This window comes from Pinus tabuliformis, chromosome 6 (genome assembly GCF_031772625.1).
Source record: "Pinus tabuliformis cultivar Carrire ecotype Pingquan chromosome 6, CPIR1, whole genome shotgun sequence".
NCBI lineage: Eukaryota > Viridiplantae > Streptophyta > Pinopsida > Pinales > Pinaceae > Pinus > Pinus tabuliformis.
Genome location: NC_142292.1, coordinates 692764478 through 692836566, shown reverse-complemented (window position 1 = coordinate 692836566; position 72089 = coordinate 692764478).

The window sequence follows — 72089 nt, the reverse complement described above, 5'->3', positions numbered from 1 at the left end:
ACATGATTTAAAAAATGTGGCCATGAAAAACTACTAAATCTAGTAAAACCATCTCTTACCCAACAAAGTAATCCACGAGGAATGTGGCAAATTTTCTTGTTGAACACCTTCACTGACTGATTTCTGCATGGCACTTTGTCCTTTAGACGTTGCTCTGGGTGGAGCCTCCAACATGTGGCTATTTGGCAACCAAATCTATTGCAATGACTGTAAAAAGTATTATTCCTCTAGACTTGCTTAACCTGCTTCCTTCCCTGATGTGGAGAGCACCTTTCATGCATCATCCTCTTTCTTTCTACCATTCTCTTCTAACACTCAACAACCAAAAAGTTATGTAAACCACAAAAGCTACATAGTTTTCTACACCATGATTTATGTTCATCATTAACAATATGCTTATAATAAAAATGAACTCTAGAATACCGAGACTATTTTAATACCTCTCTTGATGGTCTCTGGTGAAATTATGGTGATGAGAGCTTGCCTTAGATCTCTCTTTGCAATGTGCATTGTCATGGGAGGATAGTGATGTGTTCCCATCATTCTCTTTCCTCAATGGTTTCAAAAATTTCTTGGAAGCTTCTGACATGGTTGAACACTCTCCTTCAGTGCATCCCAAACCTAAAAATTGAGGTCTTTGTACAACCTCCAATGGTTGAGTCATGCCTTGGCCATTAACACCAAGTCGTCCTCCTTTATACCCCATCTTGGTAAGGAGTCTCATGCGAGTTCCTGAAATGGGTACCTCCATATTTCCAACAGAAATAGTGTCATGTGAAAAATAAACTGGAGAATGATCAACACTGTTTTACCTAAGCTATCAATTATGAAATAGGTGATGATGGCTTCGCTAAGCCTCCGTTTCCTTCAATTTTTCCAAGACCTCTTTCATGGCTTGTAGCGGACGTTGCAGTCTCTACTTCTCCTCTTTTTCTTCTTGTAGAAGTATCCTCAATTCAACATTCTCTGCTTGAAGGCTTTGATTGATTTCCTCATCTAAATGATGAGAATATGATGAAGAAGATGAATGTACACTTGAGGGGGTAGATGGAGCATCATCCTCTACTCTTTCTTTCTCTTGTTCCTCTCTTGCCATCTTCTCCTCATAAGCTGCATACATTATGTCTACCATTTTTACATCTTGAGGAAGGTCTCATACATCTCTTTCTCATCCTCCATTTTATTTCTTGTTTCATGTTCAATCGTCCAGACTCGCAATTCACATCAGCGAGAAGACCGCTCTAATACCAAACTTGATCTAGATCTCTTCAGGTACCAGAATTAACCAAGATATTTTACTTCTGTGATGTTATTAAAATTGCATTTTAAATAGCATGAAAAGCCACATGTGCACACTATAACAAAGATGAAACATGAAGATAATCAAATCATGAACACAAAGCACATTGATAACAGAGTTCACCCACTGCGGGTTACGTCTCCGGGCCCTGGTGTCAAGAGTGGAGAGGTCACTTCATTAATCCTACAAGATGATGATGATGTACATGGTATGTTCTTTGTCATTACAAGGATGAATACCCTCAATTGGAGTGGCTTGTCTCTCCATGAGACATTCTTAGGAACTCCCTCTCATATGGGAAAATTCCCTCAACAAGAGTGGCATGTCTCTCCATGAGACGTTCTCCCTATAGGAACTCTCACTCAAATAGGCATTCCTTCAACATGAAAAGCTAATAAAATCTCACATAATGTGGCAACAAGTATCCCTCAACATAATGATAATCAAGGATCTTAACAATAAAAACATCATCTAAGAAAATCAGAAGAAAAACATGACATAACTATATCAAATACCTCCACTTTCTGGGATGGCTGAAAAATGCAAATCTCAGATATTGAAACAGACACCACTATTGAATTTGTGGCATGAAATCATGTCAAACGACTATAAAATTTTCCCCTTTCTGACACCGTCAAATTCTGGACCCTTGGGCATCTTGAAGATTCCCCCAAATATTCCTTCCTGAAGATGACCAAAAAATCCTCTACTCAGATGAAAATTATGAGCACACCACTACACTCGCGAAATTATGTGAAAAATGACTATAATGTTGGCACCATTATGCCTCAGTAAAAAATCAGCCTCTAAAGGAATCTTTTAGATTCCACAGGATTCTCCAAAGATTCTTTGCTGCTGGACACTAGAATTTATGTTTCTTAGATGGATATTCTGACTACATGATAGGACTCTTAGTGAGAAAATGTGAAAAAATGACTATAAGCATGACAAATTTTGTCACTGGCATCTTTGGCCCTCTAAGGGAATATTTTTGGCATCAAGGAATATTCCCTGTTCATGGTTCCGTACCTTAGACGTTCAGGTTCCCATGCTGGCTCAAGGTTCCATGCCCTCCTTGTTCCACTCTAGCTCTCTGTGATCCATTGACCTCTGGTTCGAATGACTGTGCGAGTTTATATATCACAGGGTCGACAGATTTAACAAGGTATGGCCTTAGGGGCTGTTGGTGGAGTCTAATATGAGGTCAGTGGAGGTCGGAGGTTCCAAACCATGTCCGAAAAAAATACACATTGTTTTTTACTGTGGCACATTTTTTAATTAGCTAACAGTTATGGTTGCACATATTGCGATGGTCACATATTAAAATAGTTGGCGATTTATGTAACTTGGCAACGACAGTAATAACATATAACAATATGTGTTGGAACAATTACAATACATGGCATATATATATTATATGTGGTGCCAATGTGATATATGGAATGTGGTTGACATGGTCACATGTTATAACAATGGTTTGTGTTTGGTTGGATGTTTATGATAAAGCCACTGCGTTGGGCGGGGCCAGTGGACTTTCCAGCTGTGGGTTTGATTCCCACTGGTTTTGGCTATAATATATATGATTTATATATTTGTTACAATGGGCACGGGTGGATGGGTTTGACCACCTACCACCCACATACAACATATTTTACTTGTTGAGGGTGGGTGGGTTCGATGGACTCGACCCACCCCCCTTTTTTTAACATTTTTTGGTTTTTACAACCATTTGGTAATTTTTGATTTTGTCCAAAATAAGGGTTATTAGAAAAATTAACCATTTGACAATTTCGTCCATTTGGTGGGAAAATTTTGTGCACTGGGTCTCAAAGAAGTTGTTGCCTTGTTAACTCTGCCACTTAGCCAAGTTTGACCAGACCTTTGACCGCAAATATCTGGATTACATGAACTTGGATTTGAGTTCCATTTTCACCTTTGCAATAAGGATTGCGATTTAGTCTTGGTTTCACTTCAATATGATGACTTTTATTTTTGAGCTATTATGAAGCCGCTTTTGAATCTGAGCGTGTCTGGAGCCATTTGGATCATGAGGAGTGATGATAAGGCTACCTAACCATTTTATCATCCTATTGTACAAGCTTATCTTTGAGAAGGATCCACCTTACATGTCCCGAGAAGCAATGGAGGCAATAGTAAACATTGCAGATTGGTATGCCTCACCAGGTGGCACCTTCACCAAAGTCTTTGGGGGAGAGAAGCCTCCTCATTTTCTACAAAGGTATGCCACTAACAAGCTGATCATGCAAGAATTCTCATACCACCTTGCTAAAGGGTTGTGTTGATGGTGCTGGACCCACCAACATGTCAGGGGATCTCCCCGGTAAGAAGTTACCAACTAGACCTCAGACCGTTTGGTGTATGAGTCCCAATAGTGGGTCGTATGGTATCTCCTTGACCACGGTTGCATGCAGAGGAAAGTAAGATGTCCCTATTGGTAGCAAGGGTGTGACATGTGCAACAAGCCAAGGAAGGTGCATGAATGGTTCTAACACACGGAAAGTGGGGTGAGTGCAACCTTTGGAAACCTGTGAAAGCATACAACTTGGAAGGGAACACATCAGTGAAGGTGCATCACAAACTGGAAATCAAGTAAGCTAACAATCGAAAGTGATGGTTAAACCAAAAACACATCTCAGTAACATTCACACACGCATATACAGAAAGAGTATATACACACATGCCTAAGTAAACAGATACATATATCATTTGATTAAAAAAGTTAGCTGAAATATAATAACAGCATATGCATGAAACATGCTAGCTTTGTTATATTAAAAGTGAAATTTCCAATCATACAGTACAACCATGACCAACCACTGGTCCCAGTAGTGGAACGTTACAGTCACTGTCGCCTGCTCCTCCAAAGAGATGTACTAGCTATGCACTGTGGAGAAGCCAAGGCTCATTACAATACTCTCCAAGCTTTCTCTAAGATACTCCTAGCGGAAGCTTGGCTAACCAAAATCCTCTAGAATGAGTTATGAGGTACTATATATAGAAAAAGGTGGGGTGACCCTTGACCTTCCCCTTTGTGACTATTCATCTACCCTCATGAATCTTCAACTACTATATGACTATTACATTCAACTATTGACACTTGAATTTCCACTTGACAAGATTTTACATACAATCTGCACATGTACCCATATGAGAGAAAATAGGTTTGAGTAAGCTATACAAGGCATCACTATGACTCAGAAAATTGTGGAAATACCAACTCTTTGACATCCTCACAATGGTCAATGGTGGTGAATTGATGCCAAGCTTGGTAGTCTGTGTTGATGTCCATGTACTTTGTGGTGACATCTTTTTGGAAATGAATTCTTGCCTCTTTTGCATTCGGGTACACTGCTTTGGATCCTCTGTCCAACTCATCTAATAACATGTGCATCATTGTCTTGAGTGCAACCGGACCAACGACATACTGATGCATAGTGTCTACACTGATCACTAAGTCTAGGCTAGTGGCTATGTGCATCAACTCGTCAAAGTATGAATCTAGCTCCAGTTGGACTTGTGCCTTTATCTTTGCCTTGGTGAGTGTCCCAATAGATGGGATCACATGTCACGCAAAACAAAATCCATGCTTTTGAATACCCATGCATGGGAAGCATACAAACTAGTGATGATTTTTGGGATTTCTTCATAGTTCTAGATTTGACTCTGGATGCGTGCTTTGAACTCAACCACTCTGGGATTCATCATCTTAGGCAAGTGTAATGGGGCTCCATTGTATCTCATTGTCCATGTTTGCATGTGCTCAACAACAATATGCACATTTGACAAGATACGTGCTCTCTTGGCACATTGCTGCTGCCAACCGTTGAGACGGACAACTGGCTTATGCATGGTACCACATCTAGAATACAAAGCTTGCATGACTGTCTCAAAGGATGATATTTCATACAGTTCACTTTCTTCAACTCTACTCGGGTGGATGCTGTAACCAATTCTCCTCCCTACTTGGCCATCTGTAACTCCTTAGCCATTCGCTCATTCTCTGCTATCAAGAAACGAACACTCGAGCTAGTGGCTTCGGCATATGCTTTGGTAGCATCGATCAACACTGTTGGATGCTTGCGCACACTAGATATGATCACTCATTCCTCAAAATTCACAGGAGGTGTGTGGACATCCAGAGTAGACACTTTGCATGATTGCATAACTCTATGCTGCGACTCATCGAATGATATGTTGTGAATCTCTTCTTTTGGATTTTCTCCAAGGATCTTAGTATTCACTTGGTCACTCAAGACTTGCTTTGCTTCCAGATCTGGTGAAGCTGGTGGGTCAACCTCTTGCTGGTAAGGCACAAGATCAATGTCTTGCTCTAAGTCTAGTTGCTCCATCTCCGTATCCATTTGCTCAAGTTCTCATTCAATCTCTTAAGCAAAGTCCTACTCTTCGACGGCTCACCCTGCGTGCTTTGTGCTAGCTTCTCGGATGAGTCTACCACCTCTATGGGCGCAGTTTCATCAATATGTGTATGTTCTACCCCCTGCTGTATTTGTCCTTGCTGTGCTTCCTTCTCCTATTTGCGTAGATCCTATTCCTTCCAGAGTTGCTCCTTCAACTCATGCATAGTTTCCTCCATCCTCTGTTTTTCTCTCTACCTTTGCGCGGTCCTCTTGTCGTACTGTTGCCTCTTCGACTCTATTGCCAAAGCTGCTTTCTGCACAAGTGGGTATTCTATGAACTTGTAGTTATTTTGTGACTTTGCACTGTTGACAATATCCCTCTTGCCTTTGTCACATGCCTGTATGTTTACCTCTCCTGTTGCTACTGCTGGTGCCTTCCTAGATGTTGCTTCGCTCTGCTTCGCTAACCATTCCACAACGATGCAGACCGGTTCATTGGGCTTGGAGAAGCTTGTCAATATCTCCATTGGTCTTCCTCAGCCTAATGACATGTCTCGTGGATCCATGGAAATTGTACTTTCATGCAATGATCCTTCATAAAACAATGCGGGTCATACAGATTGAAGCTTTGGGTGCTGAAAGTAATTTTCTTGAACTCTTCTATCTTGGCATGCATATGCTTAAGATTCCCTATCTCATACAACCCAATCCACAATGGAAGATTGGGACAGGGTGCCTTCTTCTTCCCATGCAGTCTAGATGATAGTCCTACCGAGATGTGGTATGTCACTTCTTGCATGACGAGCTTGTCCATGGAAACCTTCAAAAAAACATGCAAAGGCTTCTCCGCACCGTACATCCGTACGAAGGTGCCAAGAGGTGAACCATACCAATCTTCTATGTCAATTAATGCCTCCATTTCTGCCTTCGACATGCAAGGTGGATCCTGCTCAAGTATCATCTTGTACACCGGGGTGACAAAATGATCTGACAACTGTGTGATGACTCTGTGGAAGCTGCATTCGAAAAATAATTTACAATAAGTGTTCACAGAGGTTTCCGCTAATATCCGTGCCCATTTCTAGCCCGGGAACTCCTGACGAACACAAATTGCATCCAAGATGTAAACAAACATGTACATTTCTCCTTGCTAACCTTTGGGTGGCTTCCGAGCTCCTGTTACTTGTTCCTTCAACTTGTGAGCCAACATGTCAGATCAATTTCATGCTTTTCCTTCACTGGCTAGTTGGTCCAACGTGATCACCCAACTCTACGATAAGGTCTTCGTGCTCTCTTGGCCATACAAGCGACATGAAAAAATGACCAAGTACTGATACACCTTCCACAATATCTTCCTCTTGTAAATATGGCTTGGTATCATCTTGAATTTGGCTAGATCCTTCACCCAGTTCTTCAAGATATCCCCGGAGTTGGCATTGTTACTGGGTATGTTGAAGGGTATCTCCATGATGATCACTGACTTCAGGAAGTGGTACATCTACTGATAATCCTATGCGCTGAAGGTAGAAATATCTTTCCCTGTGTCATTGCTCAATAGCATCATCTCGGGGTTAGTGTGCGAGACGATCCAATGTATCATGTCCACACATGGGAACGCGGGGTATCTGCATGCAATTTGGTACAAGCCGGACTTGTGAATGTTCACATAGACTTTGCGGTCTTCAAGATCTTCCCCAAATGTCCCTGAGAATGCATCATTGACCTCCTGTCATTTTAGCTTCATGTCTTTGTCTATGATGAACTTAGTGTCTTTGTAAATCAGTAAAATCATAGACACTCGCTCACTTGCTACTCTAGTTGTGCTTCCATCGGTGTTCTTTGACCCTGCTCTCTTAGAGGCCATCGATCCTAAAATGCTGAGATATGGGAGAACACCTGCTATATCTGGAGACATGGCGACATGCATGAAAAGAAATATGTAATTTAAAACCAAATAAAACTTGAGCACTGACATCTAACATACCCGGGAGACTACTGGAAAGGATTATGCAATTTTCACTGGGAGGCAGGGAGATTGACTGCCATATCTGCAAAAAAATTAGACTAGGCTGTTGGGAAGCTGGTTGAATGCTGGAATTGCACAATGCGTAATCCATAGTGACCTACTGGGTGTTGAGATTGCGCAATGCACAATTTCAACTAGCAAGTGGTGCAGACCCAGGGACTGCATTGCGCAATTTTCTGGGCCAGTAGACACTGCCTCTCAGAATTGCACAAAGCAAGACTGGAGGACATTGTCTGGAAAATTTTGCACATTTTTTGGGAGGAAGGCAGAGCCTTCCCTCTCAGAATTGCGCAATGCTGTCCGGGCAAGGTAGAGTCTGGGCTAAGGTTGTCTAGACCTGCCAACACGGCAACTAAAAGCATATGAAGATGTGAATGCATGGTGATACTGAGTGTAAGAAGGAGTGAATGATCATGCATGCAAACAACAAATGCAGGATTCAGAAAATGGAACAACATGCATGTGTGTGAAACGAGTTGCCGAATCGGCGACCGTTCGTGCAAAACGATGTCATGCATGTGACATTAGTGAGATGCAAATGAAAACTGAAATGGTGCTTGTACAAGCTAACATGCATGAAAACGAAAAAAAGCGTCCATAGAAATCAAGCAAACAACACCCACAACAACCAAAACACAAAAATCAATAGAAATGTTGCAAAAGACAAGTAAAGCGGACTTACTCGGAAATAGCTGAGTTGGATGTGCCGAAGGTTCCTAGATGTGCTGTGGGATGTCAGAGCTCCAAGATCAATGTGAAGAATGAGCTTTGAAGCGTTGAATAAATAAGTTTGAGGCTCATAACATGCATGCAATAAATCTAGGAAAAAGTGACACTTGGAGGAAAGTTTCTAAATGATCTTTGCATGTAACCTCCAACTGCTAAAAATAGCTCCCTAAAATATAGGGATGCATTTTGCATGTTTCTTTTTTCTATTTCAGCAAAAGTAACCCATGCATTCAAGTCAATTTTTCTGGGTCCCGGGTGGAATTGGTCAACTTGAAGGCACATACAATAGCCTACTTGACTGAGAGGGATTTTTGCGCAATTTGTGGGAGGAGTTAGGATGGCTGTCCAAAGGGATTGCGCAATTTCTGGGAGGAGCAGCTGACTTCTGCCTAGAATTTTGCAATTTCTGGGCTGAGCTACACTGCTGGGCCAGATTGTACAATTTTCCTAGGGAAGGCTGTCTGACTGCATTGCGCAATTGTTGGGCCTAGCATGCTACCCAACATATTTGTGCAATTTCCAGAAGGAAGGCTAGTTCCCCTCCAGAATTATGCAATTTTCTGAGGGAGCTGCTAAGCCAGCAACTGGTCCAAGTCTAGAAAGGTAGTTTGTGAGGGGAGTGAAACAACTATCATGCATAGGCTGCAAAGCTACTGAAAAACCAATGAAGTCTATGTACTTGACAATGCAAGACATGCTGCTAAGGATGGTTGGTAGGGAGGCTCCAAAATGAAGCTAAGGAAAAATTTTGGAGGGTGGTTGTAGCTGCTACAACACTTGGCGACACACTAGTAGAACTCCAACTCTCTGAATGGACCTTGTTCATGAAAAGGAAATCTAACTCCTCCGGAAGTATTGTTTAGTTATTTGTTCATATTCATTTCCAAACTTGCTTGATTGTAAGATGTATCATCTCCCAAGCTTTTGATCAGTCGACACACATTCCAAGCAAAGCCAACACAATTTTTTTGATTGGGGTGAGGATTATATTGGTGCACAATCTTTATGGTCATTAGAGTTTTAGTTTCATCTATAGTGTTGCTCCGTTGCCAGCAGGCCTGGACAGTACCTCGACGGATTCATGCAGGAACACAAGCATTGCTCTGTTTCCAACAAGCTTGGTCAGTACCCCGATGAAGTTACTTGTATCACCTCTCTGCGTAGGAACCCTTTCTCTTCTTTCGCCTAATTCATTTTTCATTTTTTTGAAAATTTTCACATTTTCATTTTTTGTTTTTTCAATTTTCATTTTCATAACTGTGAATAACAATTATTCATTTTAGAGGTGGAAGAGGGATCTCGACTTATTGAGAGTAAAATAGGTTATTCCTTTAGAGAAGTAGTTCATATATACATCTAACGTGCTTGTTAAGGTTTCCCCCTCACCTTACTCTACTTGACTGAGCTAACAAGGATTAACCAAAAAACAACCGACTAGAGTAGGTGACACTAGTTAGTGTGCAAGCGTTGTGTTTTCACCAAGGTTCACTTTGAACAATATGTATTTTCCATTAGCATATCATGGATTGAAGATAAAAATTTCTTCATACAGAGGCAAGACAACAGATGACCAAGTATTGATAACTGCACAAGTCCTCTTGTACTTTACCCATCTTGTTTCAAGAGTTGCACAAGATTCCATTTGAAACTAACCTACGAACGTAAACAAACAAACAGACAACAAAAAAAAGCAAAAGAAAAAGTAAATGCGTAAGCAAATCGAGTAAGAGAACAAGAAAGCAAACAAACAAACATGAAAAGTAAGAAGCAAACATGCATGCAAGCAAACAAACCAAAAGCAAACACTACTCCTACTCCTAAGCTAACGGTGCATGGGTCTACTCATGTGAAGTGATACTTCCAATGCAGCCACTGGTGCATTGGTCAACCCATGTTGGTGAAGGCATGGTTCGCGAACAACACAGTTGTGTGAACCAACAAACATGAAAGATATAAGCATGACGAAAAAACACTCTGAGTTTAAGCGCGTCCATAGAACATAAGTGAGTGAAAGTGCATGACATGAAATCCATAGAATTACCATGGTTCTGTGTGACACTACGTGCAGTTGTTAAGCATACACATACTCTTTACTGTGATATGCAAGTAAACGAAAGAAATAAGGACAACTTGTGTCGTGCACATGTGATTGCTATGTAATATTCCTCCAATGCATGAGTGATGGGATCATGTAGTTCGAGTAAAGGAAGCATAGTCTGTGTGTGAGATTGATCTTCAATGCATATAGATGAGTGATGAGGAGCCTTGGGTGATTCAAAAATTTCTTGATCGGAAGTGAAACCAACCTGAGGACAACAAGGGCTTGACATAACCAATAGCTTGGGCTGAAGTGCCTCAACAATCTGTAGGGTTTCGACTTCGTTGACAGATAGATCATCATAAATAGGTGGCTTCAAAAAATCATCTATGATAGAATCATCATTGTGATCGAATACAAGGGGGTAAATAGATCATGACAGCTACGATCAACAAAATCAACGATTTCATCGGCATCATCATGATCCAAAGAATCAAACGGAGGGGTTGATGAGAAGTGGAAAAATCCACCCTCTGTGTTTCCAGAAAGGGTAGATACAAAATCAAATAGATTTTCAATGAATGATTTTTCCTCTCAGTTATCTGATGATGGACTAACATTCGGCGTGCTCTACGAATGATCAACAATGGGAGTATCCATAGATGGAGATACACATGTGAAATCAAGGATGGCAGAATCACCAAAGATGTCAAGAAAACATGGAGGAGGCTCAGACAGAAGAGAGTCATCCTTTGCCGAGGTTTGATGCTTAAGCTCCCAGTCATACTCTTCATGAATGATAGCGCAAGTTGGTTGTGCAACACCAACTCTGTCAATGGCTTGATCCTCGTTCACAACTGGTGTAGAGTCCGGAATGGAAGAAAACAAGACAATGCAATCCAGAGGATCATCATAATATGAAGGCAGAGGTTGAGGTAAAAAATACATGTGACAACCAATGGGATTTGCAACCAAGTCTACGTGAAAAATGAGAGAACTAGTGTTGGGAAGATGTGACAGTTGAACAGATGTGTGTGCCTTTTCTCCCACATCACTCTGTAGTGGTGGAGCTATTTGATTAGAGGACGATAGACAATCACTTGTGACAACAACCATGTCTACCTGTGATTACATAGCTCCATCACCGAAGTATGCTAAGTAGGGCTTGTGGTGTGTTCTGGTATTGCAGCAATACTGTTGCAACTCCTGGGACTTCCTTCTTTACTTTTATCAACCCGGTAGTTGGTAAAAAACTTGGAAGTGTCGGTGCTGTATGCACAAGTACTAGCTCTTGCCGCAGCTGTCACTTCGTCAGCTGGAACAAGTCCGCTAGGAGCTTAAGCCAACTTCTATGAGCTCTGAGAAGAAGCTTTTTAACTAATGGACGAAAGCTAACTCAAAGAAGGCTGATCTACTTGCAGAAGGAAACTGGAAAGCTGAAAGGAAACGTAAACCCTAGCAAACCCTAATTTTACCAGCTAGCCCTACTGATGCAAGAAAGAGGATGCAAGCTACTGAAAGAGATTCCATTGACTTCTAGGAAGGTAAATACATGTATCTAAGCTACTTCTACAGTAACATCTAAAAAAAACATCTTTTTGTATTTTTGAATAAGTTGCTAGAATTATCATGCATGCGATTTGACTGTTTTTGACTGTGCAGAGGTGGATTGGTGAGAGGAAATGCTTGGAGGAGGTCGGGAAGGTTCAGAGAGGGCCTAAGGGGTCCCTAACACCCTTCCAAAGAGTTTCACAGAGTTTGGCTATCAAGAAACCTCATTCGTGAGCCTCTACAGGAAGTCTGCAGGGGTTCTACAGGATGTCTGTAATTTTCTATAGGATGTCTGTAATTTTCTACAGGATGTCTGTAATTTTCTATAGGTTGTTCAGAAATGGGATTTTGGAGGATGGATGGAGAGAGAAAGGTGCAGGAGTGAGTATGGAGGTAGGATAAGGGTTTGAGGTGGTCCAGGACTTGGTGGATGGAGTTGAGGAAAGATGTAGATGGCTGGATTTGTTCAAGGAGGACTGAAGCAATGTTGCACAAAAATTAGGGTTATGTGAGCAAATGGAAAACGTGAGGCAAGAATCCGAGAAAGGGGATGGAGTAGATGGGTTTTCTGGAGTATGGGTAGATAGAGAAGTGGTACAGGTGCTCTGCAAGTTGTTATTCCAATTGAACCAACAAAGACTTGTAAAATTAGAGACCTAGTTACGTTGACCTAATCTGATCTAGCTAACAGTGAAGAGAAGGAACAAAAGTTTTAATTGCAATGAAACCATGTATACCAACTATGAAACGAAGCATTCAAGAATCTAAACATGTAACCAACTTCTGCAAATGAAAATCAAACACTAATGATTGCATGGCAAAGCAAAGTCAATGTTTTTGTTGGCAGCAAGGTCACCTTGATCCTTACTCCTGATCCCACTGAGGGAGAGGTGAAATCAGAGGTGCTTGATGGCCTTTTTCTGGAGCTTTTCCCTGTCATTAACCTATCAACTCAATCTGAACATCAAAAGTCTTTCTAATCATCAACAATGACCTAGTTAATCAGCAAGATTTAATCTACTTAACAGAAATGATTTTGCAAATACATAAAGAACAAATAACAATACATAAAGGAGGCCTTGGCACTCGGGTTGGGCCCAACCCCAAGAGCTGTAGGCTCCTATAAAGGACTCAGATCTGATGCCAAGTAAAGCTGCTTCTCATTACTAAAAAATAATCATCACAAGAAAGTTATACAATAGTAGCTACAAGAAAACAAGCTAAGAAAATGACAGCACTATAGTGCAAATACCAATAGTTCCAAAAAAAACTACGAAGGCTGAGGCCTTCCTATTTATACACTACGAGGGGTTTAGCAGCCTCCCTAAATTCAATGGACTCGGCTGTTCCAACTGCTAGTAAACAGTCACTCTTCCCAAAGCTGCTCGGCTGCCTTTAGGATTCGTTTTGGTGGCCTGTTGAGCTCGGAGTTGAGGGTGGAGATTTCGAGGAAGGGCCATTTAATGCAAGAGACAACCTCCCTACGAATCCTCACCTTAAGCTTGGCTGTCACCTGGCCCATAATTGCTTGGTTTTGCTCCAAAATTTGTCCAAAAAACCTGAAATAACCACATATTAGCCTCCTTGGTAGAGTCCCCACCCTTATTCGTTCAAATAACATAAACATACTAAAAAAACATTCATAATCTATGAAAAATGGAGGATTGAACAAGGAAAATTAGGCAAAATGAGCCCAATAAGTTACCCAATTCGGGGCTCATCATCACCCCCCTGCTAAATGGGTTGCTCATCCTCTGAGCAACTAGTCCAGCTCATCATCCTTTATGGCTTTGATCGCCTCCCTCACGTCCCAGGCCTCTGCGGTGATATCTTCTTCTCGGTCGTGGAATCCTGCTTTCCTTTCCACTTCCTCCCATTGTCTACCTTCCTCCTCTTCCTTAACTCCTTCTAGCAATCCCAAAAGCAAAGGAGGACTGAATTTCAGGCCAATCCAATTGGCCTGCAGATTCTGCATCAACTGTTTGTAGAGAGGTACCCTTGCCAAGGCTTCCCTCATCCTGGTGGGAGAGTGGTATTCCTTTATCTTCAAGCTGTGAGGCAGTGTGTTCCACCGCCTTGTGCAGGCATGTAGGTAGTTTTCTCCCAACAGTCTCTCCATGTCCTCAAAGTGGGCAATAGCTTGAGCCTATTGCTCAATGTATTCCGATAGATCCTGAGGGCTGTTGGCCAAGTGCTGGTGGGCGCTTATCACTGTTGAGGGGTCATCCGGCTCTGCTCTGATCATTAGTGGCTCACTGAGTTCTCTGCCTATGATGCTATGGACCTCTGCTGCTCTCTTCTCCTCATGACTCATCCAAGAGGCCATGGCCATAAGTTGGACATCTCCTATCACAGTGTTGGGATCCCATGCATTCATGTTCGGAAGGGCGAAGTTGTGCAAGTAGAACTCTGATAATTTGGCCCTATCCTCTAATGAACTACTGCCACATAGAGCTGCAAACTGATGATAATTTTGGAATGGGGTGATGCCCCTTTGGGCCAAGGTGTTGATCTGAAACTGTAACCACTGATCCTTGAGGTATAGGGCATAGGATTTGGCAGGCTACCTACACTGCAGAGCTTCCATTGCCCAGCTGGCCATGCAGGCCAGTTGGGCCTCCTTTTCTTGCACCTGCTATTTCAGAGACTGTATTTCTAGGCCTGCTTGTAATTCTTTTTCCTGTAGCTATCGATTCAGTAGCTCAATTTCAGCCTGCATCCCTTCCATTCTCTACTGTTCATCACGGGTATCTTGGGCTGTTGTGGGCTCCTCCTGTTGCTGTTGTTCTCCCAAGATGTGAGGCCTGTCTTCCTCCTTCTGTCCTTGTAACTGTAGCTGCTGTTTAAGCAGCTCATTTTCTTCCTGTAGCTTGACCCGTTGGCTGCTCTCCACATGTCGTACCATAGCCAATTCCCTTCTTGCCTCTTTGAGTTATTCCTCCAGAGGACCTATTTCTTCCACACCCTTGGACTTAGCGATCTTCATCCAAGTGTGAGTCCTCACTCTCTCTTCTTCTAGTGCAAGGAAAAGTGGCATTGTGAATTTTTGGGGAATGATCTTTCCGGCATCTAAGAAGTTATAGTAGGAGCCCAAGCTGGGCTGGGGGATAGGTTCCACAATGTTCTCCACCTTTTCTTCCTCCTGTGGTGATTTAGCTGCCTCACCTTCCATTTCTTCGGTCTCCTTTAGCCTAGCCAGTGTTTCCTGTAGAATAGTCTCAGCATTGTGTAGAGAGGCCTTTGTGTCCAACATTTTCATTCTTTCTCTCCAAGTGGATGTCTTCGGGCTTCCCCGTTCATAAGTGATGGATGCCTTGGAGGGAGACCTCTCCTTTTGTGTAGCTGGGGTGTCCACAATCGTGATTGGTTCTTTTGACAGTGGCTGGGGTCTGCCAGTCTTTATCCTCACGCTCCTTCTTGCCTTAAAATACATGGAAGGCTCCCTCTTCCGCTTCCCTTTCTACTTTGGAGATGTGCTTAGGGTGGCCAGCATAGCTGCTACCTCCCTGGCTAAAATCTCAGGCGATTTTTCCTTCTGTTGCCCTTTTTCCAGACTTCCTGTAGAAAGTCCTGTGCTGACTGTTTTCTGGCTTCCTGTAGAAACGGTTTTCTGGCTTCCTGTAGAAACGGTCTTCTGGCTTCCTGTAGAAACAGTTTTCACTGTTTTGGCCTGCTTGGCTGGGGGTGCCTTCTCTTTTAATTTTGCTGTGGTTGCCTTGGGTGTGCCCTCACTTGCTTGGAATTTTTCAGTCCTCTCTGCCCTGATTTGCAATCGTTTCTCCCTTGGTGTTTGTGCCTTTATTCCACCCACAGTTTTGGCCTCAGCAGCTTGGCCTTTCCCTCGTTCCTCTTCTTGTTCCTTCTGTGGTGGTCTGTCCTGGGTTTCCTTACCCTTGGCTTTCTCTTCTGCCTCAATGTGCTCCCTTTCCTCACTGCTAGATGAAGTGAGTTCCTTGGCCAGAATTTGGATATCATCATCCTTGGACATATTGCGGAAAATCTCCCAGGAGAGAGGGACAGTATAGGTATGGAGGGCATCTTCCACTAGAAGCTTGATAAGCCCATGATGGGCCAGCTGGTCCGGTGTCCCTTCAATTTTGTGCCACACTCAATTAATGATTGTAGGAGGAAATGGGGGATGCTTAACTTTTGTTTTGTGGGTAAATCCATCTTATGTTTGAGTTCAGTTAGCAACCGGAAGTGATAACCGTATACAATACTGAACCGCCCCTCATAGGTAATGTATTTCATGATCTGAAGGCTGACCTTGCTCCAAAATGGATGTAGGCTGGCTCTCCGGACCCCATTCTTATCCTCTGAAAACTGTTCCTCTGGTAGGAAGAATTCCTTTTTGGCTTTTTGGCCCAATGCCCTCTCCTCTTTGTTCCAGGGTATCCCCAATGGCAGATCAGTGACTCGACTAATGAGTTGTGGGGTAAGATTTAAGGTCAACACTCTGAAATTTATAGTGGCTAGTGCCTTAGATTTAGGCTGTAGGGACATTAAGAACTCTTCTGTTACCTCATCGTCATGACCTTGAATTTTGTCACAGAAGGTCATCCAATTGGCACAGGTAAATAGGTCTACCACCTCGGGAGTTTCTCGCAATTTCCTGGAATCTGAGGGTTCCTTTCTGATAAACCCTCCTGGCATGGTGAGAATGCTCTATTTTGGCTTGTGCTCTGATAAGAAGGGGAATTCTGTGTATGGTTTCCTCCTTTGATTCTCAGGACAGGGTTTCTCAGATGTTTGTATGTCACTTTGCACCAATTCCCTGGTTATAATGTTGTTGCTGCCCACAACTCGACTATCTAAAGGGAACTAGGCTCCCACAGACAGAGTGTAGAGCTTAATTTTCTTCCCCAACCACATAAAAGTCACATTCTTTATGCACAGGTTAGCCCTTATAGTGGTTTATCATTTCTATAGGCGGAATTTGTTAACAGGAACCGTGGAGGAGAATTTGACGTAGAATCAACTGAAAAAATTCCTTGTATCACACAGGCAAACTACTATTCTTGACCCACAGGTAGATTTTCTTCTAATTATCCTACTCTAGACAGTTTAATTCACCACCTTTCGAAATATCATGCATGGGAATGGTGTTTTCGGGCCTACCTCTCTTCGAAACTCCAATTTCGACGCAAAAAGTCTAGGTTTCTCTGCTCCGGGAGGCTATGCCATGCTTCCTGTAGAGCCCCTTCTTGTAGAAAGCTTTGCTGGCTTCTGGAGGACATCACAGTGCTTCTGAATGAGCCTGGGACGCGGGAGGATTTTGAAACGGGCCGGGAAGCTCGGGCTAACGAACTGCAAAGGAGGAGGATGCGTATTTTACTGAAAATGGTTGCAAGTGTAAATGACAGCGATTCATTGTGAGTTCTTCAGCCGAGAAATTTTGAATTACGGCACAATTCATGGCGAGGGGGTGAGGTGTCTAGGCCGATCCATTAGCCAATGTCACGACCATCATTCCTGGGCGTGTCTTTGACCGCCATTTCCTTTCTTTGCCATTAACCGTCGCCATTACTGCCAATCCGCCGATTCTCCTCGACTAGACACTTCCCACGTGTCGGCTGCATGTCTCTTTGGCGTAACCGAGCTCGTTTGGATCCCACGAGGCGATTCGAATGACTGTGGGTGGCTGGTTGACTGGCCACCGAATTTGTTCAATTCGCACCATTTCACAGACATGCAGTTTTCAGAGTATAGTCTATGCAATTTGACGAATAAGGTTAGACACTTACCTGTGTGGCTGTGGACGTGTTCTGCAGGCTTCAGGACATGGAATGATGCCTTTTCTCACTGCTGCTTCGTGCACAGGCACGGGAACTCCTTCTTTCATTGGCTGGTGCTGTATGCATGGCTTCGGGACCCGATCCTCTGGTTGTAAATGCTGCATGCACAGGCTCCGTCTGATTTCAGCTGTTGAGGAGGTGTTCACATCCAAGCGGAGCTTGTTACATGTCCCTTGTGTCGATTTCAGCTGTTATTGACTTCATAGTATGTGCTCCAGACGGATCAGCTGCTACAAGATTCCTGTAGGACATCCTGTAGCTGCTTCTCCTCCTGGGATGCATGCTGAAACGAGCAAGGTTGTATTCATGGATGAAGGGTCCTGATGGAGCTTTGAAAGGTAGAGTGTGCGAGCCTTTGTGTGCTTGATTTGTCACTTGGGGAAAAAAATTTCAATCTGAGGAAAACAGGACTCTTTGTATGACTGTGCAGGAATACATAACCAGATTGTGCAATGGCGGTGGAAAGAGATGAAACCGGTGATGGATGGAAGAGAGGGGTGGCTGCAAGCCTCATCAACAGACTTCAAGCTTTAAATCCCTTTCCAGAATTGATTTTGGCCTGCCTGAAGGCTCTACAGGATGTTTCCTGTAGAAATGCAGAACTTCCTGTAGAAAGCCCCAAAACTTCCTGTAGAAAGCTCAAAACTTCCTGTAGGAGGTTGAATCTCGACCCGAATGTGTTAAAATCCTAGAAAAAGTGAGTGGCCATGGAGGGAGTGTCTATGATGATGTTTGGTAGCTTGGTACGGACCCCCATCCTCGTTTTGCGTGACCTTCTTTATCTGCATTGTATTCCCTGCAACCTGCAATAATTCTAGAGATTAGACCTGTTTCTTTTTCTTTTTCTCTTTTTTTTTTTTTTTTTTTTCTTTTTGAGAGACAGCAGGGGCGCCTCCATGAGGTTTTCACCCCCACTATTTTCCCTGGGCGCCTCAGAGAGGTTTTCACCTAAGGATCTTTTTTATTCGATTTCTTTATTTTTTGAGAGACAGCTGGGGCGCCTCCATGAGGTTTTCAACCTCACTGTTTGCCCTGGGCGCCTCGGAGAGGTTTTCACCCAGGGATCTTTTTATTCCTTTTTTTTTTGATGATCAAGGTGTGGCCGGAATAGAGGCAGAACCCTGCTCTACTACCGGCACTGATTTTTCCAAAGTTTCAATGAACTCCTGCCTCGAAAGGGGTTTCCTGTAGATTTTCAATCGATTCCCATTGACAAGCATGGGGATGGCTTCTTCATCAATGGTCCTGATAAGGACTGAACCATTGTCATTTCATTTCTCCACTGTATATGGTCCCAACCATCTTGTCCTCATCTTCCCTTTGAAATCTCTGTATCTTGAGTCATACAGCAGCGCCCAATCTCCCGGCTGGAATTGCTTTTCATTAAGGTGCTGGTCATGCCATATCTTCCTCTGGAGTTGAACTACTTCTGAGTGGAGGAGGGCCTGCATTCGCTGTTCATCTAATCCATTTAGCTGCAGTAATCTTTCACGTTGAGCATGGCTGAGATCTAAGTCCAGCTGAGCTGCCACCCTCAATGTATTGTACTCGAACTCTATGGACAACAAAGCTTTCTTCCCGTAGACCAGCTCATAAGGTGTGAAACCTGTTGTAGTCTTCCAAGTGGTGTTGTAGGCCCAGGTGGCCTCAACCAAGCAATCTGCCCAATCCTTTCTGCTGCTGCTCACCACCTTAGTCAAAATCCCTTCCAATGCTCTATTAGTGACTTCCACCTGCCCATTTGCTTGAGGATGATATGGGGTGGAAGTCCTGTGCTTGATCTTGTGATGAGCGAGCAAGTCTTCAATCAGGTTGGAGGTGAACTGGCTTCCTTGATTGGTGACTAACTCTCTTGGGTAGCCAAACTTGTAGAAGATATTTTCCCTTAAAAACTCAGCCACCTTTTCTTTTGTTGCTGCTTTGATTGCCTTTATTTCTGCCCACTTGGTCAGATAGTTGGTGCACACAATGATGTAAGACCTTTGCTTTGAAGGAGGGTTGATAGGACCCAAAAAATCCATGCCCCACTTCTCAAATGGCTCGAAGGTAACTTGAGATTGGAGAGGCATTTCATCCCTTGGAGTTGGTTTCCCCATCCTCTGACATTGGTCACACTGGCTGATGTATCTTCTGACATCGTGATGAAGAGTAGGCCAATAGTAGCCTGCCTGTAGAATTTTGAAGGCAGTCCTTTTTGCTTCAAAGTGGCATCCACAAGGTCCGTCATGATAGGTTAGGAGGATGTCAAAGACTTCCTCCTCCCTAACACAATGCCTCAAGATCTGATCTGGCCAAGTTTAAATAGGTTGCCCCCGATCCAAGTGAATGGGACGCTCTTCCTTACGATTCTGCTCTTCTCCTTTGAGGATAGATGTGGAGGGAACTGTACTGAGACCAAGTAATTTTCTATATCAGCAAACCATGGAGAGAGTACTGAGATAGCAAACAGATGTTCATCTGGCATCTGGTCATCCATTGTTCCTTCTTCACCTGCAGGAAAATCCAATCTAGATAAGAAGTCAGCAACAACAATTTCCTTACCTGGCTTGTCTACAATAGTCAAATCAAATCGCTGCAACAAAAGTAACCATCTAATGATACAAGCATTGACATCAGGCTTATTCATTAAATATCTAATCGCAGCATGATCAGTGTGTACAAATGTTTGATAACCAGTGATGTAGTGTTTGAACTTGTTTAGGGAATGGACTACAAACAGGAACTCTTTCTCGGTTACAGTATAGTTCATTTCTGCCTTAGACAGGTTTTGTTGACGAAGTATATGGCATATGGCAGTTTCTCTTCAACTTGTCCTAAGGCTGCCCCTATGGCTTTGTTTGAGGCGTCAGTGTGGATGTGGAAAGGTAGGGCCCAGTTTGGACCTCTCAAGATCGGGGCACACACTAGCTTATCTTTCAACTCCTCCAGTGCCCCCTGACACTCGTCAGTCCATTTGAACTCAACATCTTTCCCTAAGAGGCCAAACAATGGCGAGGCTAGCTTACCAAAGTATTTACTAAATCTTCGATAATATCCTGCTAAGCCTAGGAAACTCCGAACATCTCTTACCTTTTGAGGAGGTGGGACCTTTTGGATGATAGCAATCTTGTTAGGATCCACCTGTAATCCTTGCCGAGAAATGGTATGACCTAGCACGGTCCCTTCAGTCATCAGGAATTCACATTTTTCGGGACTGAGGGACAGGTTCATCTCAATGCACTTAGTTAGGACTTTTCCCAGATTAGTCAATGCTTCTTGGAAGTTGGAACCATAAGGAGTAAAGTCATCTGTATAGATTTCTACTGAATCATGGACCAACTCAGAAAAGATGCTCAATACTGCTCTCTGGAAAGTGGCAAGAGCGTTGCATAGCCCAAAGGGAAGGACTCGGTAGGCAAAGGTACCCCATGGACAAGTGAAGGTGGTTTTATCTTGGTCCTCCGGGCTTATTTGGATCTGGTTATACCCGCTGAACCCATCTAGGAAAGAGAAGAACTTCTTCCCTGCCAGTCCATCCAACACTTGGTCTATGAAAGGCAAAGGGAAATGGTCTTTCTTGGTGGCTTTGTTAAGTTCTCGGTAATCTACATAGATTCTCCACTTCCCGTTCTTCTTGGGCACAAGCACTAGAGGTGAGACCCACTCACTATCGGAGATAGGGTAGATGAATCCTGCATCCAACAATTTTTGCAATTCTTCTTTGACAATGTCTTTAAGGGCTGGATTCATTCTCCTCTGAGGCTGCCTAACTGGTTTACAATCTTCTTTAATGTAGATGTGATGGGTACAGACTGAAGGATGGACTCCTTTCATCTCCTTATAACTCCAAGCGAAAGCCTCCAGGTGATTTTTCAGTAAGCTACACAGCTCCTTCTCTTGGGAGGAAGATAGGGAGGAGCTGATCTTCAAGGTTCTTTCGGGGCCAAATTCCACATTCTTAATTCTGAGAGCGATCAGATCAGTCACACAGAGGTCTACTAATGTGCTGGCTTGGGTATCTTCCACTAGTTCCTCTAAGGACAGTGCATTGGGAGGTGGATTTTGAATCAAAGTCTCAATCAAATCATCCTCGGTTTGAGGGCCTCCCCTGGTGGTTTCTACTGTGCACAATGGTGCAGAGTAGACCTCATCCTCATCTCCTTCTTCCAACCAGAGTGGTAAGTCATGTTCTAGCAGAGGTTGGGCAGGAGGATATAGGACTAGCTGCTTGGACATAGGCCCATTCTTGATGGTCATGCTTCCAGCTCGGCAACTGATGTAAGCATCCGCAGTGGCTAACCAAGGCCTTCCCAAAATGAGGGGGTATCCAGTGAGCTTTGCCTTTGGCTGAAGGACCAAGAAGTCCGTAGGGTACTCCCAAGAGTCAACAGAGACTAAGACATCATCCACAATCTCTTCGGGAGTCACGGTGGAGCGATCTGCCAACTGCAGGACTGTCGAGGTCTTCCTTAAGGAACTCTGAAGGTTGAGTTTAAGCATGGTGTCCCTGGTCATCACATTAATGGCAGCCCCTAGATCAATCAAGGTATGGGGGATAATGGTGCCATTGATGTGGACATCAACTACAGGACTCCCAGGGTCCAAATACTTTGGACAGATTACTTGCCCCAACATTAGATCGGACAATTGTCCTATGACATTGATAGTCGAGGCATCTCTCTTTCGCCTGCCTGGGTGCATGAAACACTTCTCCTTAGTCAATTTGTTGTATATCGGTACATCTTTGATGGCCTGGAGAAGTGGTATTTTCACACACAACTGTTTAAGTTCTCCCAGAAGTTTAGTCTCCTCTGGGTTTGGTTGCGTGGTTACTGTTAGTCGCTCAGGAAAGGGTGGAATGGCTTTGGGTTCACTTTCCTGTTTCTCTTCCTCTTCCTCTGGGGGATGAGGTTGGTGATTTGGAAGGGTCTTCCTGGATCGCAGGTTGATCTCCTGGATCTCCACTGCATAAGTAGGGCATGTTGTCTCCCCAGTGTATACCTGTTGGGCCTGTCGATTGTTGGGGTTTGGGTTCAGTTGAGCAGGCATCTGAGGTGGTCTTGGAGGAGTAGGAGGTAATGGTTGTGGCTGAGCCGGTGGTGGAGGCAGAATGGTGGGAGGAGAGTTGCATTGGGGCCTCCACCCCGGTTGAGGTGCATTTGATCCGAATGGAAAATGGCATCAACCCATGGTACTCATCCACCCATATTATTCATCGACCCATGGTATTGTAAATGGCATCCATCCATGGTATTCATTCACCCATGGTAAGTGCCCATGGTATTGTGACATCCACCCATGGTATTCATTCACCCATGGAATTGGCCCGTGGTATTGTGAAATCCACCCATGGTATTCGTTCACCCATGGAATTGACCCGTGGTATTGTAACTGAAAATTACTATAAGTAAAAAGTCACATTTTGTAAAAGGACAGATTGTCTGCCACAATGTAGCCTTTACAGTTATTATCGATTTTAATAAAAAGTTTCTTTGTGGTTTTTGTTTATTGGGCATTCTCCTCTTTTTTTTTTTTTTTCTTCTGGCATTTCAATTTTTTTCAAATCTTGGGGTCTTTCCCCCAAGATCCATTTCAATCTTTTAGATCTTGGGGGCCTCCTCCCAAGATCCGGATCAGTGGTATCAGAGCAGGTTATGATTCCATGGGTGGCAACTTTGTAGATCAGATCTGAAACATTTGATACAAAATTTACAAAAACAAATATTAGATCTGGATTCCTCTAAAAGAATCACCCAATTTAAAAAAAAAAGGGTCGAATTGGAGTTCGGATGTGGGAGATATCGCTGATTTAAAATCAGCTATTTTTCAGAACTTTTATGATGGCGGAATAGTTGCAGTGCGAATCTGAGATTTTAGAGTGTCTAGATAAGGATTTCCAACACATGGGAAGATGCAAAATGATCATTCTGTTTCCAAAAACAGGTTATAATAAATATTCTGAGTTATGCCCATTTTAATTCTGGAGAAGCATTCGGAGTGGGTTCCCATTGGAGACGTGCCCTCCCACCCCACTTTAGTAGGCACCTGCTTCACATTCATCAGTTTCACAATAGCAGCATTCGGCTTGGGTTATTTGGAGATGTGCCCTCCCACCCCAGGCTATGTAGGCACCTGCTACTTCATCAGCAACCAACATCATGGTTATGGGTCATCCACAAACCCACACTTTATCGAAGTCCATTTGCTAGGCCGCACACTGTCAGAATCACAGTTGGTCACAAGCATTACAGGGTATCTCTATCCTCGGATCTTCGTTTCTCATGGTTTTGGGTTAACCACATAAAACCCTTATCTTTAGTAGCTCTTCATATTCAACAAAGGCTTCGCAGGAGGGAACTTTACGCAACGGGGACCATTGCTTCTTAAGGAGGGAGGAATGATCCAAATGGAAAATGGCATCAACCCATGGTACTCATCCACCCATATTATTCATCGACCCATGGAATTTACCCATGGTATTGTAAATGGCATCCACCCATGGTATTGTAAGTGACATCCACCCATGGTATTCATTCACCCATGGTAAGTGCCCATGGTATTGTGACATCCACCCATGGTATTCATTCACCCATGGAATTGGCCTGTGGTATTGTGAAATCCACCCATGGTATTCATTCACCCATGGAATTGACCCGTGGTATTGTAACTGAAAAATACTATAAGTAACAAGTCACATTTTGTAAAAGGACATATTTTCCGCCACAATGTAGCCTTTACAGTTATTATCAGTTTTAATAAAAAGTTTCTTTGTGGTTTTTGTTTATTGGGCATTCTCCTCTCTTTTTTTTTTTTTCTTCTGGCATTTCAATTTTTTTCAGATCTTGGGGTCTTTCCCCCAAGATCCATTTCAATCTTTTAGATCTTGGGGGCCTCCTCCCAAGATCCGGATCAGCATTCCACTGAGGTTGTGGTTGGACATGTGAGTGAAACAGATTAGTAGTGGGTTGAGTATGGTATTGAGGTGGATAAGACCACGAAGGAGGTACAGACTAGGAAGGATGAGCAGGGGGACCCCAAGAAGGCATGTGAGCACATTGGTTGGGGCTATAATAAGCTTGGGATGTCCCTTGCATCCCCTGCTGGTAAGGTCTGGGCCCATGCGGCCTCCTTTGGTTGAGGAAGTAGAGAGGTTCAGTGGGTGCCTAAGTCCCTTGGTACATGGCTTTAAACCCAGGTAAGGTTGGGCATTGGTTTGTGGGGTGGTTTTCCTCGCAAACGAAACATACCTCTACTGAGTGCAATGGACACTCATTCTTAGGGTGCTTCATCATACATCTAGGACAAAAAATGGCCAAATCCCTCTCAACTTCCTCTTTCTTTTGTTGGATTCGGAAGGTATCGAGTTGCATGGCAATGGTCTATCTCATCTCACTTTTGAGGTCTTCCATCTGATTAGCAAACTCATGCTTGGAGAAGGTAGCACTAGCTGAAAGTGGGTTTCCCCTACCTCTTTTCCAGGTTGCCCTAGAGTGGTTTCTAAACACAGTCTTTATGTCCTCATAAGGTAGTTGGTAGATGTCTCCTCCAGCTAGCATGTGAAGGGTATCTAGGAGGTCTTCAGGGACTCCTCGGAGCAGAACCAACTTTAGAGATTCAGGGTCAAGTGTGCACCTGGCCCGTTTATAGCTAAGTTGGAACCTTTCCTCGTAGTCTTCTAAAGACTCATCATTTCCCATGGTCATCCGAAAGATTTCTCTGTTTGTTTCCTTTGACCTACAATAGTTCCGGTATTTGTTGTTAAAGGCTTGCTGCATCTAAGCCCAAGTGGTGATACTGTTTCCAGGTAACCCCATGAACCAGCATAATGCTGCATCGTTGAGGGTAGAGAGAATGAGTTTCAACTTTTGCTCGTCTTCTGCATAGTCATAAGTTCGACAAAGGACAGCAAACTCAAACAGGAAGGTATCAGGGTCTTCAGTGGTCAATCCATGGAAATGAGGTAAGGCTGAGGGACTTATGTTCTTCATCTTCATGTCCCCATTAGTCTCTTGGATGGGGAAGGTACCTTCTATTCTCTCATCATCATCTCTACCGTTTCTGTTTTCAGCCATGGTCTCAAAAGGAATGTTTTCTTGCTCTTCTTCTGTTATAGGATCTTCGTATATCTCAGGAGGTTCACCTATAGGTTCTTCTGGGTCACTGCCACCGAAGAAGAGAGAAGGGTGACTCAGTGAAGTGGTGGGGGTGTTGGGTAGGAATTTTCTGGTATTACCTGTGTTCCTACGAGGCATGAAAAGATTTTTGGTTGCTTTTGTTTTTTCTGCTTGTACCTGCAAAACTGAAATAGATGGAATTGCAACTAACTAAAATCTATCTTGCAGAAATGAAAATGCGAAATTGCAATGAAAGCAGCAAAGGACTAATCTATTTTGCTGAAATCAAATTGCGAGAATGAAATGCTAGACTACGCTTGCAGAATTGAAATTCTATTCTACGCTTGCAGAATTGAAATTGCGGAATTGAAAGGCTAATCTATGAAAGTAGGAAATGTCTAATTTACTTTTGCAGAAATGAAATTGCAGGATGGAACTGAAATAAACTACTTAGCAGAAGGTTAGAGTAAGAAAATAGAAGAAATGCAACAATCACCAATACTCTGACGCTTCCCCGGCAACGACGCCAAAAAGAATGGTGGGTTCCGGTATTGCAGCAATACTGCTGCAACTCCTAGGACTCCCTTCTTTACTTTTATCAACTCGGTAGTTTGTAACAAACTTGGAAGCGTCGGTGCTATATGCACAAGTACTAGCTCTTGCTACGGCTGTCACTTGGTCAGCTGGCACAAGTCCGCTAGGAGCTTAAGCCAACTTCTATGAGCTCTGAGAAGAAGATTTTTAACTGATGGATGAAAGCTAACTCAAAGAAGGCTGATCTACTTGCAGAAGGAAACTGGAAAGCTGAAAGGAAACGTAAACCCTAGCAAACCCTAATTTTACCAGCTAGCCCTACTGATGCAAGAAAGAGGATGCAAGCTACTAAAAGAGATGCCATTGACTTCTAGGAAGGTAAATACATGTATCTAAGCTACTTCTACAGTAACATCTGAAAAAAACATCTTTTTGTATTTTTGAATAAGTTGCCAGAATTATCATGCATGCGATTTGACTGTTTTTGACTGTGCAGAGGTGGATTGGTGAGAGGAAATGATTGGAGGAGGTTGGGAAGGTTAAGAGAGGGCTTAAGGGGTCCCTAACACCCTTCCAGAGAGTTTCACAGAGTTTGGCTATCAAGAAACCTCATTCGTGAGCCTCTACAGGAAGTCTGCAGGGGTTCTACAGGATGTCTGTAATTTTCTACAGGTTGTTCAGAAATGGGATTTTGGAGGATGGATGGAGAGAGAAAGGTGCAGGAGTGAGTATGGAGGTAGGATAAAGGTTTGAGGTGGTCCAGGACTTGGTGGATGGAGTTGAGGAAAGATGTAGATGGATGGATTTGTTCAAGGAGGATTGAAGCAATGTTGCACAAAAATTAGGGTTATGTGAGCAAATGGCAAACGTGAGGCAAGAATCCGAGTTAGGGGATGGAGCAGATGGGTTTGTTGGAGTATGGGTAGATAGAGAAGTGGTACAGGTGCTCTACAAGTTTTTTTTCCAATTGAACCAACGAAGACTTGTAAAATCAGAGACCTAGTTACGTTGACCTAATCTGATCTAGCTAACAGTGAAGAGAAGGAATAGAAGTTTTAATTGCAATGAAACCATGTATACCAACTATGCAACGGAGCATTCAAGAATCTGAACATGTAACCAAATTCTGCAAATGAAAATCAAACACTAATGATTGCATGGCAAAGAAAAGTCAGTGTTTTTGTTGGCAGCAAGGTCACCTTGATCCCAACTCCTGATCCCACAAAGGGAGAGGTGAAATCATAGGTGCTTGATGGCCTTTTTCTGGAGATTTTCCCTGTCAATAACCTATCAACTCAATATGAACATCAAAAGTCTTTCTAATCATCAACAGTGACCTAGTTAATCAGCAAGATTTAATCTACTTAACAGAAATGATTTTGCAAATACATAAAGAACAAATAACAATACATAAAGGAGGCCTTGGCACTCGGGTTGGGCCCAACCCCAAGAGCTGTAGGCTCCTATAAAGGACTCAGATCTGATGCCAAGTAAAGCTGCTTCTCATTACTAAAAAATAATCATCACAAGAAAGTTATACAGCAGTAGCTATAAGAAAACAAGCTGAGAAAATGACAGCACTATAGTGCAAATACCAACAGTTCCAAAAAAAACTACGAAGGCTGAGGCCTTCCTATTTATACATTACGAGGGGCCTAGCAGCCCCCCTAAATTCAAGGGACTCAACTGTTCCAACTGCTAGTAAACAGTCACTCTTCCCAAAGCTGCTCGACTGCCTTTAGGATTCGTTTTGGTGGCCTTTTGAGCTCGAAGCTGAGGGTGGAGATTTCAAGGAAGGGCCATTTAATGCAAGAGACAACCTCCCTATGAATCCTCACCTCAAGCTTGGCTGTTACCTGACCCATAATTTCTTGGTTTTTCTCCAAAATTTGTCCAAAAAACCTGAAATAACCACGTATTAGCCTCCTTGGTAGAGTGACCACCCTTATTCGTTCAAATAACATAAACATACTAAAAAAAATGCATAATCTATGAAAAATGGAGGATTGAACAAGGATAATTAGGCAAAATGAGCCCAATAAGTTACCCAATTCGGGGCTCATCAGCTTGGGCTTGAACTTTCTTTTAGGATTAATAGATTTGGTAAGACAATACTCAAATATATCCATGAGAGGCTGGAATTTCTTCTGAATTTTCGGAGCTTGAAACTGCAACACACGGAAGCGATCCCAAAATTCCATAGGCGATTCATGTGGGGCCTTCCATTTTTGTAACAATTTTTGGTCAAGAGGTTCTAGATCAAAATGATGGAAAGTAGATTCAGTGAGATCACAAACTGCTCAAGTGAGTGCATGTTGCTGGGAGGTAGACTCCAACACCATCATAATGGGGATTCATGAAGTGTGTATGCAAGTAGTATGCTGGCCTCTTCATCAGAGCATTCATCTGCCTTGTCAAACATGGAAAATAAGTCTTGTAATAACATTGGCTAGGCCACTTCGCCTTCACCATCATACGCGAATTCGGACAAGAGATCAACAAACTCCCTCGTGACGTCAATTGGTTCCACATGCGAAAAACATTGTGGAGGGGTGAGTGTTATAGTATCCATGAGTGATGTGCAAAGGTTCAAAAAGGATGAGAGGACACAGCTTGTCATCTAGCCCTTCTTCTAGTGCCATAAATGTTGACAGTGTTGGACTCACCAACATGTCAGGGGATCTCCCCGGTAAGAAGTCCCAACTAGACCTCAGACCATTTGGTGTAGGAGTCCCAGCAATGGGTCGTACTGTATCGCCTTGACTAAGGTTGCGCGCAGAGGCAAGTAAGATGTCCTTGTTGGTAGCAAGGGTGTGACTTGTGTAGCAAGCCAAGGAAGGTGCGTGAACAGTTCTAACACATGAAAAGTGGGGTGAGTGCACCCCTTGGAAACTTGTGAAAGTATGTGACTTGGAAGGGAACACACGAGTGAAGATGCATCACAGACTAGAAATCAAGTAAGATAACAATCCAAAGTGATGGTTAAACCAACAACACATATCAGTAAGATTCACACATTCATATACAGAAAGAGTCTATAATCACATGTGTAAGTAAACAAATACATCTATCATTAGAGTAAACAAGTTAGCTAAAATACAATAACAACACATGCATGAAATGTGCTACCTCTGTTTGTTAAAAGTGGAAGTTCTAGTCATACAATACAACCATGACCAACCACTAGTCCCAGTAGCGAAACATTATAGTCACTGTCGCCTACTCCTCCAAAGAGATGTACTAGCTCTGCACTGTGGAGAAGCCAAGGCTCATTACAATACTCTCCAAGCTTTCTCTAAGATACTCCTATCAGAAGCTTCACTGACCAAAAGCCTCTACAATGAGTAATGAGGTACTATATATAGAAAAGGGTGTTGTGACCCTTGACATTCCCCTTTGTGATTGTTCATCTACCCTCATGACTCTTCAACTAATCTATGACTATTACATTCATCTATCAACACTTAAACTTCCACTTGACAAGATGTTACATGCAATCTGCACATGTACCCATGTGAGACAAATTAGGCTTGAGTAAGCTATACTAGAAATCACTATGACTTCGACAACTGTGGGAAGACCAACTCTTCGACATCCTCACGATGGTCGAAGGTGGTGAACTGATGCCAAGCTTGGTAGTCCGTGATGGTGTCCGTGTACTCTGTGGTGACATCTTTATGGAAACAAAATCTTGCCTTTGTTGCATTCGGGTACACTACTTTGGCTCCTCTATCTAACTCATCTGATAACATGCACATCATTTTCTTGAGTGCCACTGGACTAGTGACATACTGATGCATAGTGTCTGCATTAATCACCAAGTCTACGTTAGTGGCTATGTGCATCAAATCGTTAAAGTACGAGTCTAGCTCCAGTCAGACTTGTGCCTTTGCCTTTGCCTCGAAGAGTGTTCCAATAGATGGGATCGTATGTGTGTGCACAATAACATCCATGATTTTGAATACTCATGCATGGGAAGCCTGCAAACTGGTGATGAGTTGCGAGAGTTCTTCATAGTTCCAGATCTGACTCCAGATGTGTGCTTTCAACTCAATTGATCTGGGCTTCATCATCTTGGGAAAGTGTAATGGGGCTCCCTTATACCTCATTGTCCATGTTTGCATGTGGTCAAAAGCAGTATGCACGTTTGACAAGATAAATGATCTCCTAGCACATTGCTACTGCCAACTGTTGAGATGGAAAACTGCCTTATGCACCGTACCAAATATGGAATACAATGCCTGCATGACTGTCTCAAGGGATGATACTTCATCTAGTATCACCTTCTTCAACTCTACTAAGGCGAATGCTGTAACCAGTTCTCCTTGCTCCTTGGCCGTCTATAACTCCTTAGCCATTCGCTTGTCCTCTACTAACAAGAAGTGAACACTCGAGCTAGTGGCTTCAACATATCCTCTGATAGCATCGGGAAATGCTGCTGGATGCATGCACACGTCAGATACGATCATTCATTCCTAAAACTATGTAGGAGATGTGTGGACATCCGGAGTAGAAACTCTGCGCAATTTCATGACTCTATGTTGCGACTCGTCGAATGATATGTTGTGCATATCTTCTTCCAGATTGTCTCTAAGGACCTTAGTGTCCCCTTGGTCGCTTAGGACTTTCTCTGCTTCTGGATCTGGTGAAGTTGGTGGGTCGACCTCTTGGTGGTAAGGCACAAGATCGATGTCTTGCTTTAAATCTAGCTGCTCCATATCCATATCCATTTGCTCAAGTGCTCGTTCAATCTCTTAAGTGAACTCATGCTCCTGTGATGGCTCACCTTGCCTGCTATTTTCCAGTTGTACGGATGAGTCTACCACCTGTACGGGCGCAGATTCATAAATCTGTGTATGTTTCACCCCCTGCTATATCTATCCTTGCTATGCTTCCTTCTCCTATCTATGAAGCTCCTGTTCCTTCCAGAGTTTCTCCTTTAACTCATGCAACTCCTTCACTGTTTCCTCCATCCTCTATTTTCTCTCTGCCTTTGCGTGGTCCTCGTGTCGCGCTGTTGCCTCTATTGCCAAATCTACTTTCTACACAAGTGGGTCAGGTATGAAATTGTAGTTTTTTTTTCCTCTGCACTGTTGACAATATTCCTCTTGCCTTTGTCCCGCGTCGGTATGTTTACCCCTACTAGTGCTGGTGTTGGTGCCCTCCTAGATGCTACTTCGCTAACCATTCCACAACGATGCTGAACATTTCATTAGGCCTGGAGAAGCTGTGAAAATATCTCCATGGGTCTTCCTCAGCCCAATGACATGTCCCATGGATCCACCGAAATTATACTCTCGCGTAGTGATCCTTCAAAAAACAATGTGGGTCATATGGATTGAAGCTTTGAGTGTCGAAAGTAAATTTCTTGAACTCTTCTGTCTCGAAATCTGCATGCTTGAGTTTACATATCTTTTACTACCTGATCTGCAACGGAAGAGTGGTCTAGGGTGCCTTCTTCATTCGGTGCAATCTAGCTGGCAGTCCTACCGAGATGTGGTATGACACCTCTTGCCTGACGAGCTTGTCCATGGAAAACTTCGGCAAAACATGCGGAGGCTTCTCTGAGCTGTACATCCATATGAAGACACCAAGAGGTGAGGCATACCAATCTGCTATGTTGATCAATGCCTCCATTTCTTCCTTCAACATGCAAGGTGGATCCTGATCAAATATCATCTTGTACATCGAGGTGACAAAATGATCTGACAGCTGTGTGATGACTTCGCGGAAGCTGCATTTAGAAATTTTTTTACAATAAGTGTTAAGAGAGGTTTCCTCTGATGTCCATGCCCACTTCAATCCCAGTAACTCCTAACGAGCATAGATTTCATCCAAGATGTAAGTGAACATGTATATTTTTGCTTGCTGACCTTTGGGCAGCTGCCGAGCTCCTGTTACATATTCCTTTAGTTTGTGAGCCAACATGTCGCACCGATTGCATGCTTTGCGTTCACTGGCCAGTTGGTCCAAAGTGATCACCCAACTCTAAGGGAAGGTCTCCGTGCTCTCCTGGCCATACAAGCGACATGAAAATATGACCAAGTACTTATACGCCTTCTGTAGTATCTTCATATTATAAATATGGTCAGGTGCCATCTTGAATTTGGCTCGCTCCTTCACCTAGTTCTTGAAAATATCCCTGGAGTTGGCATTTCTACTGGGTATGTTGAAGGGTGTCTCCATGGAGATCACTGGCTTCTACAAGTGGAACATCTATTGATAATCCTGTGCCCTAAAGGTAGAAATCTCTATCCCACTGACACTAATTAATACCATCATCTCAGGATTAGTGTGCGAGATGATCCAATATATCATGTCCGCACATGGGAACACGGGGTATTTGCATGTAATTCGGTACAAGACATACTTGTGATTGTTCACATAGAATTTCAGTCTTCAAGATCTTCCCCAAATGTGCCTAAGAATGCATCATTGACCTCCTGCCATTTCATCTTGATCTCTTTTTCTACGATCAGCTTGGTGTCTTTGTAAATCGATAAACTCATAGACACTTGATCAACTGTGCTCCAGTTGCACTTCTGTTGATGTCCTTTGACCTTGCTCTCTTGGAGGCCATTGATCCTAAATTGTTGAGAGACAAAAGAACACTTGCTATATTTGGATACATGGCGACATGCATGGAAAGAAATTTGTCAGTTAAAACCAAAGAAAACTTGAGGAATGACATACAACATACTTGGGAGTGTTGGGTGTGGAGCCTGATTATCTTCTTTATTCAGAGGTATCGCCGCATTGGACCTTAGTTCATAATGTGGCAGAAACACTGCTCGTAAATGTGCGCCACCAGGGGGGGTCTAGGGGGGGGACGATGATGATTATTTGGAGCCCCCACCTAGCGGGGAATTGGGGGTAGCACCCCCGAATCTAAAAATAGATGTAAAATTGCCTTGTAAAATGTTGTAATTTCATAGTCAATCTGGGCCGTTCATTAGGCGGAAATCTGATGGTAGAAATTATGTTTAATCTAGGGTTTTTTTTACCTAGAAGGAAACCCCTCACTATATATGAGGGAATTGTATTGCGTCTATGTAGATGTGTATTTTGAGTGAAGAAGAGAGAGGAGATTGAGAGCGAAGAGGGAATTACAACGGATCTACTGTTGGTTGTATCTCTTCACTTTGCTGGATAATATAAAAGGAAGGACTGTTGTTTCTTCATGGACATAGCCCAAATTGGGTGAACCATGTATATCTATGTCTCTCTTGTTTTATTCATTTTCTGTGTTATATTTCTGCAATATATTTTATGTGTTCCATTGCTCTGTAATATATAATTTTCTAACAGGGAGACTGCTGACAAGGATTTCACAATTTTCACTAGGAGGCTGGGAGATTAACTGCCGAAACTACGCAAAAGGCAGACCATACTTTCGGGAAGCTAGTTGACTATTGGAATTGTGCAATGCACAATCCATTCTGGCCTGCTGAGTGTTAACATTGCACAATGTGCAATTTCAGCTGGCAAGTGATGTAGGCCCAGGGACTACATTGCACAATTTAATGGGCCAGTAGACACTACCTCTTATAATTGCACAAAGCAAGACTAGAGGACATTATCTGGTCAGTTTTGTGCATTTTTTGGGAGGAAGGCAGAGCCTTCCCTCTCAGAATTGCACAATGTTGTCTGGGCAAGGCAGAGTCCGGGCCAACATTGCCTAGGCCTGCCAACGAGAAACTGAAAGCATATGAAGATGTGAATGCATGGCAATATTGAGTGTAAGTAGGAGTGGATGATCATGCATGCAAACATCGAATGCAAGATTCAGAAAATGGAACAACATGCATGTGTGTGAAACAAGTCGTCGAATCAGTGACCGTTTGTGCAAAACAGTGTCATGCATGTGACAACATTGAGATGCAAACAAAAAATTAAATGGTGCTTGTGCAAGCTAACATGCATGCAAACAACAACAAGAATTCATAGAAATCAAGCAGACACCACTCACACAAGCCAAAACATAAAAAATGATAGAAATGTTGCAAAAGACAAGCAAAGCAGACTTACTCGGAAATACTTGAGCTGGATGTGCCGAAGACTCATGGATGTACTGTGGGATGTCAGAGCTCCAAGATCGATGTGAAGAGTGAGCTCTGAAGCATTGAATAAATAAGTTTGAGGCTCATGACATGCATGCCACAAATCTAGGAAAAATAGACACTTAGAGGAAAGTTTCAAAACGATCTTTGCATGTAACCTCCAGCTGCTAAAAATAGCTCCCTAAAATCTAGGGATGCTTTTTTCATGTTGCTTTTTTCTATTTCAGGAAAAAGCATCCCATGTGTGCAAGTCAAGTTTTTTGGGTCCCGGGTGGAACCGGTCAACCTAAAGGCACATGCAAAAACCTACTTGATTGAGAGGGATTTTTGCAGAATTTCTAGGAGGAGCTGGGCTAGCTGTCCAGAGGGATTGCGCAATTTCTGGGAGGAGCAACTAACTGCTGCCCATAATTGGGCAATTTATGGGCTGAACTGCACTGCTGGGCTAGATTGCAAAATTTTCCTGGGGAAGGCTGTCTGACTGCATTGCACAATTTCTGGGCCCAGCAGGCTGCCCAACATAATGGATGGTTGGTAGGGAGGCTCCAAAATGAATCTAAGGAAAAATTTTGGAGGGTGGTTGTAGCTACTACAACACTTGGCGACACACTGGTAGAACTCCAACTCTCTGAATGGACCTTGTTCGTGAAAAGCAAGTCTAACTCCTCCGGAAGTATTGTTCAGTTATCCATTTGTATTGGTTTCCACACTTGCTCGATTGTAAGATGTAGCATCTGCCAAGCTCTTGGTTGGTGGACACACATTCCAAGCCAAGCTAACACAGTTGCTTTGATTGGGGTGAGGGGTATATTGGTGCACACGCTTTATGGTCATCAGAGTTTTAGTTTCATCTCTGGTGTTCCTTCGTTGCCAGTAGGCCTGGAGAGTACCCCAGTGGAGTCACGTAGGAACACAAGCATCGCTCCGCTGCCAACGAGCCTGGTCAGTACCCCGGAGGAGTTACTTGTATCACCTCTCTATGCAGGAAGCCTCTCTCTTCTTTCACCGAATTAATTTTTCATTTTTTTGAAAATTTTCACATTTTCATTTTTTTCATTTTTCATTTTCATAACTGTGCATAACACTTATTCATTTCAGAGGCGGAAGAGGGATCCTGACTTATTGAGAGAAGAAGAGGTTGTCCCTTCAGATAAGTAGTTTATATATACCTCTAATGTGCTTGTTAAGGTTTTCCACCTCACCTTACTCTACTTGATTGAGCTAACAAGGATTAAACCGAAAACAACCGACTAGAGTAGGTGACACTAGTTAGCACGTAAGCATTGTGTTTCCACCAAGGTTCACTTCGAAGAGTACGTATTTTCCATTGTCATATCATGGACTAAAGATAACAAGTTCTTCATATAGAGGCAATGCAACAGATGACCAAGTATTGATAGCTGCGCAAGTCCTCTTGTACTTTACCCAACTTGTTTCAAGGGTCTCACACGGTTCCATATGAAACTAACCTACGAACATAAACAAGCAAACAAACAAAAAACAAAGCAAAAGAAAAAATAAATGCATAAGCAAAGTGGGTAAGCAAACAAACAAGCAAACAAACAAACATGTAAAGTAAGAAGCAAACATTCATGCAAGCAAACAAACCAAAAGCAAACACTACTCCTATTCCTAAGCTAACGGTGCATGGGTCTGCTCACGTGAAGTGATACTTCCAATGTATCCACCAATGCATTGGTTGACCCATGTTGGTGAAGGCATGGTTTGCGAAAAACATAGCTATGCGAACCAGCAAACATGAAAGATATAAGAATGAAGACAAACACACTTTGAGTTTAAACGTGCCCACAAAATGTAAGTGAGTGCAAGTGCATGACATGGTGGAGGAAGCATAATCTATGTGTGAGATTGATATTCAATGCATACAAATGAGTGATGAGGAGCCTCAGGTGATTCAACAATTTTCTGATCAGAAGTGAAACCAACCTCAGGACAGCGAGAGCCTAACATAACCATAAGCTCGGGTTGAAGTGCCTCAACAGTATGCGGGGTTTCAACTTCATCATTAGATAGATCATCATAAACAGGTGGCTTCGAAAAATCAACTACGATAAAATCATAATCGTGATCGAATATGGGGGTAAATAGATCACGACAACTACAATCAGTAAAATCATTGATTTCATCGGCATCCTCATGATCTGAAGAATCAAACAGAGGGTAGATGAGAAGAAGAAAAAATCATCCTTTGTGTTTCCGGAAAGGGTAGATGACAAATCAAGAGGATTTTCAATGAATTATTTGTCCTCTCCATTATTTGATGATGGAATATCATCTGGCGTGTTATGAGAATGGTCAAAAATGGGTGCATCCATAGACGAAGATACACATGCAAAATCAAGGATGTCAGAACGACCAAAGATGTCAGTAAAACATGGAGGAGGCTCAGACAGAAGGGAGTCATCCTTCGCTGATGGTTGATGCTCAATCTCCCAGTCATACTCTTCATGAATGATAGTGCAGGTTGGTTTTGCAACAACAACTTCGTCAATGGCTTGATCCTCGTTCACAACAGGAGTAGAGTCTAGAATGGAAGAACATAAGACAATGCAATCTGGAGGATCATCAGAATACAAAGACAGAGGTTGAGGTACAAAATACATGTGACAACCCATGGGATTCGTAACCAAGTCTGTGCAAAAAATGAGAGAAGTTGTGTTGGGAGGATGTGACAGTTGAACGGATGTGTGTGCCTATTCTCCCACATCACTTTGCAGTGGTGGAGCTGTTTGATGAGGGGATGACAGATAGTCACTTTTGATAGCAACCATGTCCGTCTGTGATTTCGCAACTCCATCACCAAATTATGATGAGCGAGGCTTGGCTTGAACTTTATTTTAGGATTAACAGATTTGGTAAGACAATACTCAAATCTATCCATGAGATACTGGAATTTCATCTGACTTTTCAGAGCTTTAAATTGCAACACACAGAAGTGGTCACAAAATTCCATAGGCGATTCATTCGGGGCCTTCCATTGTTGTAACAATTTTTGGTCAAGAGGTTCTAGATAAAAATGATGGAAAGTAGATTCAATGAGATCATAGAGTTGCTCAAGTGAGTGCACGTTGACGGGAGGCAAACTCTAGCACCACCGTAATGGGGATTCACGAAGTGTGTATGCAAGAAGCAGGCTTGCCTCTTCATCGGAAAATTCATCTGCCTTGTCAAGCATGGCAAAGAAGTCTTGTAAGAACACATACCAGATCATTTCGCCTTCACCATCATATGTGAATTCAGACAATTGATCAAAAAACTCCCTTTTGATGTCGAGAGGTTCAACATGCGTAAAACATCGTGGAGGGGTGAGTGCGACAATATCCATGATAGATGTGCAAAGGTTCAAAACAAGATGAGAGGAAACAACTTGTCATATGGCCCTCCTTCTAGCTCTAGAAATGTTGATGGTGCTGGACTCGACAACATGTCACTGGATCTCGCTGGTAAGAAGTCCCAACTAAACCTCAGACCGTTTGGTGCAGGATTCCTAGCAATGGGTCGTACGGTATCACCTTAACCACAGTTGCGCATAGAGGCAAGTAAGATGTCCTTGTTGGTAGCAAGGGTGTGACATGTGCAACAAGCCAAGGAAGGTGCATGAATGATTCTAACACATGAACATTGGGGTGAGTGCGCCCCTTGGAAACCTGTGAAAGCACGTGACTTAGAAGGGAACACATGAGTGAAGATACATCACAAACTGGAAATAAAGTAAGCTAACAATCCAAAGTGATGGTTAAACCAACAACACATCTTAGTAAGATTCACACATGCATATATGGAAAGAGTCTATACACACATGCGTAAGTAAACATATATATATATATATATATATATATATATATATCATAGAGTAAAAATGTTAAATGAATTACAATAACAACTTATGCATGAAACGTGTTGGATCTGTTATATTAAAAGTGAAAGTTCCAATCATACAATACAACCATGACCAACCACTAGTCCCAGTAGCGGAATGTTACAGTCACTTCCGCCTGCTCCTCCAAAGATATGTACTAGCTCTGCACTTTGGAGAAGCCAAGGCTAGCTACAATACTCACCAAGATTTCTCTAAGATACTCCTATCGAAAGCTTGGCTGACCAAAAGCCTCTACAATGAGTAATGAGTTACTATATATAACAAAGGGTGGGGTGACCCTTGAAATTCCCCTTTGTGACTGTTCATCTACCCTCATGACTCTTCAACTACTCTATGACTGTTACATTCAATTATCGACACTTGAACTTCCACTTGACAAAATGTTACATAGAATCTACACATGTACCCATGTGAGACAAAATAGACTTGAGTAAGCCATACATGATGTCACTATGACTCAGAGAACTGTAGGGAGACCAACTTTTCGACATCCTTACGATGGTCGATGACATAAAACTGATGCCAAGCTTGGTAGTCCGTGTAGTCTATGGTGACATCTTTTTGGAAACGAACTCCTGCCTCTGTTGCATCTGGGTACACTGCTTTGGCTCCTTTGTCCAACTCGTCTGATAACATGCACATCATTGTCTTGAGTGCAACCGGACCAGTGACATATTGATGCATAATGTTTGCACTGATCGCCAAGTCTGCGCCGGTGGCTATGCACATCAACTTGTCAAAGTACGAGTCTAGCTTCAGTCGGACTTGTGCCTTTGTCTTTGCCTTGGTGAGTGTCCCAATAGATGGGATCACATGTGCACGCACAAAAACATCCATGCTTCTGAATACCAGTGATGGGAAGCCTACAAACTAGTGATGAGATGCGAGACTTATTCATAGTTTTGGATCTGACTTCGAATGCATGCTTTCAACTCAATCGCTCTGGGCTTCATCATCTTGGGCAAGTGTAACAGGGCTCCCTTATATCTCATTATGCATGTTTGCATGTGGTCAACAACAATATGCACGTTTGACAAGATACGTTCTCTCCTAGCACATCGTTTATTCCAACCGTTGAGATGGAAAACTACCTTATGCACGATACGAAATCTAGAATATAACACCTGCATGACTGTCTCAAGGGATAATACTTCATCCAGTATCACCTTCTTCAACTCTGCTCGGATGGATGTTGTAACTATTTCTCCTCCTTTCTTGGTTGTCTGTAACTCCTTATCCTTTCACTCATTCTCTGCCATCAAGAAACGAACACTCGAGGCTATGGCTTTGACATATGCTCTGGTAGCATCAACCAAAGCTGCTGGATTCTTGCGCACTTCAGATACAATCACTCGTTACTCAAACTGCGCAAGAGATGTGTGGACATCTATAATAGACAATCTGCACGATTGCACAACTCTATGCTGCTACTCGTCGAATGGTATGTTGTGCATCTCTTCTTTTGGACTATCTCCAAGGATCTCAGTGTCCCCTTGGTCACTCAGGATTTGCTCTGCTTTTGGATCTGGTGAAGCCAGAGGGTTGACCTCTTGGTGTTAATGCATGAGGTCAATGTCTTTCTCTAACTCTGGCTGCTCCATCTCCGTTTCCATTTGCTCAAGTGCTCGTTCAATCTCTTGAGTGAATTCGTGCTCCTGTGATAGCTCACCTTGCCTTCTTTGTGCCAGTTGCTTAGATGAGTCTATCACCTATACAAGCATAGTTTCATCAATCTATGTATGTTGTCCCCCCTGCTATATCTATCCTTGCTGTGCTTCCTTCTCCTATCTGTGTAGCTCCTGTTCCTTCCAGAGTTTCTCCTTCAGCTCATGCAACTCCTTCACTATTTCCTCTATCCTTTATTTTTCTCTCTGCCTTTGTGTGGTCCTCCTGTTGCTCTGTTTCCTCTTTGCCTATATTGCTAAAGCTTCTTTCTACACAAGTGGGTTTTCTCTGAACTTGCAGCTTTGTTCTACCTTTGCGATGTCGATAATCTTCCTCTTGCCTTTTTCGTGTGCCGATATGTTTACCTCTACTGCTGCTGTTGCTGGTGCCCTCCTAGATGCTACTTCTTGCTGCTTCGCTATCCATTCCACAATGACGCCGACTAGTTCATTGGGCCGAGAAGCTGTGACAATATCTCCATGGGTCTTCCTTAGCCCAATGACACACCCCGTGGATCCATGGAAATTGTACTCTCACGTAGTGATCCTTCACAAAACAATGCGGGTCATACGGATTGAAGCTTCAGGTGCCGAAAGTAAATTTCTTGAACTCTTCTGTCTCGGCATCTGCGTGCTTGAGATTCTGTATCTTGTACAACCTGATCCACAACAGAAGAGTGGGTCAGGGTGCCTTCTTCTTCCAGTGTAGTCTAGCTGACAGTCCTGCTGAGATGTGGTATGACACTTCTTGCATGATGAGCTTGTCCATGGAAAACTTCGGCAAAACATGCAGAGGATTCTCCATGCTGTACATTCGTATGAAGGTGCCAAGATGTGAGGCATACCAATCTGCTATGTCGATCAGTGCCTCAATTTCTGCCTTTGGCATGCAAGGTGGATCCTGCTCAAATATCATCTTGTACACCGGGGTGAAAAAGTGATCTGACAGTTGTGTGATGACTCCACAGAAGCTGCATTTAGAAAAAAATTTACGACAAGTGTTCACAAAGGTTTCCATTGATGTCCATGCCCACTTCAAGCCTGGTAACTTTTGACGGGCAAAAATTGCATCCAAGATGTAAGTGGACATGTAGATTTCTTCTTGCTAATGTTTGGGCAGCTACCGAGCTCCTGTTACCTGTTCCTTTAGCCTGTGAGCCAACATGTCGAACGAGTTGCATGCTTTGCCTTCACTGGCGAGTTGGTTTAACGTGATCACCCAACTCTGCGGGAAGGTCTTCGTGCTCTATTGGCCATACAAGTGACATGAAAGATGACCAAGTATTGATATGCCTTCTGTAGTATCTTTGTCTTGTAAATATAATTGGGTGTCATCCTGAATTTGGCTAACTCCTTCACTGAGTTCTTCAAGATATCCCTGGAGTTCGCATTGCTACTGGGTATGCTAAAGGGTGTCTCAATGGTGATCACTGGCTTCAGGAAGTGGTACATATGATGATAATCGTATGCCTTGAAGGTAACAATCTCTGTTCCACTAACACTGCTCAATACCATCGTCTCAGGGTCAGTGTGTGAGAAGATCCAATGTATCATTTCCGCGCATGGGAACGTAGGGTATCTGCATGCAATGCGGTACAAGTCGGACTTGTGACTGTTCACATAGACTTTGTGGTCTTCGAGATCTTCCCAAATGTGCTTGAGAATGCATCATTGACCTCCTACCATTTCAGATTGATGTGTTTGTCTACTATCATCTTGGTGTTTGCGTAAATCGGAAAACTCATAGAGACTCACACAATTGCTGCTCCAATTGCACTTCCGTCGGTGTCCTTTGACCCTGCTCTCTTGGAGGCCATTGATTTTGAATTTCTGAGAGATAGACGAACACCTACTATATTTGGAGACATGGCGACATGCATGGCAAGAAATCTATCAATTAAAACCAAAGAAAACTTAAGGACTGACATGTAACATACCCGAGAGTCTGCTAGAAAGGATTGCACAATTTTCACTGGGAGGTTGGGATATTGAATGTTGAAACTGCACAAAAGGTAGACCAGACTGTCGAGAAGCTGGTTGACTACTATAATCGCGCAATGCACAATCTAGACTGGCTTGCTAGGTGCTGAGATTATGCAATGCGCAATTTCAGCTGGCAAGTGATGCATGCCCACGAAATGCATTGCATAATTTTCTGGGCTAGCAGACATTGCCTCTCAAATTGCACAAAGAAAGACTCAAGGACATTGTCTAGACATTTTTTCACATTTTCTGGGAGGAAGGTAGAGCTTTCCCTCTTAGAATTTCGCAAGGTTATCCGAGCAAGGTAGAGTCTGGGCCAAGGTTGCCCAGACCTGCCGACGACCAACTGAAAGCATATGAAGGTGTGAATGCATGGTGATACTGAGTGTAAACATGTGTGAATGATCATGCATGTAAACAATGAATGCAAGATTTAAAAAATAGAACAACATGCATGTGTGTGAAATGATTCATGGAATCGGTGACTGTTCATGAAAAATAGTGTCATGCATGCGATAGCAGTGAGATGAAAATGAAAAATAAAATGGTGCTTGTACAAGCTAACATTCATGCAAACGACAACAAGTGTTCACAAAAATCAAGTAGACAACACTCACACAAGCCCAAAAAAAAGCATCAAAAATGTTGCAAAAGACAAGTAAAACAGACTTACCCGGAAATAACTGAGCTGGATGTGCCGAAGACTCCTGGTTGTGTTGTGGGATGTCAAAGCTCTAAGATCGATGTGAAGAATGAACTTTGAAGTGTCAAAAAAATAAGTTTGAGGCTCATGACACACATGCCACAAATCTAGGAAAAAACGACACTTGGAGGAAAGTTTCTAAATGATCTTTGCATGTAACCTCCAATTGCTAAAATTAGGTCCCTAAAATCGAGGGATGCCTTGAAGGCACATGCAATAGCCTGCTTGACTGAGAGGGATTTTTGCGCAATTTTTGGGAGGAGCAGTTGACCACTACCCAGAATTCCGCAATTTCTAGGCTGAGTTGCACTGCTGGGCCAGATTGCGCAATTTTCCTAGGGAAGGTTGTCTGACTGCATTGTGAAATTTCTAGGCCCAGCAGGCTGCCCAACATATTTTCACAATTTCTGGAGGGAAGGATGGCTCCCCTCCAGAATTGCACAATTTTATGAGGGAGCTACTCAACGAGCAGCTGGTCCAAGTCTGGAAAGGCAACCTGTGCGGGGAGTGAAGCAAACTATCATGCATAGGTTGGAAAGCTGTTGAAAAACCAATGAAGCCTATGTACTTGATAGTGCAAGACATGCTGCTAAGGATGGTTGGTAGGGAGGCTCCGAAATGAAGTTAAGGAAAAAGTTTGGAGAGTGGTTGTAGCTGCTACCACAGGTTGTCAGAAAGACTGCATAGGAAGAAGAAAGTGCCATGGTGCACTCTTCCTTTGTGGATCATATTATACGAGATTAAGATCTTGAAAGATGTAAATGTCGAGGCTAAGGACATGGTGAAATTCGAGTTAGGAACCAAGGACTTTAATCTGTATGCTCCCCATGGTATTTTCAAGGACCACTGTGTGAGAGTTTACTTTCAGTGGATCCATGAGGAATGTCACTGGCAGAGCAGGACACTTGAAGGTACAGCTACAATGCCTCCAAACTCCATGATCCGGTCAATATAGAAAGAACTTAGAAGGCTTCTTTGTAGACAACAACAACTTTGGAAGAAACAACAACAACAACAACAAAAGGTGACAATATAGTGAAGGACAAGGGAAAGAGGAAGGTTGCCGAGAACCTAGAGGGAGAGAAAATCTACAAAATGAAGGAAAATCCTATCTTGGAGAAGGCAACTTTGGTAGCGAAAGCAAAGAGGGAGTAGTGAATGAAGAGAGCAGAGTGAAGGAAGAGAGAGAATTAGATTCTATAGGAAGCAGAACTGAAGCTGTAGGATACAAAGAAGAAGTTGAAGGAAGAACAAGAGTTGAGGAGGAGAGAAAGAGACGAGAAGAAGAAGTAGGAAGAAGAACAAAGGAAAGGCGTGATGACAGAGGAAACAAAGCTGATACAAGTTGATGAGACGAACAACCAACAATTGAGGAAGAGGTTGAACAAATGCAGGATCGATACCTTTCTCAACAGATTGAGCAATTGATCGAGGTGTCAGACATGGAGTTGAAATAGCAGCCACATAATGAAGACACTAACCTGATGTCGAGAGAACCACAGGTCATATCCCAGTCTCCACCACCTCCAACATCAGAAATAGTCCTGAGAGAGCAAGGATATGTTGTTCTCCTTGATGATGATGTAGTCATGGATGTGTACAACCTATCATTTGACGAGTTGCAGAAGAATATTGTACAAGAGCAGAGGAAACACTTTCCGGATGATCACGCATAACCTGCATTCATTAAGGAAAGGGTGATATTGTTAGACACCAGGAAGCATCCAACTTCCCTTCCTGAAGCCAGATTGGCCTATGTAGGAGAAACAAGCCCAAATTTTAAGTACCTGATAGACGAGAATGAGAAACTGGTAATGAACTTGTAGGCTACCAGGAAAGAGGCAGAACAACTCCGAGCATCAACGCAAAAATGTAATTTTTGCATTGGAGGAGATGAAGACAACAATACTTGCTGAAGTATCAACACTTGGTGATATCATGCGGAAGCTCTATGAAGGATTTTTCATCGTGCATAAAGTAGAATTCCATGTGCATGTATTACAAAAACGGAGCAAAGAGTTTATTCTAACTCTCAAGAACATACATGTTGCAATCGCCCATGTACAAGAGTGGACAATGCAGTACAAAATGGCCCTACTTGACTTAGAGAAGAAGATGAAGCCATAGGTAGAGTTTGAGAAATCAAAGGTTCGAATGTTGATCTAGAACTACGAGCAACTTACCCCATTCATTGGTAGCATACAATCCTCATATGCATGGTTGTACAATAGTTTGGATGTAATTGTAAGAATGCACAGGATCCCATCAGTCAGTTCCCTCACTAATTCTAAACCCAAGAACGAAGTTCGGTTGGATATTGATGAGTACTTGGAGCATCCTAGATGACCCCGACATGTTTTTCTCACACTGTTCATTTTGAAGTGCCGATGAGCATCCTAGATGACTTGTCCAAATATAAATTTAATGGCGAGGGTGGAACAACCTTGTTCATGCACGCATTTTCTTTTGCTAGCTTCTGTGACTGGCACGATGTCCTGTAGGATGATATTTCTTGTGGGTTTTTCGCCTTCATGTTCGAAGGGTGCACAAAGCAATGATGTCACACATTTCTAGCAACCTCTATACACAGTTTTGATCTGTTTTTAGAGAATTATGTCGTGCTTTTGTTCTTTATGAGCATAAAGCCCTTAATAAAAAAATATAAAATCGTGAAAAGCACCTAACGAATCCATTCAATATTTTCATGATAGTTTTCTTCACTACTGTTTTGAATTTCCTAATGATGAAGTTGACTGAGAATTATTGGATGAAAGATTTCAATATCTTGTTCACATCTCTGAAAATCCACACAAGCTAGAATATTTTGAACCTCTCCCAACATACCTTGGTGTTTGAGCTTCTAAATCTAAGACGGACAAGGTTGCTGTCTCAAGTGACCCTCCATCCCCTTCCCATCAAACAACTCTGGCTCCACTGGTCGAGGTGGGGGAAGTTGAGAATCCACTTGTTAATCTATCACCCTGCTCAGAATTTCTGAACATATTTGGACCATGACTCTGACGTTTATTATGTGGTCTTATCTCCACATACTTTGTACTTTGATCCCTTTGATCCTCCACACATTGGTGTGTTGTGTTCATCCGTCTCGGATCTCACATGTGATGTTCACGAGGCTCAAGTTCTAGACGAAGTTGGTGTTGAACAACCAGTTTGCGATATCATTTTTGATGAGTATGTGTGGGAATCTGAACAAGAATATGTAGTGAAGGATGAACTCCTTTTGTCTACACCTCGTCCGCTTTATCCTGAGATCTTCCACGATTCTTCCATTTATATTCCATCTTGTGAAAATTCATTTTTGGATGTTTCTATTTCCGATATTTTGCAAAACACGTGGAATGCCAATTTTTCATTTGTTTGCGAAGAGGATGAATCTATCTTCGATGATCCTCCCAATCTCTCATCTTATCTTTCCAGAAACACAAAATGTGAAATTTATCCTTTTTCATCATCCCCTCTGTATGATTGGTCAAATCATGAGGATTCCACTATCCATCATCTTGAACTTTCTGATTGTTCATATCATGATCTTTTCATTCATTCATTTGATCATGATTCTGATTTGTCCATTGTTGATCTTTCTAAGCCATTAGTCATTGATAATCTATCCTCTGATGAATTGGAAACTCCTTAAGTTGTTAAGGCTCTTCAGCCCAAGCTAATGGTTATGTCAGATTCTCGTAGCTTTGAGGTCAGTTCCACTTCAAATAAGAAATCTGTTTAATCTTTCCAAGCTTCCATCTTCTTTTCTATCTTCTTATCATTTCCTTCCTTGTTATCCTTGAATCTCTTTCATATGGCTTCAATTTTCTTTCTCTCCTTTTGGTTTAGTATGTATATGTTATTTGATCTTCTTATCACTGTTGCAACCAATCTTCCCGAGTCTTTTTCTCTAATTTCAAATCTTCAAGAATCAAACATGAGATTGTATCCTTGATCACATCTTTTGCTAACACTAAGGAGATTATGCTTCAAATATTCAACTAGTAAGACATTTTCTGCTTTTAAATTTTCACACCCAAGAATTACTACACCCTTACCAAGTATCTTGACAAAGTAGTCATTTCCAAGTGCAACACTGGCACATTTTTTTTCTCCAAATTGATGAATTTGTTTTGGTCCCTAGTCATGTGTGTCGAGCACTCACTATTTATGTACCATTCATCTTCTTTATTTTCAACAATCAATGCAATATTCATGTTTTTATATTCGTATGTACCATTTATGTTGACTATTTATGTACCACTAATGTTTGTAATATTCCTTCTTTTTATATTGTAGTATACCTAGGGGGGATAATATGGGGTACAGAGGGAGGTACCTAAGGGAATAATGTAATAATGGGATGGGCCATAGTAATAAATAAGGTGGTTAACCCATATCATGTAAGGGACCACAAGTAGTTAGAAATAATGTAATAATCCCATGGTATTGGATAGATGGTATTGAGAGAACCATGGTAATGACCCATGGTATTGTATGTATGAGGCCTATATAGAGGCTAGAGAATCCCCACTGAGAGATGTCAAGGAATATTGTATGAACATGCATATGGCTTGTGGAGTGTTCTCCTTCCTTAAGGAGTGAATGTATGGTGTTGCCCTACCTTAAGGGTTTGATATCAATAAAGAAGCAATTCTATCTATATTCAGATCTTATTATTTTTGGGTATATTTCTATTATCATATATTTTCATATCAGATCTATAACAAGTTCTATCACCCAAGAATGACAAGATCTGAATATAAAAATGCTTCTTTATTAATCAAACCCTTAAGGTAGGGCAACACCATACATTCATTCCTTAAGGAAGGAGAACACTCCACAAGCCCTATGCCTGTTCATACAATATTCCTTGACATCTCTCAATGGGGAGTCTCTAGCCTCTATATAGGCCTCATACATACAATACCATGGGTCATTACCATGGTTCTCTCAATACCATCTATCTAATACCATAGGCTTATTACATTATTGCTAACTACTTGTGGTCCCTTACATGATACGGGTTAACCACCTTATTTATTACTATAGCCCATCCCATTATTACATTATTCCCTTGGGTACCTCCCTCTGTACCCCATATTATCCCCCCTAGGTATACTGCATATTTTCCCATATTATAGTTGGTTTCTTTTTCTTTATGATAGGAGCATCTTCTTTATATTTTTCCAATCTTGTGCCTTGTGACCAAGATTATTACATTTGTAGCATACAATGTTCTGATCCATCAATGGATCAAATGGATTGTAATTTATGTTAACAAATCCATGAGCATTTCTAGGTCTATGGTCGTCCTTTGTATATCCATAATCATTTCTATTTCTTGTATAGTTGTTTCTTGCATTGATTTTACAATGAATTTCTTTATGTCCAAAGCTTCTACAAGAATAACAGTGACTAAAAAAAATATACTTAGTAGGAATAAACCTTCTTGGTGGCTCAATTTTCATGAATTTTGATCTTCTGTTGTAGCTATTGGTGACATGTTCATTTTGTTCTTCAACTCCTTGTTTTTTGTTTTCACCTTTCAAAATATTGGCATAACTTCTATACTTTTCTTCATTTTTCCTTGCCGGTGATTTTGTGTATGCTTTATCTATGACTGTTGTTTTAAAATTGTTGTCACAACCAAGTCCTGTCTTGTCAGTAGGTGGTCCTTTTTACTAATAATTTCATCTAATATTTCAATACTTCTTTCAAATTTCAAGTAATCATCTAACTTTTCCATTTTCAACATCAAATCCTTTCTTATGTGACTCAATTCTTCTTTCAATTCCTCATAATCTTTGGCTTTCTCTGATTTCTCCTTCAAATTATTAATTTTCTTTCAAGCTCATGATTCTTTTCTTCACACCTTTTCAATTCTTTGTTTTTGTTTCTGAGCTTGATATTTTGTTCTTCAACATACTTCGATTTTACTTCAAGGTTCTCCTCATCTTCTTGTTCGGTTTCTGTATCGTCTTTGATTCCCTAAAAGATGTCTAGTTCCATATTTATTTCTTCTGCATCATACTTAATTGTATTGTTTATGAGCTCTTCTTCAAAATCAATATCATTTTTTTTAGAATTTTTATGGTTTCCATTATGGGTTTCCTTAATTATGAAGAGAACTTCCCTTACATCACCTTCTTCTCCATCACTTTCATTTGAAGAATTGTTGTCCTATTTGGAGTAAATACTTTTTCTTGTAGAATATTTTATTTTCTTCAAAAGGAAATCTCTTAGCATGGTGTCCTATTTTAGCACAATTGAAACATTTAAAGGGTAACTTATCTTTGTAACTTTTGGTTCCCCTTTTTAGCTTCGTTACGGAATTTACTTCTTCTTCATTTGATTCATTTCTTGGTCTTCCTTCTACCTTGTATTATTTGTTCCTTTTCTTATTTGAGGCCTTAAAGGATGCTTATTTTTGTGCTTTTCCATCTTCAGTATCTGTTCTCATTTCATATGCTATGAGGGTGCCATGTAATTCATCCATTGTGGTTTTGGTTAGATCCCTGGTTTCTTTTAAGGAAAATACCTTGACATCATATGTCAAAGAAAGCAGTCTCATTACTTTCTATACGATCAAGGATTATTTGACTTCTTATCCTAATCCTATGATAACATTGACAAATTCATCTACTATGAGTAAATAGGTTTCAATATCTTCCGATTCATTCATTTTCGGATTTTCAAACTGTGCTCTATGTCATTGAAACTTGATCAATTTAACCTTTTGATATCCTTCATAAATATTTTTAAGTCTATCCCAAGCCTCTTTAGCTATTTAACCCCATCACCTTTGTCTTAATGGTTCTTTCCAAATCCACATGTGATAGCATGATGAGCTTTTTAACTACATATAAATAATTTCTTCTCATTAGGGTTAGTTGGAGGATTTTTTTGGAACTTTGTAGCCATTTACAATAGAGAGATAAACATCCACTCCTAAAGCCTTCAAGTAAATTTCCATGTTATTGCTCCATAATTCATAATCATTTCCATTAAACACCTGGATTGTTTTTGGAGAGAGGCATTTCATTTCATCAATATTTGTTCATGATCTTCCTTCCAATGATTAAATTGTTTTGAAGGTCATCCGTGTAGGAATTTACAGGGTAAGTTCCACAGAAAGAATACCAAAAGGACACCGCTCACAACCAGATCTCAAATCAATACACCAGTATTTTTGACGTGGTTAAAACCCTCAGAGTGCAAGGAGGGAAACAGTCCACGGCCTGTCCCAACGTGGGTACTACAGGCAATTTATTAATCAAAGAATGAAAATTTACATAAGCTTCTCTCATGCACGGATTCCCCGAACAATAACCCTCCATGCGCTTTAAATAGAACTCATGGACCAATCGGGTGTCAAGCCACGGATCAAGTGTCGGTAATACCGAGGTGAGAGTGAACCGTCGGATCACTACATATCGTGACCGTCGGATTGTAAGTTACAAAATGTACAACGGTAAAGAAAAACACTTTACCTAACTCTAACCTAACTCTATACTAGACCAAGTTGAACTTAACTATATCCTATGTGTCGGAATATCCTAACATCCCCCCTTAAGAACAACTTGGGATAGGATTGAAGGATTTACAAATATGACACAATAGGAGAAGGAAGGAGGCACTAGAGCCTATCCCCCCTTAGTGACAACTTCCTGAACTCCAAGCATATATCGAAGTTTAGTGAACTTCGCCTCTGTGAGAGCCTTTGTGAAGATGTCTGCAACCTGATCATCTGTTGGACAATATTGCACTTCAAGAACATGGTCATGAATGAGCTTTCTGATGAAGTGCATGTGTAGTTCAATGTGTTTGCTGCGCTGATGCTGGACTGGATCTTTGCATAGCTGAATGGCACTTTGATTATCACACCAAAGTGTGGTTGAATGCTGCTGCTCAAAGCCAAACTCTGATAGGATCTGACGAAGCCACAAGGCTTCCTTACTAGCTTCCACGGCACCACGATACTCTGCTTCTGCTGACGAAAGAGAAATGGCAGCCTGTTTCTTACAAGCCCATGTAATAGGTCCTGAACCAAGAGTGAAGACATAACCGGTAGTAGACTTCCGATCATCAGGGTCACCAGCCCAATCAGAATCAGTGAAACCAACTAACAGAGGAGCTGCTTTGGCACTGTAATGAATCCCAAACTGTACTGTACCTCGAACATAACGAAGTATTCTTTTAGCTGCTTTCCAATGACTTTCACGGGGGTTTTGCATAAAATGCGCAACAAGGCCAACAACAAAGGAAAGATCAGGACGAGTATGGGTTAAATACAGGAGTTTTCCGACAAGTTGACGGTATAAGGTAGCATCAACTTCAGGAGAGGTACAAGAGACTGAAAGTTTGACTCCAGAATGAAAGGGAGAAGGGGATGGCTTACAGTCTTCCATGTGAAAATGACGAAGAATATCACAAGCATACTTGGACTGGGAAAGGAAAATACCCTCTTGGGATTGCAAGACTTGAAGACCGAGAAAATAGTGTAAATGTCCTAAGTCTGTCATTTCAAATTTCTTTTTAAGGCTGGACTTCACATGGTTTATAAGGTTGGGATCACTACCAGTAAGAATAAGATCATCAACATAAAGAACAAGGATGATAAGAGAGTTGCCCACTTTCTTGGTGTAGACAGTATTGTCAGAATGACACCTAGAAAAGCCAGATTCTAAAAGAAAGCTATCCATTTTGGCATACCAAGCCCGAGGAGCTTGCTTGAGGCCATAAAGGGATTTCTTAAGTCGACAAACAAGGCTGGAGTCTGTTTGTATGAAGCCAATGGGTTGTTCCATATAGATTTCTTCCTGCAAGTCCCCATGCAAGAAGGCAGATTTAACATCCATCTGATGGACTTCCCATTTTAAAGAGGCAGCAAGGGAAAGAACAAGGCGGATAGAGTTCATTTTGGCAACAGGAGAAAGGTTTCAGTGTAGTCAATGCCTTCAACTTGTGAAAAGCCCTTAGCAACGAGACGAGCTTTATGTTTATCAACTTTCCCATCTGGTCCATACTTGGTTCTGTAAACCCATTTACATCTAACAAGTTTGCGTCCCTTTGGTAGAGGAACAAGATCCCATGTATCATTTGTCATCAATGAATGATATTCTTCATTCATAGCTGCTTCCCAATGTGGATGGCCTGAAGCTTCTGCAAAAGTGTCAGGATCATGATTTACTGGAGCTTGAGCCAGTAAAGAAGAGGCTCTTTCAAACTGAGAACGTGTACGTCGCTGATCTGTAGGATCACCGGCAAGATCACCTGCTGCATCCCGAGTAGCACGGACCCATCTTGGAAGTTGAGGATCCTGAGAAGGTGGGGGAGGATTATCATCCTCGCTTTCATCATCTGAAGAAGAAATGTTTTCAAAGATAGAAGAGATAGGAAGAGGTGGCACATCCGCCGGACTAGGCTCGCAGGCCGATTTATTTTCATCAAATTTTACATCTCTTCTAATGATAACATTTTTGGACTTAAATGGAATAAGTCTATAACCTTTTACATCTTCAGAATATCCAACAAAAGTACATTTCTCACTCTTAGGTTCTAAAGCTTTATGCTTTTCATCTGGAATATGGGCCCATGCTTCACTTCCAAACACACGAAAGTGACTTACATCTGGTTTAATGGAACTCCAAGCTTCTTCTGGAGTGATATTCTCTAGAACCTTAGTAGGAGTGCGATTGATTATATAATTTGCACAATTAATTGCTTCGGCCCAAAAACTAAGACTGAGTCCTTTAGATTGCAGCATACAATTAGCCATTTCCTTTAAGGTGCGATTTTTCCTTTCAGCTACACCATTTTGTTGTGGAGTGTATGGAACAGTATGTTGCATTTGAATTCCATTTTCGGTGCAAAAGTTGATGAATGTGTTTTTAACATATTCTCCACCATTATCAGTTCTTAGCTTAAGAATTTGATGTCCAGATTGTTTTTCAACAAATGCTTTGAAGGCCAAAAAAGTGGTAAATACTTCGCTCTTGAGTTTTAAGAAGTATACCCAAGTGCGTCTGGAGAAATCATCAATGAAAGTTAAGAAGTACTTGCAGCCAGAGAATGAAGCAACAGGAAGAGGACCACATAAATCACTGTGCACAAGCTGTAAAGGGGCTGAGGCGTGCCAAGAGGCACGTTTGTCAAAACTGTCCCGATGATGTTTTCCGAGTACACATCCGGAACAAACACCATCTCTGCAAGATACCATAGGAAGACCTGTCACCATATTTTCTTTACATAGATGCTGAAGGGAGCGATAGTTTAAGTGACCAAATCGCTCATGCCAAAGTTTGCTCACTTCATCATTATGAGCAACAAATACTGAGGGAAGATTGGATGACCCAAAGTTGTGAAACTTATACAACCTTTTGGAATCATCAGCAAGACCAGTAGCTAGAATCTGTTTAGGATCTTTTAGATCCTTGATTACAACATCATGAGGTGAAAATTCAACAATTTTACCTTCACCTGAATGAGTTATCTGATAGACAGATAGAAGGTTGCAGGATAAGGTTGGAACACATAATACATCATTAAACTGACCATTGTCTAGATGAACAGTTCCAGTCCCTACAACATTAAGAGATCTATCATCACCAATATATATATTTTTGGTGTTACAATCATTTAAAGAAGAAAACATGGCTTGGTTTTTGGCCATGTGACAAGAGGCTCCAGAATCAATGAGCCACTCATGAGAATGAGAAGAAGAAGAAGATACATTTAATGCATAACCAGACTGAGATGATTGACAATGACATGCAGAAAGTGCCATTCCGGAAGTTGAAGTTGAAGTAGGCTCCACATGGATGTTATGTTTCTTCATTGCGGCTTCCAAGGCTTCCATCTTCTTAAAGCATTTAGATTCTAAGTGGCCATCTCGATTACAAAAGTTACAATGTCTATCAGTCTTCTTCCATTTGTTTTTATTGGTCTTATCATTTTGCTGAAATGATCTTTCATTTTGAGGCTGAAATGGTTTAGGACCATTCTTTTGAGGATATGACTTCTTAGGATTCTTTGAATTTGGTTGCTGCTGGGCGGCTAACGCTTTCGTGGAAGAGTTTCCAAGATTAAGAAGACCAAGGTGTAAGAGTTTTTCTTGTTCTCTTATTAAGGAATCACAAAAGGAGTCAAAGGAAGGGGGCTTGTAGTCTTGTCCTTGACAAATGAAAGCTTCTCTTGTAGAATGGAAAGTGGAAACAAATACAGAGTAGGCTGGTCCCAACTTAGTAAGGATGGAATAAATAAGGTTACCATCTTCTTTCTTAACTTTAACACCTTCCAGGAGATATCTAAGGTTCTTGAATTTGGACAAGAAATCTTCAATGCAAGAAAAATTATTAGGATCCAAAGTAAGCAGCTCATTTTCAAGTTGATGGGCTCTAATTTCATTTTTAATCCCAAAAACTTTAGCAAGTTTTTCTAATGCTTCATGAGGAGTCTCAAGTTCCGCAATGTGGAATCTAAGATCAGGAGAAATAGACATCCCTATCAAACCACGTGCTTGATCTTGTCTATTTTCCCATTTTGCCGCCTTGTCTTCATCTTTTGGTTTCTTCTCTTGGTCTGTGGCTATTCTGAAGAGACCTTTACTTCTAAGTAAATCTCCGATGTAGGCTACCCATTGGAAGTAGTTAGTGCTGTCAAGAATGACTTGGCATGGACTTTCCATTTTAAAAAAAAACTGAAGCTGAAGATGCTGAAAGTAAGTGTTCCAATGGATAGATCTCGAAAAAATAGGCGGTTTTAAAAAAAACGGCTCTGAAAAAGGCTTCCGGATGAAGAAGTTATGGCTTTTTGAAAAATAATTGTTGAAGTTGCCGGCAAAGTGCGCGAATGTGCGGGAATGAAAAAATCCGCCCCCACAAAATGGAGACTTGAACCCAAGACCTCTACTCTCTTAAAATAGCTTTGAACCAATTGATCTATACAAAAAATTTGAGAGAGAGAGAGAGAGAGAGAGAGGGGGGGGGGGGGGGGGGGCTCGGTTTGCGTGCTTGCCTTGAGAAAGCTCTTTTTCCCTACAAAACACAAAACACAAAACCCAACACGAATATGCAAAGAAAAACGAACCTTGCGGCTCGAAGTTAGCTTTAGCCAAAAAACTAGAAATTTTAAAAAAATCTCAAAGTTAGCTTTAGCCGAAAAACTAAATATTTTTCTCAATGTTTCTGATTTTCCGAGATCACACTAAGGTGCAGGGAAAAGAGCATACGCATGAGAAAAATTCTTCCTTTCTGTTTCTGATTTGCCCAGATCGCACAGAGTCGCAGGGCAAAGAGCATACGCAGAAATGAAAGGTATAGATCCGGTTAAAAAAAAGGCTAAATAAACTGAGACCGAAATAAGCAGAGAGAAAATAACAGTAAACTGCAAAAAAAACACTGTATACCTCCCGATCTGAAAAATGACGCAGCTAGGGCTACCGGAAACCTTTTCGCGTGAAACGAAAGGGGTTCCTCACTGGAACAGATGCTCCGAACGCAACAGAGCAGTCCTCTCGGCCCGAAAGCAGTCAGAAACAGCAGATCTAGGAAACGACAGCCGCATGCAGTTCTACCGGCTTCAGATTTGGATCACCAACGGACGCGGCCCTCAAATAGCTCTGATACCATGTAGGAATTTACAGGGTAAGTTCCACAGAAAGAATACCAAAAGGACACCGCTCACAACCAGATCTCAAATCAATACACCAGTATTTTTGACGTGGTTAAAACCCTCAGAGTGCAAGGAGGGAAACAGTCCACGGCCTGTCCCAACGTGGGTACTACAGGCAATTTATTAATCAAAGAATGAAAATTTACATAAGCTTCTCTCATGCACGGATTCCCCGAACAATGACCCTCCATGCGCTTTAAATAGAACTCATGGACCAATCGGGTGTCAAGCCACGGATCAAGTGTCGGTAATACCGAGGTGAGAGTGAACCGTCGGATCACTACATATCGTGACCGTCGGATTGTAAGTTACAAAATGTACAACGGTAAAGAAACACACTTTACCTAACTCTAACCTAACTCTATACTAGACCAAGTTGAACTTAACTATATCCTATGTGTCGGAATATCCTAACAATCCGCTCTGATACCAATTGTTAGAAATATTACCAATACTAAGGGGGTAGGGGGGAGAATCAATATTGGAAAATAATAATTATCAATAACACATTAATTTATGCACAAAACTTATCTTAAATAGATTTAGTGTTTATAATTACCAAGTTGAATGAGACAACCCCCTAGTTTACCAACACCCACTATAAGGAGCTACTAACTCCCTATTTACATGATTCAACCTAAAGGAAGCTACAAATCCCTTGCCTTGCTCCACCCTTCCACCCTTCCACCCTTGCTTTAATAAATATAAATAAGGATTCCTATACTAGGGATATTCACCCTCTCACATACACTGTACAAGAGAAAAACCTACAGTAGTACCTACTTCCCAAGGTTCAGGCTTGTAACAACCTTCTAATCAAAACCATAAATATTCAAATGGTGTGCCAAAATATTTCATAAAAATGTTCCAAAAATAAATTCAAGAAATGTGCCAAAGCCCCTTAAAAATGTGCTAAAATCCCTTCCATAGATAGCCTCTCTAATCCATCTTCTCCTCACTTCTGGTTCATGATATATGAACCCAAGAAATCCTTATTTTATTCACTTGTTTAAATAGATACAAATTTTCCTTGAGTGAATTTATAATATGCCTCTTCCTCATGCTTATATATAGTGCTCTTCTAGGTCCAAACCATGATTGTGTGGTTGACTTATTATTGGTTGGGGTCGACTTGTCAAAGGAAACATAATTAATAAACTTTAAAAATTCATATCTATTAAACTGTGAGGAGTTATATGGAGTGCCATATATTTTTGGAAAGTTCTTGGAATAATATTTCCAACCCTTTATGTTATGCTTCCATTTGAGCTAGGTAAATGGAGTAAAAATGCATTCAAAGAAAGAGTACAAATTTCTCTTTTTCTTGGACAACCTTTGATATCAAGGAAAATTCTCTTTTTCTTGGATAACCTTTGACATCAATGATAACTTCTTTCAACACCTAATAGCTTGATCAAATTTGTGCCTTTTCCACACCTCATTTAATTGAGAATGCATGAATTGATTAGAAGGGATGGAAATTTCATGGGGGATTTCTTGATCATGATGCACAAGACTCCTCCTACGTATTGTTGGGGTTGCATAGGTTGCCAAATTCAGTTCCACATTTTGTGCTTTCATTATGGTTTATACATAGAGATTAACATGATTAAGTGTATCAAGATATTTCAAAATATTATTGTCTTATTGCTTTTTATTAAATAATTTAATTCCATTTAATTCCGAAATAAAAATAAAGCATGAATTTTCTTGCCATATAATTTTGGGACTCATTTCTACTTTAACCTAGAAAAGCATCAAAATCAAGATACATGCTTAAATAATTTAGGTTACATGTTTAAAGGGATCATGTGACATGAGACTCCAAGATGAAGAAATATATGGCCTATAACAAGCCCACCTAAGATAAGGGATGAAGCAAAGAAGGAATTTCTCAGCTCCATCAAGGGATTTCACACATTATAAACACTAAAGAGCTAAGAAGACTAATTATAATTAAATCTCCTCAGTTTATTAGGTGGAGTGTTGGAGCCTATGATCTGATACCAAATATAACAACCACAGTCAAAATATACGACTTATTTCATGTCTTCAACTACTTAACATATCATTTCAAAATATATATTTACCTTAGCAGAGAAAACATGCCTGCAAGGTGAAGAACAAAAAATAGATCTTACTGGTGATTTGGGGTAGTAACGCCATTCAAAGCCTGTTCACCGCAACAAATTTTTGGAGATGACTCTCCACCCAACCTTAGACAAGTTGCAACCAATATTTCTTGTAGCTGTCACCCCTAATCCCTTAATCAACTTACTACTGCTAGTGCACTTTGTTTCCCGACATTCCTTTCCTCAAAGAATGAGCCAATGAATGAATGCCCCTCATCTCCCTTTTCTACCAATTAAATAAAACAAAATGTTACAAAAATGGTATGGAGATTGGAAAAAGATTATCATGTGCACAATCCATGTGCCATCATGCCAACTTTTATATATATATATATATGTATATCACTTATTATTATTATAGTTTATATATATGACTTACTTATTATATATATATATATATATATTCATAATTTTAGTCTATTATTATATTTTCTTCTTTATATGTTATTTTACTTCATTATTTGATATTTGATTTATTATTATCTTTTATGTATTATTTTTTATTTTACTTATTTATATCATTTATTATTATTATTATTTATTATTATGGGGCATTACAAGTGTCAAAAATAGATTTGTGATGGTCAACTTATATTTCCTAAAGGTCTTGGCCTTATTTTATGTCCAATCATTCCATTAGTTATGGGAAAATTGAAGCACCATATGGGAGGGATTTTAGAATAAGCTCCTTTTCTTGATTCATATATAACTTGTCAATGTTGGAAACCTTGAAACATTCCTTTAGCTTAGACCAAGGGATCCAATCTCTAATTTGAGAAACTAAGATGTGCTTATGGAGAATTTGAGTAATAATTTTCAAACTCATCTCAATATATGAGTAGTAATTTATAGGAGAATTGTACCCAAAAAAAAACTTAATTTTCCCTTCTTTAATTAAACAAAAGAATGCAACCAATATTGGTTGGGAGATAGAGAAAGGGGAAAACTTGAAATTCACCCATGAATGTCTTCTCTTTAAAATCTATGCTACAGGAGGAATAACTAGTGTGTATAGAATCCAATAGGATGCACACAACTTAACCACCAGAACTCTCGTTGTTTCTGTGAGAAATTGAGTCTACTTCTCATACTTAAATAATGCTTGTAATTTCTACTTGCAAACATCAAAATAGCCTAGACCTATAAATGAAATTAATTTAAGAAATAATAAGCATCATATTAATTTAAGAAATAATAAGCATCATATTCGTTGGCAATCTGATTTAGAAAGACTCATAAAGACCAAATTTAGGGAAAGAAAATAAGAGAATTTTTTATTAAATGAGAGAGTCAAATCATCAAAATAAAGATTGAATTCACAAAAAGACAATAAGAAAAGTCTCATTGAAATCTCTATTAAATGAGAGTCAAATCATCAAACTATTATATCTGGCATATGATTTAAATAACCTCTTTGCTTCCTCCTTTTCTTTATCCCGCTTGTTTTCCATGATAATTAACCTTCAATGAAAATATCAACCCTCCCATAATAGCAATAAAAAGGGAAAAATGCACTCTACAACCCTAGACTCAATAGAGGAGGAAAACCAACAATATAACACCAAGGATTGGATATTAAAGGTCCACGAAGCCCACACTACCATTTATATGGTTAGGTTAGGATTGTTAAGTTTTTAGTTCTTAGCATGGTCCAGTGCAAGTGTTCCACATGTTTATTTCAAAGGAAACATGTTTATGGTTATGTTTTCCACGAGCATAATCCTCTTTTAATCCTCTTTTTTAAAGTTACGAATGAAACTTTGTAGGAAAAAGATACAAGGAAGATTTTGAGTATAAATTATTCTTCAACTTTAATGAAGAAAAAAATGTATTATACATGATAATTTTAGGCTTAATGAAGGAAATTTGTGAGAATGATGTATAATGATAATGATTAGAGGAGATTTGAGGTTCAATATAGCTTGATAAGGAAACTAAGAAATAAAAAAATCTTATGCCATAGCATACCATGTTATATGTATTATATAGAAAAGCTAAATATTTACTTTCTCATGAATTACACTTGTAAGCTAAGTTGATGTAAAGCTATAATATTGAAGTTAAAAACAATAATGAAAGAAATAGATATTTGTGCACATACAATGAACGATTTAGTGTTAAAATGTTATAATTTAAATAAAATATTTAAGGTCAATCCTATATAAGTAATATATTTTATAATTAATATTAAATTTAGAGTTTATCCAATAAAGTAATAATTTAATAAATATAATTTAGTATAATAATCATAAAAGCTTATTCATCATTATTATTTTTGATGGAACCTTTATACTTAATATTAATTAAGTGAATATTTTTAGGATAAATTGTAGAAAAAAATTAAGATAAAATATCTCCTCCAAAAGTAAATGTATTTTAGCTTATGGAACTTAAAGTAATACGTTAAAAAAAAATGCATATTCATGTATTTGAAATTTATTTCACCATAAGTTCAATAAAAATATTAAACATGGCTACTCATGGGATGCAAAATAGTGTATGGAACTTAAAGTAATACATTAAAAAAAATGCATATTCATGTATTTGCAATTTATTTCACCATAAGTTCAATAAAAATATTAAACGTGGCTACTCATGAGATTCAAATGTGGTGACCACCACTATTAGGATGTACAACTAAAATGACACATTCAATAAATACACATTACCAAGAAATACACTAAAAGTCCAAAAAATACCTATATTTTTGTTCTTTCCTTTCAACCTAATCAATTGCACCTTGTTTGGAATTTAGATTTTTTTTAATAATCAAATGTTTCAATATTTTAAATAAAAATTAATTTATTAGAATTTAATAATAAGATATTTTCTTTTTATGTTATATCTTAATTCTTCCGTGTTGGCTTATGGGGGCCTGACCCAGGTTCAGAGTTATTTTAGCCAAACAAATCTCAGTACTACTGGCGCTTTCGGCAATAATCCCCAAAGTGAGGACTGATGTTTCACCCAAAATAGTACGGGAGGGTGCTAGAACTAGGTTTCCACACCCTGGAGATGTCTGATGAGTTCAAGTGGTCCGCGGTTTAACCCTGCGTGCGGGTTGCTTCGTGCACTTTCCCGCACTTCGCAGCCTGATATACTCTCTTCGTGCAGCCCTACCCAAGGGTTGAACATCACGCTCTGCGTTATTACCCAAGACCTTACTGGTATTATGTTAGTTGATTATTTTAGACTAATTGCGTGCTTTAATTATACTTAACAACATAAACCATTCATACAGGCGCGCGCAGTAAATAAACAATATATTTGCAAATTATATCAAACATGCATTAACCCAAGAACAAATACACATGATTATAATAAAAATTCTCTTTATTAATTCCTTCCTTAGTTATAGACTCGACTCTGCCCTGCGCACTCAGCTGCGGACTACTAGGCCTCTACACACTCAGCTGCAGAGCCTTCTCCTACTCTACGGCCCAAAGACACACTTTACACCTCGACTTAGTCACTTAGATTTCTTCCTACTTCTCCTTTCTCTGCTTAGAGCCTCGCTCTATTTATACAATCCCATGGTCCGTGGACCATGGGTAGGTTTATCCATTCGACATTACATTAAAAAACTAGGGCGGACAACCCTGTGACTCTATTATGACTTCGCACTTTGGGCCTGTGCTTCGTGAGCTTTACAACAAGATTCGGTAAAAACTTGGGCTTTAAGCCCCAAAACATGCCTTCCGGGGGATTCCATGCCCAACAGGCCCCCAACACAAACATCGTGACTCGCCCTCGAGTCACTCTGTCGGTGTGGTGATCTTGACTCGGAGTCCCTCCAACTGTTCTCGAATGACGCGGAGGTCAGTAGCGCACTAAGCTGCTATTTGCTGGATCTGCTGCATATGTAGTTTCGAGACCTTTGTGTCTGAACTGCTTCTCTACATCTGTATCGGTATATGCTGCATATGTTTATAGTCCCACACCTTTGTCCAGATCCTTGGAGCACGAAGACTGTGCTTCTGCGAGCTAGTTAGGTGGTCGCACCACTTGTGTAGAGTTCCATCCTATCCTCCCTCATGGTTCCTAGAGAATCCCCACCTTTTATTGTTACAGTTGGTATCACACACTTCACCATTTGCAACGCGCTACCTTGGTAACTATGATTAGCAATATGTGGTCCAAGCCAAGGCATCAGACTAATCAATTCACGACGATAGTTCTCAAACTTGTCAGCATGAGCGCACGCACCTTGTCTTACCATCCTAGTTTTTTAAGCGAGAAAATCTTCCTTTATTTTGTCCTCCAGCTTCTTGACTTCAGCGTCCACCAGCATGCTTTTCTTTCTTAACCGTACCCTTTCTTCTTCAATTTCTTGGAGTCTAAGGTTTCCATGTTGGATTTCGGCTTCCAAGGTTCCACAAACCATCGTCCCGACCAGTGCTGGATTAGGCTTTTGAAGTACTAGAGGGTTTACAACGTTCGTCTCGTATTCCAGCTTTGACAGTGCCTGCGCAGTCAAGTTCTTGCATGTGGTCCTATATGCCCATAGAATTGTTGGTACGCATAGGTCCCAGTCAGTTTGTTTTGCATTGTGGACCCTGTTCAACACTTCACACACTTTGTTAAAGGCTTCCACGTGGATAACCTTTTGCACGCTTAGTCTTATCATACCTCCTGGTCCCAAATGGAGGGGTTGTTCGTGCCATTGTCTTGCCCGCTCCTGCTTGCTGATCATGTTTCCTACCGTGTGGATGGTGTGACTTCATGCAAGTTGCTCACCATATGCTTGTATCCATCTGGAAAGGTGGGTACACGGACTGTTTTGTCCAACATACTTGGTTTTTATCCGCATCTAAGGCTTCCAAAATCGTAAGTGCATCATCCTTCTGCATTCACGCTAGTCCTCAAAACTTCTTTGATGCATACCCCACTATCTTGCAGGCATAGCGTGTAGTACCCATTTCAGAGCGTCAAAACGCTGCTATTCTGGTACTTCTCTTTCAAATTTTTCAGGAAATCATCCACCTCACTCAACCCGTCATACATAGGCAGATCTCTTACCTCTATTTCCATGTAGTGCAGTGACCTTGTCATCATGTTGCAGTTGAGCGTGGTTACCTTGTGTAACTAGTTCTACCACCGTTCTATTTCCTTGTCCGAATTTGAGGTGCAGGAACTTTCGCGCTCCCACGAAATCCTACCATCTACTGTTGGATTTACTTAGTCCTACTCCTACGTGGTTATCTTGTAGATACAGTCTAGATTGTCTTCGCTACCGTAGTCATGCATTGGCTCTGTGTAGAGCGATCCTTCTGCAGGGTCTAAAGGTACCACTGCACGCAATGAATTTTTCTCGAAAATCATCTTGCGCTTCTTTATATTTATCACTCCATTCATGTCAGTGGCCCAATCTATTCCTAGTAGCGTGGGATAGGGATTACTGTCATCAAAAATCTCTACCACTTCGAAATCTTCTAGCGCGCTCGCTCCTTCATATCTATTGTGATTCCCAGCAATCTCCCCATAGCTAGGATCTTCTATTAGCTTTCCATTCGCATTTGGATAAGGGACCATTGCAGCGCAGGCCTACCCATGCGCTCCCATGTATGCTTTGGAAGGATGTTCACGTCCGATCCTAGATCCAAAATCACTTGATCCATTTTATATTCCCCGATCTGCACAATCAATCTCATCTCCCTTTTTGTTTGCGTCATGTGATTTCTGAGCTTCCGCACTACGCGCTGTTCTCCTGGCACGGTCCCAACACATCTAGTTATGAGTTTTTGTAGCCCCTTCACAACCTTGCTGTCGCACAGTAGCTTCATGCATGTCTCTGGGAATGTAGTGAGCATCGATGGGTCCATTTCTGGTTCCAGTCTGTCTTTACTTCCTGAAGTAGAGGCATCCACGAAGTTCTTATTAGCTTCCATGAATGTCTATTTAGCGCGCTCTAGATCAAATTCAGGTTCCTTCATCGGAGCCTTGAAAACCCAAGTACCTTCTTCGGTCTGCTTACCCTTGTCATCCCCTGTCAATACCGCTTCGGAGCATGACATTTACATTTGGGTCTTCCTTGCATGACTCAGACCTTATCATTTGCAGGTAGTGAGTCGAGGGAGGTTGGAGTGCTCCTTTATCATGCGACCTTGCTATCAGTGTGGGATAGTCCTCCGTCTCATGATCAAACTTTGTACAATATAAGCATGATGGTCTTGTTGGATTTGTACAATCGTAGGTATAATGCCCCGTCCCTCTGCAATTGTAACATATTAGCTGGCCTCAACCTCTTCCTAGTCCCATTCCTCCTCGGCTTTGTCTGCGCCCCTGAAATCCAGTGTGCGCCATTCCTACATTTTGATCGAGGTCCCGTGTTTCGGCCTGAACTCTGTAGGTAGGAGTCTGATCCATCATCAGTTCGTAACTTCTATAGGTATGCTTATCATGGCCTGCTGAACTGAACAAATTACAGAACAACTACTGGGAATTCTACATATACTTCTGTAATAGATGGCAGTTATCTGTAGTGTGCTTCCCTCCTATTTGACAAATCGCACACCACAATGCAGGTGCCGCGCTTGGTCCTACTCATGCCTCCAGTCTCAAAGGTATTGGTCCTCCTCCTGCGAGTTAATTCATGAACACCGGGTAGTGGTCCTTATCGTGTCCCTGGCCCTTGCACTTTACGCACCGAACCTCGTCATGCACTTTTGGATGAGCTGTCCTGTCTTGTTTCAAACTCTACATCTCTTGGCACAAGTTCTTCAATTGCGAGTGAATCTGTTGGACTCCCAGGTTTGGATCTTGTATTGGAGTCTCGTGCAATCTCATTGTGACCTCCAAAGCTTCAGCTTGAGTGGTTAGCCTTTGTTGTGACAGCGCATTCCGTAGATGTAGTGTTAATGAGGCTATAAACCATTTGCGGTGTTTCCTGTCTGCTAAGGTCATGTTCGCTTCATGAATTGTGCACTTTAGTCTTTGATCCAACTCCCGTAGGGTTTTGCCTGGTAGCATTGTGATTTCCTTGAATCCAGTGATTGACTGTGCCTTCGACTTTGGCCTACTAAATTATTTGTTTAGCGTAGTCTAGATATCCTCTATCCTCGGATTTAGATTGTCATTGGTGTCACACTGAATAAGTTGATCTTGCGGACAAGATAGACCTTCCTAGAATCTAAAGAAGACCTAATGACAAGCAAACCAATCACACACAATCTTTCTCTAAACATGCGTATATAAACAAAGGCAAACAAGTGTTTTAGGCCTACCTTAGGTCCAACGCAAGTTTGTGGAAGCCTTCGCTCCTTCAATCCAAATGCGCTCATTTGTCGCGAATCTGCAAATACAAACAAGCAAACAAATTAAATAGCACCTGGAAAGCCAATATCATAAAAAACATTTAACATGAAAGTCAAGGAATTCATGAAACAAATGACATGAGACAATTTGTTGAGAAAAATGAGTTTGATTGTATTAATTCAAATCAAGAAGAACTTTACAACCTGTGCCTTGACGCTGGACAAGCTCCTCACAGGGTCCAGCAAGATGTCTCCTCTACTTTGACAAGTTTCACTCTCTTCCCAATGAAGCCAAAAAGGTATGTGATCTCTCCTCTTAAGCTCAACTAGGAAGTCTTAATTTCACCATCATCTACCCTAAAAAATGTTCAGCTTCTAACCTCCCTAGCAACCAGTCCAATGCTTGAATTTATAGTGCAATGGGGAGAAGTTACTAGGTCCTCCTTCAAAGGGATATAGCCCTCCTTCAAAGGGATAGCTCCTCTCATCAAGGGATTAACTCCTTCTCTTTTGGGATGCATGAACCACCTAAGAGCGGCCAATCCACGTCAAAATTCCTTCTAGAATCATCTAGAATTAACCCAAAGTGAGTTTTTTAGAATAAACTTGCACCTTTTTGACTTTCACAGGGGTCCGCACCCACACCTTTAGGGACAGAGCGGGCAAGTCCGCAGTTTTTGTAAATAGAAGGTGCGGGACCGCAAGCAATAGTGAGAGAAAGTGCGGAACCAGAGTTTTATTGATTTTCAATGTCTTTCTCTCATTTTCAAAGCTTGACTTGAAGAGCTGAGGTCTGAGACTTGCTTAGGAGGACAGTACAAGTGATGATAGACCCATACTGACTGCAAATAATCATGGTGACGATATTTTTGTGTAACAGATTGCCCCCTAAAGTGTGAAGTCTGTAGTAGATGAGGATTTCATTTATCATTTAGGATGAGTGAAGTACTTTATCATTTCGAGGATCATCTTGTGGAGAGCCCGGTTGGAACCTGTAAAAACATTCAATGCAAGATATATATGAGATCATATCATCGCTGAGGTAGGCATTCCCATACTCAGATCAAAACTCACTTAGAAAACTAACTACTGCTCTGATATAGGAATGATATTGTAATACATCACAAGTATAGACTCATGTGGACACATTATGGACGCAGCCATCTGTTTATGAATAGTCCATTATATAATGAATACAAAATTCCTCGCAGCTTGGATTGTGGAAACTAGATCCAGGGTCTTCATTTCTACTTCCCGAAACAGTACGATTCTATCCATGCGAATGAATGTGTTGGAGTCGAACATGGTAGAAACCACTTGATTACCAGTCAATGATGTAAACTGTTAACAAGTGTGAGAGAAACCACCAGTGATGTCAATGGCTCTCAAAGTACCCACTACAATCCATGAGATGTGAATAAATGTGTTGATGTCGAACATGTCACGGAATCCTTTGATCGAAGGTCAATGATGCAACCTGTCATCAAAGGTGAGAAACCTGCCATTGAGGCATGCAGATCCCAAGGTACTGACGATTCCTAGATCATCTTTCTAGATAATGAGCTGAAGTCGATAGAAAGCGATCCGTCGTAGGCAAGCCCACAACACGAAATCATAGATCAAGTTGAAGAAATTTAGTTGCAAGGACTGACTCAGGGATGGTCAAGATGGATGACAGATATTTTGCAGATGAATGGCTTATTGGCAGTGACCTCTTGAACACATAACGACACGACAGATGGCTTGGTGAAAATTGACCCAAATTTAATACCTAGAAACCGGCTAAAGACTTTCAATGTGGTTTGATCAACTGTTAGGCAAAGGATTTCCCAACCCAGGTGAATAAAAGTGTCGTGTTCAAGAGTGGTTACAAAGTATGACAAACAGGTTCATTTTTCTCTCTTTTCCCCCACCATTTCTGGCAAGTACCTCTTTATTTTTTAACAAGCTTGAGGAGGATAACATTTGCTTGATTATAAGCTCATCCTTCGGATGAGTCCAACTTAGTTTAAATTTGAACCCTAAGAAGGAGTGGTTCGTTCCTATTTGTAATTGAACAGGTCCTTTACTGTGAAATTTTAATGAGTCCAGTATAGGAGAAACTCGACGTTTTTCAATTTTAGAGACTCTAGAAAAACTTAAGAAGACTCCAAGGTTGACCTTTTTCGTAAATTTATGTCTCCCAAGCCCGAAAAAGTATAAAATAATACTTGAGAGAACCGCTTGATCTTTTAAGACCAAGGAGTAATTTTCGTAATTAGTGCCCTTAATCCAAAAAAGTAAAAAAGCGATCAACGACACGTCATTTTATAACCAATATCGAATTTGAAACGACAAAAATCCGGCAATCTTTTCATGTTTTTACGGTCAGTAAAGAGCTGTAAGTGGACCATCTTTTAATTCCGTTTTAACGAGTTTAAAAGAAGAACTCGGTAATCTTTTCATGTTTCAGGAGTCAGAAAAGAGCTTAAAGATGACTCTAAATGTTTTTTTCGTCAAAAATGATAGATTTCGCCTGAATAATTTGTTATCCTGAACAAAAACGAAAACATTACTCATACCTGTTTGAAATGGATAAAAATGTCACAAAAATATCTTTCCAAAGTGAAACATAAACAAATTTGCAATTTATTTACTCAAAAAACTTATAAAAAGGGCCTTCGTCAATTCATTTTTACCGTTTGAGTTTTGGGTGAGAAAATAGTGCTTTTGTTCAGAAAACTTCCCGTGAAGATTGCGGAAAATCCAACCGTCAGAATCGAACACCGTCTTCTCCAGGTAATCCACATCATCCTACTCTTCATTTTTAACCGTTTCATTTCTTGTTTTAGGCTTTCATTTCATTTTTTGGAGGGTTTTTAGGCTTAAAACCCGCGCGCGGGGGCCCGCAGGCGTAACACTGCCAGCCCGCGGACCCCGACTTTTTCTCAATGGGGAAAAAGTCAGGGATCCGTACCTTCCATGTAGGCAAGGTGCGGACCCACGCACTATGTCTAACCCGGAAGGTGCGGTCCCCGCCGCAAGGGTTTTTAACCCAAAAATTCTCAAAATTGACCCAAACAAATTAATTTCTAGCATTCTAATTTGTCTTTTAACTTGATGCAGAGAGTACATCATGCTAGATTGGCGTGAACGAGAGCATGAGGACGTGGATGCTGCCGCATTGAATCACCAACCTTCAATCGATGCATTGAAGGCCTGCGGCTTGTACAAATTCTGGGCCATTCCTGGCATGAGGGCCTAGGTGGATTTCTTACAGTGGTTGGTTGACAGATGGAGCATACAGGACCAATGATTCTTTATTGGTGGCCACCAGCTCGAAATCGAGCTGGCATATATATATTTCTTGACTGGTTTGCCTAAGAGAGGCGAAGACTTGACTCTATTCGAGGCTAGGCCAGGTGGCCAGTCTGTCGATAGCCTCCGGCTAGAGTTCTGCAACAGCCAGGCTAGAGACAAAGGGATAGACATAAAAACCATATCCCTTCCTGAACTCATGGTGATCACGTTTACTGTCACCAGACTTTCCGGGAGTGCCGCATTACATGTTGCCACCGGATCCCAAATGCTTATGGCAGTTGATTGCTTTCGAGGCACCATCTTCAACTGGTGCGATGCTGTGTTGGCCAATGTGAAAGGCCAACTGACCAGAGCCAAGAACGGACAACTAAAGACCTTTGTTTATGGGGCTTTGGTTATGAGTTTTGGTCTGGAGAGGGTTCCCATGTTGATCCAGCAACACCTTACTGTTGGAGCTGGGCTTCCTCGAGAGCCCAAACTGATGCGATGGGTCGCAGTTATGGCCCGTCATCCGAACGAGGGGACAAAGGTTGTTCGATTCAAACCTGAGTATTTCCAATGGTTGGAAAACCAGGTTTTTTCTATTCAGGACTTCCCTTACGCTGGGGTAGATTTTCATGGTGACCCAGACATGGTTCTTCCACCAGGAGAGCAATGGGATGACTTAGGTAAAATCATTTTCAACATTTTTCCTATTTTAATTTTTTATTATTTTTCCATCGTCCCAAAACTGATAGTAAAAGTTTCAAATGCAGATGTGGGTCCACAGCGACCAGCCGCTCTCCGGCCTTATGAGAGGAAACAACTAGTTGCAGCTGCGCCAGCCCCACAGGACGAATCATCAGAGGTTTTGGCCGAGTTGGAGGGTCATCTCGAGTGCTTGACAGGAGATATTCCGGAGACCACTATAGACGACATTCCTCATTGGCTTCAGCGCTATGTGATTGGGGTCCCATGACCTTTTAGGAGGTTCCTTTGCAAGGTGGCTCGTGCAGTGGTTTCTTATCGAGATCATCACCAGTGATAGGATAATCACCTATTGTGGGCACATATGACATTTTTGTTTTTTGTACTTATCATTTTTTCCGATCATAAGGTGTTTTTCAACCTATGATCGAGGACGATGTATTTTTTGACACACTCCTATATATATATATATATCACTATTACCGGCTTATCTTGTAAATCATGTTATGGAATGATTTTAAATTTACATGTGATTATTGCAAATGTCTACTTAACATTCGAGAAGCAATTGCATCTGCTAATGTATTTAAAGATCTTGGAATATGCTGATATTCAATATAATCAAATTCACGTTCCAAGAGACGCACTCTCAAAAATAATCTCAATAACACTGGATTTCTAATGGCATACACTCTATTAAGCTGTAATACAACGAGTTCAGAATCTAACCTCACTATCAAACTCCGAATCCCAAAAGAAATAGATTCAGATAATAACTCAATGACTGCACTATACTCAACAATGTTGTTCTTTGTTGGACCGAGGCTTACCCCATGCATAGATACTAACTCGTCAGAGGGAGAATAGATAACCCAGGTTGCGGAAGAAATGTTCTGTGTATTACGACAAGCACCATCAGCGAAACCAATGTATGTCTGGAGAGGCATCGACATCTGCAATATCAAGAGTAAAACCAAGATAAGCAGGAATAATGAAGAAAAACACTCTCTAAGCTAAGCACACTGTTTAAACTAAAACACACCAGCTAGAAAGAAAAAACTATCCTAACTAAAAAATCTCCATACCCATTCTTTAAGCATAATACCTCTTCAGGTAAAGACCATTTCTGGGTTTACCCAAAGAGTCCCCGTCAAAGTCTACCAATTCATAGGCCCCTTTTGCTAGCTTTCGCTTGACAACATAGGGACCATGCCACATAGGAACGAATTTTCCAGCGCCTAATTTATCATTAGCTTGATCGTAAACTAAGACTAGATCTCCTTCCGAAAAATTTCGAGGGGTCACATTTCGATCATACTGAGATTTCATACGTTTTGCGTGAGTCTCGATCGCCAATGCAACATCACGCCGATTCTCATCTAATTGAGCCAAGTATAACAAACACTTTTCCTCTTCGGAAGTGGCTGGAAGTAACTCGATGGCCATTTGCAGTGACGGGATTTCACATTCAATGGGTAACACAGCTTCCAGACCATAGACTAGTTGGAAAGGAGTGAACCCTGTTGATGTTTTTACTGAAGTTTGGTATGCCCAAAGCGCTGAAAATAGCATGTTATGCCAATTTGACCGATGAATCCCAATGATTCGTCAGATCATGATGAATAAAACTTTGTTGATGGATTCAACCAGACCATTAGCTTGTGGATAATAAGGGGTTGAACTATCGTGACGCAAACCAAGCTGGCCTGTAAGTTCGGTCATTATAACGTTTCGTAAATGATGCCCATGATCAGTGATTATTGCTTGTGGGACACCAAACCTAGCAATTATATGATTGAACACGAAAATTGCAGTTGTCTTGCCGTCTGCCTCAAATGTAGGCATTGCCTCGGCCCACTTGGTAAAATAATCTACCGCAAGGATGATATACGCATGCCCCCCGGCCAAGTGAGGGTTACATGTAATAAAATCGATACCCCATTTGGCAAAAGGACCAAAGGAAATTATAGGGTGGAGAAGAGCAGGTGGAGCGCACATCTTTCGATCAAATATTTGGCAGTTGTGGCATTTTCGGACTGCAGTAATACAATCTTTAAACAAAGACGGCCAGAAGTAGCCAGCGTGCAATATCTTTTGTGTTGTGGCATACCCAGACATATGACCGCCACACGCTCCAGAGTGACAGTCATTTAGAACCCTTTCAGCTTCCTCGTGAGTTAAACAACGTCGAAAAACAGAGTCTGTCCCACGGCGATAAAGAGTATCTCTAATAATCCTGAATTGTTGGGACTGGAATCGTATTTTTCGACGTTCTGACCTTGAAATTTCTGGTCGAAAGGATTGGTTCTGGAGATAAACGGTGATATCCCCATACCACGGATCTAAAGTGCTGATTAGAAACAAGGATTTGTCTGCAATGGGCTCCTCCGCCACAGTTTCCATATCAGTACGCGGGAAATCACACATTAACTCCGCAAAGACTAAAGATTTCTTAGACTTAGATTTTTGAAATTCCAAGTCGAACTCCTGCAGGATAACGATCCATTTAGAGTACTTGCCCCCTAGCAATTGCTTGGTCAAAATGTAGATCATAGGGTTGCAATCCGAAATTACTGTAGTTTTACGTAGTAAAATGTAGTGACGAAAACGTTGGACAGCTTGAACCGCTGCCAATGCCAATTTCTCCACATGTGAGTATTTTAGCTCAGTTGGATTTAAAGTTCGACTAAGGTAATATATCACATGCTCAGTTCCGATTTCATCTTCCTGAACTAAGACCATTCCAATGGTGGAATGAGAGGCGGCGAGATACAAGAAGTAATCCTGGTTGTAGTTGGGAGGATGCAATAACGTGCATGGGTCAACGCGTGTTTGAGTGCATCAAAAGATTTCTGAGCTATCTCATCCTAATAGAATGGAGTATTCTGTTTCAACAACCGGGTAAAACCCTTTGTAACCTCGGCGTAGTTAGGAATGAATCGTCGTAAAAAATTTGCTTTCCCTTGCAAACTTTGGAGTTGGCGAAGACTCGAAGGAGGGGGAAATTTGACAATAGCTTCGACCTTCGAGGGATCGACACGAATGCCGGCTTTTGAAACTACAAACCCCAGCAATCGACCCGTCTCTATATAGAAGACACATTTGTGTGGGTTCAACCGAATCCGATAATGCCTACACCTCATAAAGATTGCTCGTAAATGGACGAGGTGATCAGCTCGATGTAATGAATGAGCTGGAAAATCATCGAGATAGGGTTGCACAATGTGCTTGATGTCATGAAACGCATAAGACATGGCCCTTTGTAAAGTTGCTCCGGCATTCT